Source organism: Cariama cristata, unplaced genomic scaffold (assembly GCF_000690535.1).
Source record: "Cariama cristata isolate BGI_N322 unplaced genomic scaffold, ASM69053v1 scaffold13763, whole genome shotgun sequence".
Taxonomy (NCBI): domain Eukaryota; kingdom Metazoa; phylum Chordata; class Aves; order Cariamiformes; family Cariamidae; genus Cariama; species Cariama cristata.
In genome coordinates, this window is record NW_009607887.1 from 12252 (window position 1) to 81414 (window position 69163).

The window sequence follows — 69163 nt, forward strand, 5'->3', positions numbered from 1 at the left end:
CTAAAAAAATAATAGCGTCTAGAAAATGTTTTTCTGTCCTCTCTGTGTTTCTTCTGAAGAAACCATTAGAAACAATATTTTAAACATACAGCCAGAACTATATTTATCCATGTCACCAAGAATTGTACAGCATCAAATATTTTGTTATTGCCAAAATGAATCAGCGATCTTTATTTAAGAGCTATTCATATTGTAAATTTAGCCCATGTGTTATCAAGATATTGCTTGGGTGCTTCTGAAGATTCTACTTGTGGTTATCAACCTCACTTGACCAGGACCGATGCACTTTCCAGAAGAGGGCAGAAGGCCAGGTGTACGCTTACGCTGTATAAAGAAATGTGTGAAGGGTACTTGAAATACAAGGATGGCACAGATGGTTCTGATCATACAAGAGTGGACAATTCTCATTTTTAGTTGTATCAATTAGTACATTTTTAAATGCAGTGTAGGATCACATCTTAAATATTATTGTGTGTATGCAGGCACCTAATAATTTTGTCTTTTAAATGACACTAGCTTTTTTCCATTTGCTGTTTTGTTAGTTTTAAAAAGTTGAGATTTAGGCATACAGCAAGAGGCAAAAGTGCTGTTTCTGTTAGCACTGGTTAATGAACATCTATCCTGTCTGTGCTGACTGCAGTTTCACCAGCACTGTTGGATTTGCGTGTGTCTGTGTTCATATGAGAAACATGGCCTTTGACATTAATAATGACCAAGATGGTATGAAATGTATTTTTTTAAGTAGCTGTTGTGATTGTGTCTTTTACAATGTCTGCTGATAAACTGTTCATTCAATGTAATATTTTTTTTCAAGATAACTTAAGTCTTTTTAATTAATTGTATCAGTATCTATCATCTTTAACATTTGCTTATTGATTAGGAAGGAAAAATTTACATTGAATTCATCAAAGCTTACCACTGTAAAAGTTGCCACATACAAATAATGGTTCAAACCTCAATACTTATTTAGGAGAAAATAACAATTCGAGACAGTTTTGTGTTCACAGTTCCCCTTAGTTTGTTTTGATACTCTGTGCATACATACCTGTAAAACTCAGTTGATGTTTCTTTGAATGTTTTTATGTAAGGAATCATTTGAGGTTTTCAGGCTTCTTTCTTTACGTTTGTATAATTAATTTGTCTTCTGCAGTGCAGTCTTCAGTTCGAATCTCAAAGCAACCTTAAAAAAACCCCACAAACCAACTCTCCAATTGAGACTATGACTTTAATAAGTGATCATTGCTTTGTTTGTAGATGACTCTAGCTGTATCGGGACTGACTTTTCCTTGCCATCGACTTACAGTTGGGAGAAGATCTTCACCCGTGCAAACCAGGGAACAGTCAGAGGAGGTAAGAACATCATCTTTATTTTACCAGTATGCTCTGGGAAGAAACAGGGAAGGTTCATTTTGCAATGATCACCGTCAGTAGAATTGCATCTTAAAAGAATCAATTTACAATTCCTGTAGCGCATAATTGTGTTGAAGTAAGGAACTGGCTTAATGAGTCATTGAAGAAAAAGAGGAAAAACAAAGTAAGCAAACCACAGTAAGCACTGAAAAATACTCCAAATTAAATAGAAGGTTGAAACATGTATTTTTTAGTATTAGCAGAAAGAGATGTTTGCAGATTATATCAGCTCCCATTCTGTTGTTTCTAACTATTAATAGTTTGGGTTAAAATTTTCAATGCCTTTGTCCTGCCTTAAAATGAATTTAATTTAAGCAGTTTCCCATTTTCCACACAATTTTCTTACCATTTTGTTTAGAGAACTGTGGCACATGAGGTTTATCTTGCTGCCCAAAAAGGATGTGTTTCAATCTGTTCAGCTCAGTTGAGTTGGCAAGACATAGCTGTGAGGTGTAGTCAGGATGCAAGCCTAGATATGTGTTGTTAGATAGTTGTTAAAAGTTTGAGGATGGTCAGACAATGCTGTTCTAGCTATACCTGAACCACTTAGCAGGTGAAATAGATGGTTCTTGTTTCCTCCTGGGATCTACCAGCATAAGTATGTATCATTGCTGCTCTACTTGCATTCTTTCAAAATTATGTGACTGAGTGTGTTCACTTTGTAGAGTTTTCTTGTGGACTGGTTCATTCAGTAAATGTTCTTTATTTGGAGTTCTTTATTTGAAGTTCTTTATGTGTAACTGTTGTAGAGAGAGATCTAGCATGTTTGGAGCTCTTTGATCGTCCCATGGTCACTTGCATGCTAGAGCTGAAATTTCATGTTCCATAATACACTTTGTTGCACCTTCAGGGATTCATGTAGATTTTCTGTAGTTTACTATCACTGTAACTTCTAGCTCAAGTGGAGCTGGAATAGTCATTCATGAAAAGAAGTCAATTTAGAGGCAAGTTAGCATTGAATAGTTAAAACCAAGGATTTTCTGAGCTGTTTTATGTTTCAGTGGACATGAAATCTGAAAGATCTGACAGTGGGAGTTGGAGGCACAGATGGGGTCTTAGTTCCTCGCACAAAAATGTTGGTTTTTCTCCTTTATATTGGTGTGCCAAATAAATCAGCCTGTCATTCAACATGCGGTAGCCTGGTGTGCCAAGTTAGGACTATGGGTGCTAAATTTGTATGTCGGAAACTGCAGTGTGATAGATAGGTACCTTTCCAAGGACTGTCCCCCACCATGCAACTATTGCTAAAGTAGATTGTGTCTGGATGTCTAAAATTATTGACAGGTTGTGTGGCTTTTCTCACGCTTTCTTATGCAATTAAACCAGCTGCAGTACCGTTAGATGGAAAATAGTCTTAACTTTGGATAAAATTTACTCAGCTGTGTGTGTACAGAGACAATTCCTTAGTTATTTAATAATGCATTTTGTCATATAATATTGCTCTGTTAACCAGATTTCTGTTAAAAATTAGGTCTTATTTATAAAAAGATGTCTGATAATGCTGTGTAAAACGGTAAAATAAAAAGCAGTATATCAAGGGTTTTTATAAAAATATGTCAATATTTTTCACTATGTATATATATATTTCGCTGAAGATGACGTCTGTAACAGAGGCTTATGGTGGGTTTTGGTTTTTGTTTTTATGTAGCAATGCACTGATGTTCATATGGTTAGTGACAGTGATGGGGATGACTTTGAAGATGCTACAGAGTTTGGAGTTGATGATGGAGAAATGTTTGGAGTAGCATCATCTGCCTTGAGGAAATCGCCAATGAGTAAGAGTTGACAGTTAATTTACAGCTAACTGGTGGTTGTACAGCAGTAGTGAAGCCAGAGAGATATGATGGGTCTGCATAATAAGAAACAGGAAAGTACCTTTTGATAGGAATGTTAGAATGGTTTGCGGGTATTGTCTGATGGATGTATCAAATGAAAATACTCCACCTGTAATTGGCAACTATGAAAGCTTCTCCCCATGGAGGAAGTTTTTTAACCTTATGTTTTTAACTTATAGTTGAAGAATAATAATTAAACTCAGAGAAATTATGATCTCTAACCAAATGTTCCTGTAGATACCTAGATTTCCGTTTTCCTGATTTGAAAATTCTACAGATTTTAGCTTCAGCATCTTGTGGTGATTAATATTTTTAGTCATTTACGTTAAACAAGTTTCTCCGTGATTATTTGCCCTTGAATTATGAAGAGGATTGAGCAGGAACAGTTACCTCCTATATGCAATTCTGTATACTCTTTATTTACTTTAGGCTTTTATTAGTGTTATTACCTTAGAAGTTTTTTGACAGCAAATGTATGTAATAATATGGAAAAAATTTTGGTGTCATGTATAGCAAGTTTAAAAAAAAAGAAAAAGTAACTAGCAATATAGTGAGTCAAGCCTTTCAAGCCAATCCTTTAATGTATTAAAGTAATTCCAGAGTGTTAACTCTGAACAAGTGATATATCGCATTACACTGGACTTGAGGATTTTACTGTTTGGAATGCCTGAATATATTCATGAGAGCATCTGGAAATTTCATGTGTTTCCAAAGGTTCATAGTCAATAGTCTTTCACAAACTTTACATGGACTCTTGGTAACCACTTCAGTAAGCTGTCAACATTAAAAAAAAATAATCTATGAAGCAAGTGAGTTCACGTATTAAAATCTGTTTTCCATAAGGTTGCATTTAATTTATTTTTTTCGGTTTTTTTAAGTGCCAGAAAATGCTGAAAATGAAGGAGATGCCTTATTACAATTTACAGCAGAGTTTTCTTCAAGGTAAGCTTAGCTTATTAACTGTGCAATTCTTGTTACAAACTAAGTAAAATTTAGTAAATAATGGCAATAAAAATAAACTAAATGTACATATTTTCATGTAGGATCATAGCATATTTAGGTATCCTAATCTAATTTATTTTAAGCTTAACTTTGTTAGAACTGATTCTGAAATAAAATTGTTTCTCAGTCCAAGTTAGAGTGACAGATCCTTGCCTGATTTAATTTGCAACTAATTAATGTCATTACTTAATTATGTAAGGGTCCAGAAGGATGATAAAGATTCTGATTATGTATAGTAATTTTAATATAATATATAGGAACAGAAAAGCTGAAACTGATTGATATTGAAAAATATATACAGAGTTGCAATAAGATTTTTTGCAATAATGAAGTGGTTGGATAAATCTCTACATTTAAAAAAATACAGAAATGATGCTTTTTTTAAACTTCATACATCAAATCATATGTTGTTAAGCAGTTGCCATGTTTCATCAAACAAGTGGAAGCTGCAAACCAATATACTGCAAAGTAATGCAAAGTTTATATGCCTTCTGTTTTCACTCCTCTGTGATGAAATGTTCATTTATATATATGAGATGCATTAATGTGTAATACAAGAATAGCCTTCAATTAACCTTTAAGAATATAATAAAGAAAGGAAATAAATCATGATTGAAAAATTATATAGAACTTAAGGTGTCTATGCATGTAACCAGAAAGTTTTTACGATGAAATTTGTAAGGTAGTAGTTAGTTACTTTGAGCTTTAGAATGTTGGGAGACAGATGGCTTCTAAATATTTCCCTTCTGTCCTTCAAAAGTGTAGTACATCATTTTTCTAAAGGTTTACCCAATGCATTATATTTACAGAATAAATGAAGAGGTAGAATATTGAAATTACTTATTTTCATAATTTCATATTAATTGGAAATTTTATCTCAAATAGATATGGTGACTGCCATCCTGTTTATTTTATTGGATCATTAGAGGCTGCTTTTCAAGAAGCCTTCTATGGGAAAGCTAGAGATGTAAGTGTGTATTAAAACTACTTTATTTAATATAGGGGGAAAATGGAAATCACTGTAAATGTTTCCTCTTTATTTTAAAAAAGGTAAACTACATTTTTGAGTTGTCTTGGTTTTATTGTTTGTGAAGAGTTATATTCATTTAGTTCACTGACTAAAATACTTACCTTGCTGGTTGTTGAAATTACAGTGAGTAACTCATGCTTCCTAATCATTCAGGCTGTATTTTTATTGGAGTCCTTTAGTCATTAGAGCTACTCTTTTTCTCCCCCCCCCGCCCTTTTCTTCCAGAAATAATGGTGTCCTAGCACCAGATAACACTGGCTGCGAGTCTTGTGGTTGACAAGTTCAATGTTGCATGTTGTAACTCCTTTGAAGGATGGCTAATCAAATTGTAAATTTAAATTGAAAGGTCTCTGAAATACAGTGTGTGCTTTTTTTCTTTGCACAGCCTTTATCTGCCAAGTGAATTCCAGTACTAAGATTTGGATATTTAGTTTTTCTGTGCATCCAACCAGACATCTCAAGTTTCTGTTATTCCATGCACAGTTTTCAAATCAGTATTTTAATAAAATTAGAATGGGGATAGTTTATTTACGTTTTGGTGACTTGATTCACTAAGGAGAAACCCAAACCCCTGCATAATTAAGCATAGATAAAGCTGAAACACAAACAAGAAAATCATGCTGTTTAAATTTACTTTTTATTGTCTTGATAGATATTTAATTTTAATATGAAGAATGTTTTGGCTTCCTGTAGTTATTCATATTGGAAGGAAGAACTATGTTATGTCAGGGGCTGTTCTGCTAAGTGTGCAGTGTTACGAACTACGCTGTATAGCTAAAGTTAACACATACTTAACATGTCGTGCACATGCTCTAAGTTTAGTGAATATTTTCATGTCTTTGCACAGATTTCAGAGCATAAATGGATACATAATAATTTAGTAGCAAAGTATTAATTTATAATAACTCATTAAAATGGGCCTTAATGCATGTTTAAAAGAAATCATTGATTCGGCAAGAAATGTGTTTGAGTTAGGAAGTTCACTTTGTTTCATTTCATCAGAAATGGTTGACAGCGTATCAGTATAATAATGGACGAGAGCCCATTAGGAACTTTCATAAATTTTTTTTATACCTATAAATCTGATATTAATGCAGTGCAGTTGCTTAGTTTGTTAATACTTAAGGTACTTCTTATACTACTTACATTGCACATCTGAAATTCATGTCACCTTACTTTTCTAATATTTTGCATTTATTCAGACCAGATCCTCATGAGGATAAAGTTATATATTTAGGAAAGTATTATTTTCGTGTCTTTTTTCTTTAATTTTTTTTTCCCGACTATTACATTAATTTTTCAAAGCTCTCCTCCCCAGCTAACCTGTGGAATGACATTATTTGTATTGTAACATTCTGACTTTAAACAAAGGTATGAGAATGTATAAATACCATTTATTTTTACTGCTTTTTTCCCATTACAAGTTTTTTCGATACTGCCTCCTGGAATTCATAATTGAGGAAAGGGATACTTTATTTTGTATGATTATGATTTCATTTCATAAAATAATTCAATAGGTTAATCAGTATGAAAAAAAGAAAAAGCTTAGGAGAAATTGCAACCTGTATGTCTTGTTTTCTAATTTATACTATGGAGGGCACTTAATTTTACCAGGGCAACAGATGAGCTTCAGGCACCAGCATTCTTCACTTGAAGTGAGAAATTGAGTTCCAAGAGTAAATAAAAACAAGATTGAAGGTTTAAATCCTCTGCTAGGCTTTTTGAACTTATATACTCATTAAATGTTTATTGGAGTGGTGGGATTACGAAGGATTTGGGTAGCTTCATCAACTGGTATATACTTAATCACTAAGTAAAACACTACATTTGATAGAGTGTTTCTCACGATGCCACACTCAATCCATCTTAATGAAAACCGCTTCAAACTGATTTAATTTGAGAGCACTTGGCAGCTTGAGTGCTCAGAGATCTTAGCCTTTTCTTGACAAATTCTCAACGCTGTCCAGAGCAGAAGGTGCACTCTACAGTTCAGGTCTAGTGAGACAGCCGTCAGATAGGTTTTTAATCTATATTATGGATACTTTTTCCCTCAAAAAAATCCCGCTATGCAGCCTTTTTGCAGAAATATTTTAATTTGGGTTATGTTAAGAAAATTAACTTATGTCAGAACATGTGTTTTAAACACAGATTAGGAGTTGAAATTCTTCTTTAAGAAAATAGATGTTCTGTTAAATCTTAATGAATTTTCTTTTCATGTGTTGGAAAAGAAAGTAATTGATAGTTGTTTAAGAAAATGTTACTTGAAGAAGAAATACCTTGTAAAAGTACTTTAGATGTTTGTCTGTTACTTGTGTTTTGTTTAGCTTTTATTATCATAGCTTTTCATTTCAAGTCTTTAGATAGTTAAGGTTAACATACATGATGGGTATCTTTTTTCCTTCAGAGCAACTGCTACCATGATAGTGCCAGTTTTAGATAGGAGAGATGGAATGAGGTCAAATGTAGCTCTACTTTAAAACCTGTATATCTCTTTAGCACAAAAATACGATAGCCAAGGTATAGAGCTTTGCCTTTAACAACCAGTGTCCTTGGCAATGAAATTCCCAGTTACCTCCTGCAGCCTGATAGTTAAGAGCATTGTGTGTTCATTTCCGAGGCTTATTGCATGTATAACACAAGAAAATATTGTATTCTATTTTATTTTATTTTATTTTTCAATTGAGTCAGGAAGAGGAAGAGAGATAGAGGTTTATTAACTTAACAAATAACTTGTTCTTTTGTGAAAGTCTTCCTCTCTTTATTGTGTCAATTGGAAAGAAGCGTTTCTCTGTTACATGAGTTTATGAAGAACAAGCTTACTCTTGCTCAGGTAGCTACACTATCCTGGAAATAGCTAGACCTGATGCCATGGAAGAAATTTTATAATGGCCAGTTTTAAACAAGATGTTTAGGGGAGCTTTCTTTGCAACTGAAAACAGTTTGTGGGTGCCTTGTGTTCTGAAATGTCAGGGGATTAATCCTAACTTAGGGTGGTATTGTTATTAATACAGGATCTTAATTGCTATATTCAATCTCATTGAGCCATTTACTTGAATAATACTAAAGTATTTTCTTTTATTGGAGCTTGTTTGCCTTTTCATTTTTATACATAGTTGCTGCCCTATTATATAAGAAAGAATAAAGACAGCTGCTTTATCTTTTCAGGAGCTCTTATCTTTATATACCTCTGTCAGATCACCTCCTGCTCCTCTCTCAACCTTTCTGTCCACTGACTTTTAATAAATATGTGAAACATCTCTCTTAGCACAAATTGGTATTGTCACCTCAATATATATTCCTGCATACTGAAAATGAACCATGTTTTTCTTCTCCTTGAATTCTGTCTTTTAGGGTCATTTTAGTGGCACCACCATCCCTCTCACATAGGGGTACTTTATTTCCTGAATACCTAGAAGAAAGTATGCTCCTTCCATGATTTGGCATATTCAAATAAAAGCTTTTTTTTTTTTTGTCTGGTGATAGCAGAATGTTCTTTTATACAGGGCTTTCTGTAGTATCATTTTTAATCTGTGTAACTCAGAAAACTGTCCTTTGTTATTATTTCAGCTAATTAAGTTCATGCTGAACTTAATAATGAAAAAAGATTCACAGAGATAATTATTCTGATTACTGTTAGAGCACATTATAGAAACAGCATTGACTACTCTCCAGTCGTCTTGTCTCAGAAGAGTAGTTTGAAATCCGTCTCTTTTAGATGCTACCTTGAGTAGAGAGGTTGTTCTCAATCCCAATTGCAAGACAACTTTTTGTTTTAGTCTTTGTCATCTCCCCCCCCCTTTATTCCCTAAATACTGCAGAGCGATGTCAAGGAGTACAGCTTCACCACCACCTTGGCTCCAGGCACATTTCGAATAAAGTCAAATTGCTACTCCTACATTTTATAAGGGGCTTGATCATACTGTGTATCCTAGGTGTGCTTTGAAAATGCATCTGTAGTTGAGCTGTCTGAGGGTCCTAGATGGAGAAATTACTGCTTTACAGATAAAACATAAATAACCTGAACAGTAATCTACATGGTCTGGTTGAAACTGTAGAGGACAGGTATAGAAGTATAACTCTAGGTTCCTGGGAAGAGTAAAGCAGTAAAGCATCTACAGTAGATGTCAATATATAAATTTCAGTTAAGTCCCATGTTAGTCACCTACATTTTCTTTCCAGTCTTGCCTGATACGTGTGTTAGCAATTCTGTCTTTTCATTTTTAAATTAATTCTGAACTTGTGGATAATTATTGTTTAGAAATTTTTTCTACAACATGCTAGCTTAGTAGTCTCGCTGTGTGCCTACACACGTTTATTCTTCATATCTGAAGAACAGCTTCATCTTTCATATCTGAAAGGTTAGTCCTGGGTATGGGTTTCTCTTCAGCATCCTCTGTACTTGATATTAAATAATGAAAGTTTTTTGAAATTGTCTGCCACACTCTACATTTCGTCCTCTTTCAAATTATATGATTTATAGATCTTATTTGAGTTTGGTTTTAATTACTGGATATTCTTTGCATTATGTAAGATATCACTACAAGTTTCATTGATTGAAATAGAGATACAACAGAATAATAGGATCAAATAGTTGGAAGATGAAAGTAGACTAAATCAAACTTAAAATAAAACACACCTTTACCTGGGAGAGTGGTTAGCCTTTTGAATGGCTTACCATGGTTCATATGAATTCTCTATCACTGATGTTTTTTTGAGACTAGATATTTTACTGAAAGATAAAATTACTGAAAGATTAAATTGGGAATTAGTCTTATGCCATGTATAATACAAAAGACCAGATCAAAAGATTACAGGGATTGTCTCACTCCCACTTTAGGAACTTGTGGGGTACAGTTTAATTTAGATCCTCTTCTACAAGGCTGGAGGCTGGTTAATGCCCCTTGTCTCTCTGTCTTTGGTGTCTGTATCCTTTCTTTTGGCTGCTGCAGGGGAATTTAATAATGCTTATCTTCTGCAGGTTTTGTCCTGTTATGTGTAATACACAAACAAGGCTTCCTATGAATCTCCATCTGCCCTATTCCTGCTTTAATCCTTTTTCAAAGTGGAGTAAATTCGAAGGTGTATCACCTTGGGACTAGGGAAGGTTTGCATTCTGCTTAGGGGAAAAAAGGGTTGTGTGTGATAGAGTAGCTGTGTCCAAGAAGGCTGATCATATGATCTCCAAGATCACCTTAGACAGGTAGATCAGATTGTACACTTCAAAGGCTTAAAGATGTGCAAATGTGTTCCTTTGTTCATTTCAATTAGTTTTCACTACATAAAACCTAGAGGAAAAATTAAGTTCTTGCTTCATTAGCCTACCAGCTTGAAAGAACATTCATGCCTCTAGCAGATGTTACATCATGAACATTTTTGTCTCAGTCATTACTTGAACTTGTAAACCTGAGATTCAAAAATAACCATTCAGGTCTGTGGTTTTGCTGAGCCTTGTGACTGTGTTGCTATTCTCATTCAAGTTCATATTCTTCTTGGGTATCTAAGTTATTCACATTGTTAGGAACTGGCTGAGAAGCTTGGATATCCCATTACTCACTGATTATCAATTTAGTCTCTCAACCTCATGAAGATCTATGTTTCTTTCTACCTCAGGGACAGCTTTTTCCTCATTTCTTCTAGTTCTGTAGAAAAGTGCATTCACTTTTCTGAAGTTCCAAAATGCAAAAATGGCCAAATGGATGACATAGCCATTTTGGTACATAAGACAGATCTTCAATGTGTTTGTCTCGTGTCAGAGTGTATGTACATGTTAGATCTCTTGGTCAGGTGCATCATTTTATGTGGCAGGAGGCTGCTATACTTTGGATGATGTGGCAGAGAGGTTTCATGGTGCAAAGCACTTAGTGCCATGGTTTAGTTGTGTTAGGTCGAAGGTTGGACTCGATGATCGCAGAGGTCTCTTCCAACCTAATAGATTCTGTGAGTCTGTGAAGGCTACAACTGAGAAGACTGTGCCTCTCAGGGGGTGCCCTGCTGAAGTACAGCATCCATCTACAGTCCACATTTCCTTCCAGGGTGCCATATGCCAGGCATGTTCCATTAACAGATCAAAATCGGGCAGGAGAGGGCTGCAGCGCTTCACTGCAAGTACGTAGTGGTGGATGTGAGGTAAGGGAACAGAGGCATGGCTAACTGAGACTCATGCGGTCTAAATGCAACAGAGGGTGCAGAAGAAAATGCTTGAGGTCTGGACTTTTGAGGGTATTTGAATAGCCAAGATGCTAAAAACAGTTAGCACCTCTTTCTCATGGCCCTTTTTCCTCTGAAATAAAATGAAACCTGGAGCTTAGAGTTCAAGCTTTTAGGATCTTAAATCTTACTGACATTGATGAGACTTAACACTCCCAAGTATGTATGCCCCTTCTGAAAATTACAATGTATGATTGCCTTATCTTCAGCATCCACATACTGTGAAAAATACATCTCTTGATGGCTTACGTTCCTGAATTCCTAAGGCCTTTGGAAGCACATGAGCTATTCAGTACTTAGAACCTTTTCAGTATCCCATACCTTCACAGGGACTAGCAAAAGTTCTTCCCCATCAGATTTACTTTCTTGGTTAAAATTCTATGCTAAGTGTATAACCCCTGAGTCATTAGGTTTTTGAGAATTCCAACACAGGACAGACTACTGCTCCATTAGTACGCTTCTTTTGTGGAAGTCAAGACTGTTCAACAGTTTAGTAAGCCTATTTTATAAGCATTAACTAAAAAATTCCCAGTATTAGTCATCATAGAATCCTAGAATTTACTTTGATTTTTCAAAGGCTTGAAATCAAAACAACGAAAACCTCCTTATGAATACATACTACCATGGGTTAGTTTAAAAAAAAAACAAAACAAAACAAACAAACAAAAAAAAAAACCAAAACCAAAAACGAAAACCACCACAAACCAAAAACAAACAAACAAAAAAACCCCAAAACCCCAAACCAAACAAAAACCCAGAGAACCCAACACACAACAAGAAGAAACTCCAAGCTGTGAGACTTCTGCAATAATGCATTTTTCCAAGGAAAACATATGCCTGGCTTCCACTAAGATTTTTCAAAGTCATGTATCAGCACTTCAGTTCCTCCGGCTACCTCTTTCCATTTGTCCTAGCAGTATGCCTATGCCTGACCTTAACATTTGGGATGAATTATCAGACAGAAGTACAGTCTTTTATATGTGATGGATGGTGAGATTTGCTGATGCGACAAAAATTACATTCGCTTGTAAAGTAGCTCAGTGTAAACATCTGTTGTGTATCTGCCTGTTCTGTTTACTAAAATTTGTCCCTAAATCTTTAAGCCTAAAACTGTACATATTTTGAAACATTCTGTTGTATGGAATCTCATATTTAACAGTTTCATGGGGTTGTTTCTTTGGAAGTAAAAGTGTTTCTCAAGAGCCTTTTTTTCTATCCGCTCCCAGTGAAAAGAGGAGAGCAAAGCCATCCGCTTACCACAAAGCAGGGCCACCACAAAGGAAAGATTAAGGGTTTAGAGAGAGGTCAATGTGGGTTTTTCTCTAACTAAACACTTTCCTAAAGTTTCCTTGTGGAAAAAATAATGAAGTCATCTCAGAGTTTTTAAAGAATTTTTATTTCTTTTTCACTGTCTGCATTCGCTTGTCTTCTCAGCATAGATGTTTAATCTTTCTAGGCTTTGTGAATTGGTCCAAATGAATAAGTGGTGAGCTGTCTCTCTAGGAGCTAGAGGCTTATTCTAAGGCCCTAATCACTGAGTAAACACATCTTTGCCCTCCCTCTCTTACAACTGCTATATAATAGTCGAGATTCTAGCACAGTAACCTGGATATTGCAGGGATCGACGCTTTGAAATGCAGAATGGCTGATCCTCAAAAACAGACAGTGCCTGATCTTCCCCTGCCTCTTTCTTCTTTTTAAATTAAATATCACCACAGAAATGCTGTTTTATTGCTTGATATTGTGCATCAGTGCCCTGGATTTTCAAGTTTAGTTTCAGTCAACATTGTTGACTGCACTTATATGGATCTCTGCATGTTGGGCTTATTAGTGGCCCTTTCTGGCCCATGTGTATGTGGTTCTGAAGAACATTGAAATTAAATTAGACAAACATTAATGCAAATTACTAATCCCTTTCCCAAAGTCTAATGTTTAAATGTATTATTCTCTTTATAAACAGTCATTAAGTTTTATCCAAAGCCAGTATATGAGGTGATATACAGGCTTTTTACAAAGACAGCTTGTCTCAAAATTGCATCCCATGTCTTGCTGTATCACTACACGTCAATATCTAGTCTTCAGTGTTACTTTTGATGGAGAGATTTGAAATGACTTTAAATAAGTCTGAAAATAGCATTTACCATATTGTCTCAGCAAATATGTTCAAGTAGGATTTTAAAATAAAGTAAGTAATATATATGGGTATGGAGGAATGGAAAGTTGTAATTTTCTGAATGGTATTTATAGTTCATTGAATACCAGCTATAGGATCATGGTCCTTGAATAGCTCACAGTTTCCCTGTATTTCTCCCAGTCTGCTTTCTATATTTACATACACATAGACTCACTTTCCAAGAGGTGGTCTGAGATTATCATGGAGACACAGCACAGCTCTATGCTGCTGGCAGTGAAACTCAATTACTTGATAGGGTTTCAGAAGAACACGGCACAGAATATTTTGTTTCAAGAGGCCACAAACACCATCCTCAACATCTAGTCTTTGCTAACGTGGTAACTACAATGAGATGTATCAGCGCTCGCAGACTCAATGTGGGATTTGATCCATGTCTCCCATACCCCTTCCCTTGTGTCTTACACATTCTCAGTGCTGGGGCAGCTACCTAGCTCCTCAGCTCCATGAGAGATGTAGCCAGCTGCGCTGACACGTGGCCTTGTGACCAGCTACACATCGACTTACCAAGTAGGTGAGAGGCTGATGTGCTGTGGGCCTCCCCACATCATACGGCTGGATGGAGAGCTGCCAAAACGTCCAGAATGTAGTGTTGCAGGCTTTGGGACTGTAGGCAGCTGTATTGTTACTTACTCATTTTCCTCTTTATTTGGCTACAGATGGGGTGATAACAATACACTGTCATTTTTTCAGGTTGTTTATAATTGTTTCATATCGTAGATGCTGTTGTGTCAAGAGGTGTATTCCTTGCTCAGGGAATTGTTCCAAATGTTATCTTTATTGGGCAGCAAGCCAAAAAGTTTCACTCATTTCCTAAGCAGTCTGTTAATAAGATTTTGATTTTTCATTGAAATGTTGTTATTTTCATGTTCTAAGCATATAATAGATCATGTTTTGATGCTGAAAATAAAATATTAGGAAGCACTGAGAAGATCTATAGATTTGGAGGGATAGACCATTTGACTTGAAATCTACTGGTTTGGGTTTTTTTTTCCCTCTGTGTGCACACGTTGAGATGCTCGGCACCCTCGATAAACACCATAGGGCATACTAACACACAAATCTGCAGCAGTAATTTTAAATTACCAAATAACTTGAGGAAGTTTTCACTGATCTTTTCTTGTGTCTTTTCAGAGAAAGCTTCTTGCTATCTACCTCCACCATGATGAAAGTGTACTAACCAACGTCTTCTGCTCACAAATGCTTTGTGCTGAATCTATTGTCTCCTACCTGAGTCAGAACTTCATAACCTGGGCATGGGACATGACAAAAGAAGCAAACAGAGCAAGGTAAGACTCTTTGGACTGTGAGTGGAGCAGCTTTTCTCTCAAGGAGAAGACCCTTATCTCTGTGTCATCTCTGTGTATCAAATCTTTTGTTGATTGATATCTATTTGAACAAAAAACTTCATGCTTGTTCTTAGCTGATCAATGAAGCTGTGCTGGCTGACGTTAACTGAGAACTGGACCATCCTTGTTTTCATTACAAAGTGACTTCTTATTACTGTGCAAGAAAAAATAGTTGAAGAAATTATTTCCTTTTTATTTTTTTTTTACTTTAGTTTGCAAGCATAGTTTTAGGAACGTGTCTTCACAGTTTTGCATTGCAGTGCTATAATGTTATGTGACACTAATTGTATGTATGTAGGTGTAACTGCATTAGAACTGTCTGGAACAATAACTACTGTTGTCACTGAAAATCTTATTAAAAAAATAACATTCATGTGATAATAGTAAAAACAGATTATGCAAAAAAATTAAAAGCTTGCAATTCATATGAACTTTTTTGAACTACAGTTTTCTTACAGAACATTCCTTTAGTAATGTTCAGATATTTTGATAGCTTTTATTATATTAAAAGCTATCCTGTATCTTAGAGGCCATCATTTTGCTGATGAGTAAAGAAATTAAAACCCTGTAGATTCCACCTCCTTCTACATCTTTTGTATGCTACCAACAAATTTTCTTATCTTTATATAAAGACCTCTCTCTTCTTTAGTTAGTTATCAGTTGATCATCATCTACTGAAAATAATGATTTTATGATTATACTTCTTATATTCAGAAATCAGAATTGTTTGGTTTTCTAACTTGGACCTTATTTTGTCACCTTTATTTACACATAAGATGACTGCTTACCAGGATAATATCTTGTGTATATTAGTATAACGAGAGTTATTCTGACTTTTGAACAAAAGATGCAAGAGTCATTTGGGCTGGGATAAGGTTGGCACTTTTTTACACAATCCCATTGATTATTGAACAACTAAAAGTACCTATTTATGTTTCTTTCCCTTGTGGCTTGCTAGAATAGAGCATTCATGCATTCTTATTCTTAAATGTGTAAATTATAGTTAATATTTCTTTACTGAAAGTGGGCATGGAGAACAGAACAATCTCTTTTTCTAATACAGTTTTTAAATTACACTTGTATTTCACAGGAATTCCGCACTCGACCTTCTGCATTTCGTCATTGGACGAATCAGCGGCTATGTTTCTAGTTTAAGTTATTCTAGAGAAGAGATAAAGATGATGGAAAAAAGCAGTTGCAAAAACAGATAGTTGCAAAAACAGATCAAAAGTTTTTTAGAAAGAAAAGAGAGAGGGAGGAAAAAGAAACATGTAGGTTCTTTCATGGGACCAAATACATAGACTGGAAAGTTGGTTAAGTCTTTTGGTATTGCCATTCACTTGCAGTAAGGAGCCTCCTCCTTTTCTTTTGTCCCACAAGTTGGTGTAGAAGGAAACACTATTTCTAAACCATCTGTAGTGGCTAAGTTCAGTTGACTACCTGCTGTTCTATTGTTTGCTTTTCTATTTAATTCTCTAGTTTCTTTTATTTTACAATGACAAAAAATTGCAGTGTAGTTTCTTTTGAAAAACTGTGTTTGACGGTTTTTTTATGACTGACGATCAACAGCCATGTAATTGCTTTGTTGTGTTTTACTAAAGAAATCTATTAAGTAGCACAACTTTGATACACTAGTAATAAGAGTTTGCAGGTTACAGAGACACCTGTGGTGACCAAAGGGACAGAAGCTGCTTATTAGAAAGAGCCTGTACAGCTGTGTCCTATTAACTCCTTATGACACTTCTTAAAACACTAAATAAAGGACTTGTTTAAGGCTTTATAGCTATTCTCAATGAACCTAGTCAGCAATTGTGCAGTATGATAGGGTTTTTAAGCCTTCATTTTTTTGCTTTCTATTAACAACAACAAAAGAAATTGTCATATTAACAGTGAGGTCAAAAAATAGTAAGGGGTAAACAAGGCATGCGGGCTCAAACTAGAATAATTTCTCTGTTGTGTTTAGTGTCACATCCTGCTCCTTAGACTGTGATTTCTTCAGAGGGGGCATGATGCTTCCTTCTCCCTTTGGAAAGTGCCAATGCACTGTGGGCATTCCCATAAATAAATACTCAGCACCTCTGTTTAATTATTACCCTTCATTAAGTGACACAACAACAGTGGTCTTGGAGGCTATTCTGTTCTGTATCCCTATGAATACAGTTGCTTGTAGCTTTTTATGTGAATGGTGAGAAGACAAGGGTAACAACAGAAGGAACTGCTTTTTGCATGCTGGTGTAGCCCAAGAGCAACTCGTTTGTGCTGTTACAATTGCATTAGTGGAAAAGCCAGGATGAAGGCAGAGGGATCAGGCCCACTTTATTTACAGCAACCAGTAGGGACACCTCAGTGTCAGTAGTAAAAAACAAGTTTTCAGTACTGCAGCATGGCATGAGTAAGTTCAAACAGATATAAATACTTTCCTCATATAAGCCAGAAAATCTTGAATATTCTGATTTATTTTTTTTCTTGCTCTTTGCTGTCCTCTTTCTGACACCTATGGATGTCATTCTGTTCCAAAACCAGTCTTAATAGTACTTTCCATTTTTCTTATTAATGAAATCGCGGTCCATCCTGAACACTGTAGAACAAAACCAGCTTAAAATCTTGTCAGTTTTCCTGATTTTTAATACGCTTCTCAGCTGACACTGATGTAGGGATGTGCTTTGAATCCTGTGTTACTGTACACCGGCACTTTTCAGCTGGAATCTCTCAGTATTGTTCTTCAACACCCATTGCAATAGAGTGAAAAGAGTTCTGTAGGTAGGACTAGAAGTAAAATGCTATCAGTTACCGTGGTGCTTGCACACAGCAGTAGTGCAAGAAGATAAGGCTTACAACTTTGGGAGACAGATTTTAACAAATTTCTAACTACAGCCACCCAAGACGGTTACTTTGTCAAACGGAAGGAGAACTCGAGTTAAGAGGTTGTTTTGTTTTGGCTTCCATAGCTTTTAATTGCCTCTGACATAAGATTTGCAGGAAAGGGAGCAATTACTTTGGGTCAGTGCTGCAAATCATGAATCTTTTCAGTACTAGAATAAAAAAAATCATGATATAATGAAATAATTAGCTTTCATTTAGGAAAATAATGTTGTGTTTTTATGATATTTTAAGGAATCTATGTGAAAGCTTTATCGCGTGTAGTTTAGACTTTAGTTTAGCGAGCAACTGTTTGGAATATTCTTGTAATTTATGTTGTCCGTGGTCAAAGGAGAGAAAAAACCCGCAAAGCTACAGGTGTATCTTTTACTTTCTTGTTATAGTCCACTCAGTTTTGGGTGAATCATGAGCTTAAAAAACACTGTTTCCTTTCCATTGCTTGCTATGGAGATGTGCTACCATGCCACTCCAAACAGCAGAAATACGCTTACGGGAGGTGTCGGGGCAATAGTAGTAGTGTTTACCAGCAGCAGTATTGGCAATTCTGGCCTTGCCTTTTGGTCCGAGCAGGGGGCTGCAGCACCTCACCAGCTGCATCGGGCCATCGCATGGTCTAAGCGATTCCTCAGGTTTCCAGAGAGGTTATGGGATAAGCAGGAGAGCCCAACATGAGCAGCTATAGTTTTGGCACTTTCTGACTTTAAAGAGTTGACTGAATACAATTATTCTAATATAATTATGTATGTGGGAGGTGTTTATGTGTGTGTGTGTGTATATATATATGTATGCAAGTGCATGCCTAACTATTTTTGTTAATTCATTAATATACAATAATATAATGTTTGTATCCAAGACAGATATATAGTGAATATATATACATACGTATATACATGCAGACAAACACTTATGTTTGTACACACAGCATTTACAAACGTAGATTATATATAATGTTAACAGATTTCCAACGTACATAATGTTTACCAGGCAAAGCAATGCCAAAACCATAAAACAGTGACTCGAATGTCTGTAGCAGCTTTTTAGCTTTGGACATCGTTGCCCTTGGGCGCTGTATTTTAACTTTTCTCAGCTCTGATGACAGGTACTTGTTAGTTTTAATGTTCAAATGATAGTTTTTTCATTTTGCTTAAGCTTAGGAAAGAGTTAATTGACTAAAGCGCTTCTCAGCAGCAGGTTGTCTTCACCTGCAGTTTCCATCATCAAGTAATTAGCCATATTCACAGTTGCTGACCCTTAATACTAACCTACTGAATGATGCATGCCTGGATGAAGACCAGTTGACCATATTACTCCAGCTCCCCAATCCTATTTGATCCTTCAGCAAATATATCGCAGGTGTGGGGTCTGTGAGAGCTGGACTTGGTAAGTTAATTTCTCACTGCCTCTTCAGGAGTGACCATAGATTCTGTATATGTTACTTGCAAAACTGTTGGATATGTTCTTTAGGCACTAAACCCTTAACAGGTTTCACAGAACAGTGTGAAAACCTTTTCTATTGTATTTTGCAATATTTTGTTTAATTTACTTTAATAGCAATACAGTGCCAGTCAATAAAAACAGGTCAAAAGTCTAATTAATGTTTTAAAAATAAAGGTTCTCAGACACCAGGCGAGTTTGTCATTTTCTGTATGGTTTGTTTTGAGGAGGAAGAGGAAAGAAGGTGAGGAGGGAACCCTTCTGTTCCATGATTACATCCCACCCGCTCATTTTCTCCTTTTCTCCTTTGCTTTTGATTTTAGTGGCGGTCTTAACAGAATGTCAAGATCAATTTGCAGCATGGTTTAACTCAAGGTTTGCATTCTGCCAGCAGCGATTGTCCTAACGAACAATGCCGTGCGTTCTTGTAACTTCAGAAGCTTTTAGAAGGCTCATGGCAAGGGCAGCATCTAATGACTTTATTAGTGTAGGGTTTCAAAATTGGCTCAGTAATTGTTCGCATCTCTTTGTCATCTAGTCATAATTACTGCACAGTATTGTGTGGGGTTGCACTTGTGAATAGTTTCCTAATAGCACTGAAACGAAGAAAAAAGGAAAAGGATAAAAGGTGATTGTCTCTTTAGATGGAGAACAAAACACTCTGTATATAGATGATGGTTAAACTGTTTATTATACACCCACCAGAAAAGGTAAACTATCCCTGCTTAAATATTTATATGATTCAAGGTAATTTCATGTTAGGAGTCTAAAAATGTCCAAATTTGGAAGACTAAAAACCCGCAGAGAATGCATTTTACTGTGATTGTGATTAGTAAGATACGGATGTTTCGATAATATTCAACTATAAATAGAAAGTAGTCTCTCTGCTGATGTGATGAAGGTTTTCAGTGCATCATTTTATATGCCTATAGCCATGCTTTAAGGTCATTTGAAAAAAAAAAACCAAAACATTATTAAAACCACAGGAATTAACTAAACTGATACATTCTAAGCATATATTTTAAGTCCCCACTATAAAACCAAATCCTAAAGCAAGTTTTATCCTGCTGTACTCAAACTATAGCCTAATTCATTAAACTTATTGAACAGAAAAAGATGAAAGAATAAAACTCTGTAGTGTCCTGTGCAAAAGAGATGAAGACAGAAGAACAGGTAGTCAAGACAGACTTGTTGGACTGTTTTGAGGAAGGAGGCCCATCTAACTACAGGAGTCCACAACCGCACCAGTGAAGTCTAGTGCTAGGTGGAATTGAAGCAGTAGAGAAATTTAGCTGCATGTGTGCATCTAAATCAACCATCAGAAGAAATCATTGAGCTGGCAGAGTCAGAATTGTTTGTACCAAAATGCAGCTGAAAGGCGTAAATGAATCTGCTTGGTACTGCAGGGTGCCCGATCAGGACAAAGAATTCTTGCAGAAGTGGAGATGCCCATCCTCTTCCTTTAGGTTTGACCTCTTGCCTCTCCTTTTTGTTACCATTCTCACTGTCTGTGGGTCTTGAAGAACTGCAGATAACAGCGTTCACTCCGTGCCTGGCCAGAAAGTTCAACTGTACCTGCGTCATTCCTGACTGATGGTTGTCTGACCTAATCTTTAGTGTGAGGGAGGTTTCTCAGCATTTCTCCATAACCAGTTCCAGTACTTGACTTTCACTCCCTTTAGGTAGTTCACACTAATATTTAACTGAAGTTTCTTTTGCAGCAATCAATGACAATTATATCTTGGTTCACTCAGTAGGCAATGAGGTCTTCTCTTCCTTTCTGCTGCTGTGTTCTTTGGACTTAAATGGTGCTATTATGTTTTCCTGCAGTTTTCTTAAACTAAGCAACTGTGATTCCTTCAGCCTTTCCTTGTAGCTTGTCCTTTTGTAGACATTTGTTGTTGCAACCTTCATACGGTCCTTCTGTAGTTGGTCCACATCTTTACTGGTGCACTGCGCCTAAAAGTGCCACCTTAGTGCTAAATGCAGGAAGAGGATTATTTCATGTTTTACAAACCGTGCTTCTGTTTACTCACCCCAATATGATGCTTGTCGTCTTCACATCATGACTTTTTTTCTTCCCTTACTGCTTGATTCTTATTCTGTATTTGTGCAATTGTTCCTCCTGCTTCGAGACTTTCATTGACCTTGTTGAATTCCATTTTACTTGTCAGGATGTTTCTCCGATTTATGAAGATTAATCTGAATTCTTTTAATGACTTCCAATGTGCTTGTAGATTCTCCCACTTTACTACCATCTGTAAAGTAACTGAACATACTCTTATCTAGGTTATTATTAAATCTACCTGTAGCAAGCCTTGAATATTCCTTAGCAAATCATATATTACATGCCTTTCTAATATGATAGGCAGTAATCAAAACTACCACTGATATGTAAGCGCATCTTCTGTTTTCCATTTTTAGTACAGCTTTTTAACAGGGGGTCCAGGTATATTTTATTATACTTTTACCAGTTATTTTTATCTGGTGTCCAGTGACATCAGAAAGGATGGATTAATGAGTTTCTAGAGGGATGTATTTTAGACTAAACGGGGTTATAAAGTATTTACCTAATCTGTTTGAACCTTGCAGGATGAAATTAGGGCTTCCATGTTTTATGAAGAGATAGATAACCCACTCATCTAGGCTTTACTCTCACGTAAAAAAAAAGTGGATAAAATCATGCTTTTTACATCTGAATTCCTGGATATTTAGTGTGTGAATACTAAAGAGGATATCTACATCATTTGATTAAGGCTGCTTTATACATGCTTAAACCATGCCTTGTATCTGTTGCATATTCTCCCTTGTGTTTGAGTCAACAGTTATGACCCTACCAATGTGGGTAAGACAATAACTGTGTATTATGGAGACTATGAATAGCAAGCTTATTTTAATATACTGTTTCAAAACCTCAGCTGTTACTTTTTAAAAATGTAAATACCTCATACAAAAATGTTATTTTTACATTAACGTTTTAATGAGTCTTAGCTTGACTTTGCAGACTATATAATTATTATTAAAAATAATCAGAAATCTTGTATACTTAATATTCATCATTGTTTTCTTCATGCTCAGGAAAGAAGTTACTGGTTTTTTTCACACCCATTTCTGAAGTTTTAATGTTTCTTAAAGTAAGGCTGGCCTTGGGAAGTATCTGTCCCAAAATCATCCCTGTTGCGGACTGAACACCAGTTCACACTGAAAAGGAATAGATATTTTAGAAGAGGTTACCAGATTTTGTCCTGCTTTTTGAGCAGGACTTCAGGCTGAGATGATACAGCAAAAAAACATCTCCGATGCAACCTTCCTGTTAAAAAGTCTTTTGCAAGAAGCATGGTGGGCACCACGTGCCAAAGGTCCTCATTTTAGGAAGAATTTTTCCAAACTTTTCCCACCAGTGTGTAAAAATTAAAAGTAACTGCAGGAATATTTATATGAGTAAGACTGTAACAAATAACCAGATCTCTGCTATTTAAGTTGGTACAGAAAATAAAAAATTTATCTAAAATCCTGTGCAATTTTTTCTATTTATTTTAATACATTTTATCCATACATTTGAGAGTAGAGTTCTCTCTCTATGGAAGAGAATTTGCCCTTTAGTGCACTAGACAGATTTTCTAATACAATTGTTAACCTTAAGGTGCTGGGGAGAGTTTAAGAAAAGCAAAAGCAAAGGAGAGCTCTCAGTTTTTCTTTGAACATACCAAAAACGTTGAAAATGTAGCATCAGGTGTCCCTCTTTGCACATTCCAGGAGTACGCTACAATGTATGATGTGCAGCTTGCTCTGCATTAGTTTTCCTTCTGCAGGTTTACTTGATTACCAAAAAAGAGCTAGAATTAGCGTTTTAGATTTAGTTACTCTTTCTGCAAGTATACTATGCCATGACTGCTTGGTGGTTTTATTTTGTTCATAATGTCTTGACAAGATGGATTAATTTGGGGATGTATGCAGAGCTATTTGTCCTATCAGATTGTATCATCAGTTTGATTTTAGTAGATAACTGAAAACTGATACCGCAACGGAGGACAGGCATTGAGTAGTTAGTATTTGGTTTCAGGGATGACTGGTGGTGTCCATGGCTTTCAAAGCCACGCCAGTTGCCACTTTTCTGAGTGGAAAGAGAAAGGAGACTGAGTTCCTCTGCTCTTTTAGAGTCCTTCTGCTGGATCAAGGGCAGCAGGCAGCAGTGCTGCATTGCACTGTGATTTTTAATGGAAATGCAGAGGACTCTTATTGCTCAGAATCATCACTTCTACTGGAAGTTCTTCCTTTAATTCCTCTTCAGTTCTTTAATTCTTTGGAAGTTTTTCCTATACTGGATAAGAGTAGGAATCATTTTGAACCAGTTCACATTGGAAAATACAACATGACAGTTTGGGAGCCGACAAATGCCTCTGCCTTGTGCCCCCTTTAGAGACTGGGCACCAGAGATGCTTTTACCTTACTAAACTGCTTAAATTGAAATATTAAAGGAATATTTGCATTTTTCTAAAGTATTTAGCATCATAGCTTTTTTTGTTTGCTCATGCTCATGGTGTGGTAAGGAGGGATCTTGCATAATCATGGATCCAAACTTGACTGCAGTAGATCCTGTCCATATGAATAAGAAAAATGTAAAACAACATAATACATGAGCAGGAGATATATAAAGAAACACTGAGATAATACCAGTTATTGTAACGATGAAACACCTCCTGTCAGGAACAGCTACCGTCTCCCACCTAGTGGCTTCCCCTCCGCCCCACCAAAAGCAATACATATTTTGTGGTGTAAACAGGTATCATACAGATCAAAAGGTTTCCAGAGATCAAAAAATATTGAGCTCTGAGACCAACACTCTTGATGATCAGCACTTTGGCCAGAGGTGGCAGATTTTGTTGTTAAAAATTAAAAGCTGCATTTTCTCACAAAACCACATTATTGCTAAATCCCAGCATTTACAAAGTTCTATAGAGCATATGTGAGATCAGAAGCTGTGGTAGACCATAGACTTAAGTTGTAATAACTATTCCCTTTGGTTTTGAGACTCAGTAATATTTTAAACTTTTTTTCTTTAGATTTTTAAAGCTGTTATTTTTTCATAATTGCCTTCTAGGAGCTTTTTTTTAAAAGTAATATTAAATAAATTGCATTTTATGATAAAATTACAAAAAAAGTTATGCCAGGAGTGTATTTTAATATAAGGTGTCACATAATAGCTGGTAGGGAATGATAACGTTGTTTTCTGGGAAGTTAACTTACTGCAAACAACTCTTCGCATGGGTTATCTCAGAGTGCACGTAGAGGGATAACTGCTGTGAGGTAATCAGCAACCCCCCAAATTAACATCTTCATTTTACCAGGGTAATTTTTCCTGTGTGCGGCTTTTACTTACGGAGTGAACTATGTCTTAAGAATTAATACCTATTCAATCTACATTTAAAAAATTAAGATAAGTTTGTAATTTTTTTTTTTTAGCGTTTGTTTCTGTATTTGTCAAGCCATGGTCAGTGTCCATGTTTATTCTGCAGCTTTAATAACTGCTGGTTTCATTGCTAGCAAGTCATGAAGGAAGTAAAGAAATGATGCTGTCTGCCAAAACCATTACTTTTCTTAATAAACTTTGTTCTTGTAACTTTTGAAATTTTTTTAATGTTTTTTTCCTTCATAAAGTGCTTTTTTTTTGCCTTTCTCATACTTCTCCGTCCTTGAATATTTTTGTAATTTAAAAATAAAAGGACTAGTAGGCTACCATTTGCCCTCGCTTTCTGGCAGTATTCCTCTATTTCCACTTTTGGTTGGAGATCACAGTAATCCAGCATGTTGTGGAAAACAGTTCTCCCTGGAGGGACATCTGACTCTTTGATACACTCCACAGGCAGTTCTCTTGGCAGCTCTGGAGATGCCACTGAAAGATCTGGCACACTTCTGTTTAGATGAAAGTAAGAAAATCCCTTGTTAGTGATGTATAGAGTAAGATACTGGTTATTGCACCAAATTGTTTTGGTCCTACTCATGTACTTCTGACAGTAAATATTAGCACAGAGAAGTTTGGGGGTTTTTTTGCTGGTTATGAATGTGGGAGAAAGTGAAAAGGGCTGCAAGAAAGGCAGAGAAGGAAAAAAAATGCAAAATTAGTTAAGTAGTTGCGAAATCTATTAAAAGGGGTGAGAAAAACTGAACAGGCTTTGTGAATGAAAATTCAATTCCTACCCATCTAGTAAAATGAAAAGAAGAGACACGTTACAAGTAATTGCTGAGGGCTTACCACTGACTTGGCAAAGAGCACGTGTGTGTGTGAGTAATCACTGGTGAACAGGAGTTACACAGTGTAGGCATTGGAGATTGCTGCTGCTCTTTATTCAGTGTTGCATCATTTGACTGCTTTCACATTTTTGATGGCTTAACTACATTTTAGTTTAACAGACAAGTGGGGTCTTACTTGATTCCAAAGGTCAGGATCTATTTCAATGGGTCATGTCAGCGAGAAGAGTTTCTCGTGTCTATTCGCTCTGCTCTGAAGATACGCATTGACAACCACCAGCCAGTCATTCATCCCCCACAAACATCCTCATCGCAGCTGCCCGTGCTGTAATCTGGACATTCATTATTCAAAGTTGGAAGTGTTGGGGCGAAGAGTTGTTTCTCATTCCTCCCCCAAGAAAGACAAAGGCTGCCTGATGGCAGAGGTGGCAAATCTGTGGCATTCGGGTCAGAATTGGCACGAGCTCCTCTTGTAACTGGTACGTGGGCAAGCTGGCTGCTGTCCCTGCGAGCTGAGCGGATTGCGACAGCAGCAGAGGAAGGGAAGTGATTCAAAAGGCAGGGCAGATGGTACCACTGGCTGTAAGAAGTGACCCCAAGAGGAAGAAAACCTACCATGATGGGAGATGTTGGCATCTGGCATCTGTTCTGCTGTTACCTAAGCTAACACATACCTAAAGTATGTGTACCCTTACAACAGCCTGGCATGATGTGCCATCTTCTGCAGCCAGGGAGTTGAAACCTGTTCCCAGCCCTGATTATAGAGAACCCTGAGGTATCATAATCTGATAGGTTTTATATAGTCAGGCAGAAGTTCCACATATAAAAATCCGTCTCCTGAAAAAAAATTATTTAGGAAATCTTTTAACTTAATGAAATACCTACTTCATTCAGAATTCTCTGTGTACAAAACCCATACCTATAAAAGCATATTTTGAGACTGAGTTATGGGGTAACTAACTGGTGAATTGATTTTTTAAAAAAAAAAAAAAAAGAAAAAAAAACACTAAAAAATGCAAACCCAACACCTTTAACTAGTGCAACTAGTATTGTAATAGTCTCTTAGTCTTGTTCCTTCTAGCATTATTCTGTATAGCACATTTTCACCTCCAGTTCGATATTTTGTTTTCCCATGAAACTTGAGTGCTTTTCTTCTGTGGTGTGTTGAAGACTCCTAAACAGTTTTAATACACAAGTTTCAGGAATTCATTTCAATTGTCCACTGCCTTTATTACTTCGGGAGTGAAACCTTGAACTCACAGAAGTCATTTTGCTGTGGAAGATCACCATTGACTTCTGTGAGGCCAAGATTTCACTTATGTATTCCCACCTTGAAAAGCAAACATCAAAAAAACATTATTTAGCTTAAGAATTCATATGTCCAGACTTTACGGATACTTTATTTTATCTTTACGAGATAATATGTCTCTACATAGCCATTTCCGATACAGCAGTCTCTGTTTTGCGTTTTTGATATTGTCTTTGTGTGTGAACGTTCCGAGTTGCAAAAAACAGAGTATGAAGGAGGCAAGGAAAGGTATTTGCCAGTAACATTTATGGGTTTGAAATACTTGCTAGCTACCCCTGCTCATTGCCTTCCATCCAACTATGGCCAGAGTTACACTACAAATTTTCTCTGAGGAGGGTTTTTAATACTTCAAGTGCTTCAAACAAACCCAATGTTGTACTCATCAGGCTTATCAATTTTTATCCATTTTATTAGATACAATCTATATTGATTAAAAAAAATTACAATTTTGAATCTTTTCAGTATCTTTGAGAAGAAACGACTTGGAACGCTTGACACTTTGATGCAGTTTGTCTTTTCAAATAGATTTGGCTTCTAATGCATGTGACAACAGGACTTTGCTCTTCAGTTAGACCATACATTTCAGAGTAGTTGTTACCTAAAATATTATCATAAGGCATAAGAAAACACACGATTTAAGTTGCCTTTCATGAACATAATTAAGAATTAATAAGCCTGTACCAGTGGCTAGTAATCAGAATTTCCACTGTTTTGCCTTTTGTGACCCGTGTTATTAAAAGTCCATTATTTTTACAGACTTTATTAAATTGGATCTTATTAAAGCATTCTATATTTGCATTTGGTCTTTCATAATTCATTATTATTATGACATTTACTTTTTACCATCAGATCTGAAAACATATCATAAGCTACCCTTTTCTCTTGAAAGAAATGCTAATTTCAAACAGTCCTCTAATGGAAGAGAAAAGCTTTATCAGTTTTTTCATTTATTCAAGATCGTGTTAAGAATACTAATGCTAGACTTCTGTATGCTAATATCTAAGAGCTTTTTTTGGTCAAAAGCTTAGAATTATTGTTTTTTAGACCACAGTGCTAAGTATGTCACTGGCAGGGCACTAGTACAAAAGGAAATACAATTCTGAAGTACCATGTTTTAATTCTATGACTGATAAAAACATTTCTTGATCTTTCATTATTAAATTATACTTTTGTTTGAAATTATACTATTTTTATATTTCGCCCTGTTTACTGGATTATGGCTATACTTAGTTTCTCTTTAGAAGTTTTTAACAATTGATCTAGCATGATTATTTAGGGGAGGTTAGTTTTGGATTATAGCCTGCAGAATAGTGTAACAGGAAATGGAGTTCTGCATCAAATAAATAACTGTCTCAACCAGTTATTAATTTTTTTAATTTAGACAATCTGGGGTCTGTCGTATTTGTATATATGCTCATAATTTAATCATAAAAAGGGATAAAGAGCTCTAGAATTGAATGCAGAAGCCTAGATATTAAACAGTAGATAACATTCAGGTAAACTGGTGAGTTTAGCATAATTATTTTTTAAAAACTAACTTCTAAAACACCTCTACAATGTTAACTGTGGGGGTTTTTTTCTCCACATAGGTTTCTGACGATGTGCACTAGACACTTCGGGAGTGTTGTAGCTCAAACAATTCGAACTCAGAAGACAGACCAATTTCCACTTTTCCTTATTATTATGGGAAAACGATCATCTAACGAAGTATTGAATGTAATACAAGGTACAGTTCTTGCTTTATGTTAAAAATATTTCTCATGTAAGTGTTGAAACTGTTAGACCTCTTTGCTAACCTTTTCTTTTTTAAGATGTTCAGAATATGAATTTATTGCACAAAAGAAACTTTCAGTTGCCACAATATAAATAGCTACTATTCAGAAATGAATTAATTAACATGATATTAGAGATTGAAGTTGCCATGACTGTAGTAGAATCATAGTTTGGTTTTCATTTTTTTAAAGTAGAAGCTAAATTTCCTAAATAAGGAGCTACACTTAGTTTTCCAAATATATATCCAGATATGTCCCTGATTTCCAAAAGATTTTGGCTGCACTTTTTGTGTAGTGCCAGAATGTATTTAGTTCTTTGCTTGTAGTTCCTTGTTAATATGTGGACTCCTGTTGCATGTAGTGGGCTAATATTTGAACGTGAGTTGCTTTTTCAGACCTGCCTGCAGTGTTGAGATCCCAAATCAGATGAGAATTTAAGTTACTAATATAATCTCACATAAATGAAGCTTTCTGGCTTACATGAGCTTTTTGGCATAACCATTCCTCTGATGTTACTGACAGCAAGATGACTTAGATGTGAAGTGATGCCCTTTGACTGCTGTTCTCAGTAACTCTTCAAATTAAAATACATCAAAGAATGGCTGCCTCTCATTTCTTCTGCTTTCTCCACAAGTTTGTCTTCATGACACTGTGTCCTCATTTATTTATTGCTTATATCTACCAATTTTCATTCTAATCTTCTTATTTTCCTGAGGAAATTCAGCCTCAGGAAATACTGCCTTTTGCAGACAGCATTACTGTTTGTTTCTGCATATGGGATTAATAATTTTCTTGAGGCATATGCAGTGCTCCTTCCTATGGACAAAATTGTTAATTTTGCATGGATTTTGTCTCCTTAGTGCAAGGTACAGCACAACACTAATTCGTGGTACTTCTGTCACTTATAAAACTTATTTCATACAAATAATCTTATAAATAGATTTATTTTTTTTTTAAACTTTGCAGCATAGTTCAGCACCTGTGTTACCCCACTGAAATCAGTGATGCTTACTGGCTTAAATTACTTAACTGTTTTAGCAACTTGGTGACTCAAAGTCACAATACAGTGCAGCTTTATATTACAAAATAATCCAAATTATTTCCTTGCATTCATTAAGTTCTAATGATTTGTCAGGTTTTCTGCAATCTTTTGAACTAAACTAAACTAAAGTGGTCATCTGTTGCAGCCTTACTTAAGTTTATCCTTTAACAAAAATCAAACATGCTTTGCCTGTTATTTTCCCATGAATTGGGACACTGGTGTCTTTTAACAATATGCCCTCCAATGAATGGTAGTCTCTGAAGTCATGCGTGTTGTAGCATGCGGGATAACATTTTCTGCTAAGGTAGCAAATGCTAGAAATGGGAACAATGAGGGCCTTTCAGGGCTGGGTGAGAAGGCATGTTTACAGAAGAGATACAACAATATAGAAACTTAAGTCCCAGTGGCGTTTATTGAAATGCAGACTGTCTAAGTTTGCTTTCGATTTTTATTTTCTCCTGGGGTTGGAAACTATGGGGACAGTTTCTGTTTTCTTTAGTGGTACTGTGGCTTCTGGTTAGTTTACTTCTTTTGAAATTTTAACCAGCATCACCAATATAAATCTAGCTCTTGTTGGTGGTGTTCTGCTAGGGTCCAAAGGCTGTTTAGGCTGGCAGATGTTAAGAGTTCGTAGTTTTCAACCATTTATCATGGTCTAAGACCTTTTAGTTACTGTGACAAGTGCCATTACTGGCTAGCCTAGTCTTCAGTTTAGGAAGAGAAACCAAAGACTGAGTTCATCTTGGTAGGAAAAATGAAACTAATCTTTCAGTCTTACTGAAGACTGGACACACACTGGTAGAAAAATGAGAGGAGGTATCTGTTTTCCTATGCATGTGCTGTATTTCTTCATATATACACAGATGACTTACTTTTCCGGTATTATTAGCTTTACAAGTTTTATCAGAAGTAAATACATTGAAGAGAATATATTATAATATTTGAAATCTTACTGCTAGTTATACCTGAATAAAAATGCATGTGCACACATCCATTCCATCACTGTATTCTGATTTTTTCTGATTTTTTTAAACAAATCCACTTGGATGCTGCTGCCAACATCCTACCTTTTGTTACCTGACTAAGCCGTTGCTCCCTGATTATACCTGGGAATTCTAAAACTATCAAATCAATTTTATGTCACTGAACCCCAGGTATATTACTTTCCCTTAACATCAGTGATTAAAAGAAAAAAGAGAGTTACTCCATACAAGCACAAAAGCAATTGTTCAGATTTGAACCACCTAAAATTTTAGCCTATGATCAACATTTGTTTGTAAAAACAATTTTGAATTTTCAATAAAAAGGCAAACTAAAAGCATTCTGCTGAGATATTTGCATTTTCTACTCTGCCTTTTTTCTTTTTAATTCTGGCTATTTCTTACGGAATAATTCTAAAATTACTTTTTTTTTGTTTAATAACTTTAATGATATGAAGTTCAGCTATCTTCCTTTGTTGCTAGGTAACACAACAGTGGATGAGCTAATGATGAGGCTGATGGCTGCAATGGAAATCTTCAGCGCCCAGCAGCAGGAAGACATAAAGGATGAGGTGAGAATCGAAAGTTACTGCAGATACCTACTGGCTTCCACAAATCGTTGGGGATGCAAAATGTTTCTTTAGCCAATGAAGTTGGGTATGATGTGTTTTAGTGTCTCTTCCACCATCAGAAATTAAAAGCGTTAAGTCTCCTTTGTGTATTTATTTGAGTCTCTCAGAAAAACTCCTTCTTATTGGTCTTGTCATTTTCAGTTTGTTTCCTTTTTCTGAATATTAGTCATGAGTAACCGTTTATATTTACTGTGGTGTTACAGAGCTTAATATCCTCATACAAGGAAACGACAATCAGATTTTTTCCCAATGACCAGCTCCAAGTCATAGGTAGAAAACAAAAATAGATTGATATATTTTAAATATATAGCATTAAAAGGGGATTGAAAAGCAATCTTAACAAGAACTACGGCAGTAGTGAATCACCATTCAGAACAATGCAGAATGGAAAAGTGATGACAAGACTTTTCAAAAACAGTGTTTCAATTACACAGAAGTAGACACAGTGAGGTATACAGTTGAAAGATGTTTATCTGTTACTCCATAAATTGAGAGTGACATTTTGAAGGAATGAAGTACTTAGGAATTTATAATAATAGGTGTGTTGCCATTCAAGATTATTCTTATCCTGTTGTATGGACATTGACTGACAATAATTCACTAAACACATTCCTCATATTTAAATCTTGTCTCTCATTAGTATGAGATTTACCGATTATGGTTATAATAATATGAAGGTATGGTATCTGCACAATAATATCTGCAGTTCATTTTTTCTTCTTTATTTATGCTACCTGTAATTCATTGGTAAAGAAATTTACTTTAGTTTTGTTAATACTGAACACAAATTTTAATATGAGGATTACAACAAAAATCCAAGGCACAAGATAATTGAACTTTTTTATTGCATTTTAACAGGAATATGTTGGATATGGGGGTTTTTTGATGCTTTAATAAGAAGATAACATTCACATCATAGATGAGTTCCAAGAAAGCTTCAGAACTGAAAACTATTAAAGCTGATAGAAAAGAAGAAAACAGAAAGAAGGAAAAGCATATAAAGGCAGAGAGATAAGAGTAAATAAGGGCAGGAGAAGGAACTAAAAGAAGGAGTGATAGAATTGGAACAGGGGGAGGAACAGGAGACCAGAACAGTTGTCAGAGCAGAGGACATCAGTATTTAGGAGAGAAGAACGTGCGGGCAAGGGAGATAGTGATTGACCTACCATAAGAGGATAAAACCGAGTGGGTTTGCAACTGAGAAATATCTGGGTGTAAGGGAAACAAAGCTTAAAGAAAGAGAAGAATCAGTAGCCTTGAGGCCATGATCGCAGAACTGGGGACTGGCTTCTGCATCCTGAGCTGCTGTCAGTCTTTCACTGGATGGCCAAGAACAGTGACAGTCCGGTACCGTACGTCCCCACCATGGTGATACGGATGTCTCCTGACTTCTTACTCCAAGTGCTCTACCTATGTAGGGAGAATGGAAAATTAATTTTTATACATTCCTCCCAAATCTACCTTTGTCCAAGTCTTCTGTAGTCCTTTCTCGCATTGCCTTTTTTTTTTTTTCCTGTCACTGAGAGCACCAGTGACATTTCTTCTCCAACAGGAGTTTTTTCTAGCACTCTTTGATATTCAGAAAACTAATGGAAAATTTCATAAACTTTGGGGGCAGATTTCCAGATTTCTATGGGTTCTATACACAAATAGGATATACCTTGGCTCCACTTGTTACAAGCCCACTGAGAAGGTGAGCTCAAACACTTTCAACTTTGAAGCAGGAAGTTTAAAAACAAAAAATAACCTCGCTTTATGAAATTACTATTCCAGAGAGGGAGTATTTGACAAGCAGTCTGTACTCAATAGAGGGCTTGGGCCTGAAAAAAAAAATTGCCTTTTTGTGGTTTGCTACGTAACATGTAGCTTTCTTGTAAGTCTTGTACTTGACAACTTCAAGTGTTCAAACATCAACACCTTTTCTTTTTTAAGATCTTATTGCAGTTGGTGCAATTTTTTTCCCAAATATTACAATAGCAAACAGGATACAGAGTCCGGTTTCTGTTACTGTTTTCTTAATAGCAACAATAAGTCATCACAAAACCACAAGAAGATAAGCAGAAAATTCTTTTGTGTTTTAAAAAAAGAAGTCATCTATATAGCTTGGCTGTAAACAGAAGTGTGTGTGAGAGAGAAATGGAACTGGAAACACTTGTAAATAACAGCATGAAGTCATTAATGAGTCAGTTCATGCAGCTGAACTTCACTTTGGATTTTTAACTTGCATGCACATGAAAGCTTCCAACACAGCTCTTGCATAATTCTGTTTAGCACAGCATGTTTTGCAGTGCCCTCTGATGGTTATTTCAGTACAGGATGACTATTACCACTGCCAGCTAATGGTACAGGTGTTTGCCGTGACGTTGGCTGTAGCTGTTGAGGCATCGCTTTACAGTCAGCTCCCTGCCACTGGTTATCGACTGATGGCCTACGCAGGATGCTCAGAACAGCATCACTGATTGCTCTCACCTCAGCAAAGTGAGTCGTGTCATTAGCTGGTGGTAATAGCATGGTTAGCTAAATCCTATGCTTTTGTATCTATGTATTAATAAAATTTACTGGTGTAGCCTCATAAAATTTTAGTCAGGCAAATTTGGGGCATATTTGTGTAATGTCAAGTCCTAAAATACTGTCATTTAACCAGCAATTGGATTTAATTTTTAGATTTGTATATTATGTTTGATTAAGCTTTTTCTTACATAATCTCCAAAGAAATACCTTAAAGACATTCAGATGCACATGTGTACTCATAATAATCCAACGTACCTGTCTTGAGGTACGGTCATGCGTAATTTAGGCACCCATTTTCTCTCCCAAGCTTTCTTAAAGGGAGATCAATCTGGCCTCCCATTCTTTTCCCTGCCCCTCCAAAGCTTCTGGGTCAATCATGAACCATTGAGCCTCTTGCTTGCTGCCTGTCAGCTGTGTTGGCCAGATGACATTTTGGAAACCCCCTGCCTCTTTTGGATCACACTGTTGACATGCCATGGTAGATATGTGGTCTAGCTGTCGTGCTGTCTGCTTTTATAAGTTTGCTACTTCAATTGCCATAGTAACAAGTCACAAATAATAAAATATGATCAGCAGTTACTGACATTGTGCTCACATGGCACTTCTGATAAGAAGTGACCAATGGATGATTAAATGGTGGGTTCAGTGGCATCAACAGCAGGAAGGCCAGTTGGCCAGGACATGCTCCCACCCATGACAGTGCAGTCAGGTCTAGGGTCTGAAGACCAACCTCAGGCTGTGTACGCAGAATTTACCCCTGAGGCTACATTAATGATTTCATACATCTGATGGACATATTTTCCTTTTCTAACCATCTTTGCTCCTCTGGCCTCTACTACAGATGTTGCTATCTCAACTACTGTTCCGACAGTGAGGCTGTGGATATTTTGCAAAGAGGAAATAAGTGCCACTGAGGAGTTTCTCCTGTAAGCAAAGAGGGTGTCTCAGAGCAGGGACAACCGGCCTCGGCCACTGGTGATCAAGGTGTGGACTGAGATTTTTCAGGGACTGACTTTGAAAAGAGCACGCAGTATCAGTTCCTCTTAAGTGTCAGTGCCTGATGCTGGACCTAGGAAAACAAATAATAATTGTAAAATATTGAAGGCCCTGGAATGTCTGTTTATAAATACCCTGTTAGCTGGCTTACTTTAATTGGATAGTTAAATAATCATCTCAGCATGGCATGATGGGCCCAAATAGATCTGACTTAGTTCCTTTGTGAGATTAATGTGAAGAGATACGTGATTAAATCCTGGCATTACAGCACAACACACCTGTTCTGGGCTGATCCTGAACATTTTTTCTCCATTGCCTGAGGAGGAGGCTTCTCAAAGGATTACAGTAACACTTTTTGACAAGCTTATACAGGGTGGAGTTTCCATGTAATGACAGGGCTTATTTGATGATGTCTCAGTAAAGCATTCTTTTTATTTTTGCTGTCAACGTTTATTACTGTAGAAGCATTGACTGTTACACAGCTGGTCCAACTTGTCCACATTTAAGTAACAGTAGGTCTCTCATCGTGTTTATTTTTGCCGTTACGCAACACTAGCACTCCTGCTCTCGGATTAGACTTCAAGGTGGAATTGTAATAACCACAGTTGCTTCAAAAACCTTCTTATTTTTACAAATACCAATTAAAACTTTCAATTCACTTTAAACTAGGTCTGTTGACACACTATTTTCTTTAGTGTAAAAGAGAGATACTTCAGAAACTGTTGTAAACAGATTCTGACTAAAAAACTGTAGAAAAATGTAGACCTGCGGAGTCACCATCTTTGCTGTCTGATCTTAGGTGACATATCTTCTTCCTAGACGCTGTTACAGTGTAAGGAAAATGTAGGTCCTTCCTGATCAATATCTGGATGGGGATTTAAAAAATATGTAAAAGAAGACAAAAGCTCCAAAACAGCAACATAAATTCACCTTCTTTTGCCTGCCACAGCTCTTTGTAAAACCATGCTTGCGTGTCCATCTCAGCACTTGCTTGTGTTAGATGGGGCTTTACTGACCAAGTGTTATTGTCATAACTTTGCAGTAAGAAGCCTGGTATCACCATGTCTTCCTCCTCTTCTACCTCACTGCTGTCAAATGTAAGGGATTTCCCTCTTTTTTTTTTTTTTAATATATATGAGAATTTAACAGTTTTAGCTTCCAACACCTCTTCTCTTTCTTCTTCCAAAGATATATCTCACAGTCACAAAGGAAGCTAAAGAGGATCGGTCCTAGTGCATTTTCTCCTAATCTGTGGTCTGTTCGTCTTTTCCTCCTTCTGATCAGTTGTTTTTCTCCACTCCTTACCTGCAGTTCTGTTCTCCAGTTAGACGATGGCCTAAGTGCTTCCATCAGCTGTGCAGAAGACCCCTGCAATTTCTGTTTAGGCACTGAAGCTCACATTAAAATCAGTAGAAATTAGGCATCCGAGTACCTTTGATAATCTGTGTTCCATCTAACACTGTCATGTGTATCATGGTACATAGTATTTGCACAATGAGAGGTTATGAGAATAAATACATGAAATTCATTAAATTCCAAAGCGCAAAAGCATTATGGTGATGACAGCCATCTAACGAATGGCAAAAAATCCAATTAGCACATTTACTAATTATTACTAGTTATAACTAATTAAACTACAGTAATAAAAATTTATCTGATTAAATTTTCCAATTTTGTATTCGTAATATGATAGCACCCCAAACAATCAGTTTCCCATTGTGCACTTCATGGCACTGACACACCAGCAGATACAAGTGCCACCTTCAAGAATTTACAGCATATTTTGAACTTTGACAAAATGCAGGGTAATGACAGAGGAAAAAAAGAAGATAAAATGAAAATATCTTTAGTTCATGTGGTTTTTCAGCTATACATGTTGACGGCTTCAGTCACTGAATATTCGCTTAGTTTCTCTTAATAAACAGCAGCTTTCCCTGCTTTACAACCCAGGTGGGTAGATGTTGTACCAGGACGGGCTGGCTCATTTCCCTTGGAGAGTCACTGCAGGACTGCTTCTTGAAGGTTTTGGGTTGGGTTTTTTTCTTGTCATTTGAGGTAATTTCCAAAAATCAGTATCGGGAATTGGGCATTCAGCCTTCGATATAGACAGGCAGGATCCTCCGGTGGTTCTGCATTGTTCTGCCCCCTCGCCCTGCCCCATCCTGCCTCCCCACCTGTGGTTCTGCCACCACAGAAATATTCATTTGCTTTGTCTTCATCATTCTCATAGGCCTAACGCATTCTGTGTACACACTTTTTCCTTCCATATATTCTCCATCATGTATAAGTTATACAATGTGCAAGTCTGTCATCTTAGTGAGTCAAATTAATGCCTTTCTTGCACTGGTTTGTTTGGACAAAGGGGTGTTTCTCTTTAACGCTCCCATGAATAGCCTTAAGCTCTTGCAGATTTTAATTTCAGGAGTGGTTCAGTGAAATGAACTGTCTTTCAGATAAGCATTCAGCATTTGTAAATACACTTTTTTTTTCTTTCTTTCTTTCTTGTAACAGCCATTTACTCGCTGATGCTCGGAGAAATGTCTTCTCTGCATGGTTATCTTCTCAAGTTCTGTCTCGTCTGGTTTTACTTCACAGTAAAACTGATCCCAAAAGGCAATGGGGAATAAAGTATAACACATTGCCCCAAGACAAATCAGATGCAAAGCTGATTCTTGGGGTTAAATCATTAAAGCCTACCTTCAGAAACAAAAACAATAAATAAAAAAAGCCCAGAAGGGCCAATGCTGACTTTTCCAGCAAAACATCCCATCCAAAAAGCCAAATGTATTCTGTATTTTTTTCCCCTGTAGAATCTGCAGGAAAAGGGGGCATTGCTGCCCTAAATGCAGTCAGGAATCCCTCTTTTCCATCATCCTGCATCTGAAAATGCCTGCTGTGAGTGCTTCAGGGGGAATTTCAACAAATGGTTTAGGGAATAGTTATTGGAGAGGCTTATCCTAAATTTCTTCTTAACCTTATCTGTAAGTTTTTCTTAGTCTCGTACTGCTGGATATTACTCAAGAGAAGGTTTTATCCGGTCCATTGTAACTATCTCATGAATGTAAGTCTTTAGTATTTTTGTTATGACTTTGCATCTGTAATATGCATGATAGCAAAGAAAATTCATAGCTGAAGAATATATTCTGTGGATAAATGCAATTTTTTTTTGAAGTATCAGCTTCTCATTGAATGAATGACTCCGCTATTGTTGCATTGTCAACATGGGAATCTGTGATTTTTTCACTTTAAGAAGCAAAGGAGAGTTGACTCCTCATCTTACACCCCAAACCCCTGGGATGGCGATGGTTTGCATTCACACCAGCCTTCAGTCGCTGCTGTGGAATTCAGAAATGCTGAGTAACCCCCGTTCCTGATGAAGGCTTTTTAAGCGACCAGGGATAAGCCATTATCTGTTCACACCTTGGTTTCTTGAAAAGGGAAGATGGCAATTTTGCCTTCATTGGAGAAGTATTGTGGAGATACGTTTATTGATGTTCAGTCAATGCTGCAATTTCTGTAGGGTTTAACAGGAAAGCTGTCAGCTACCTCAGATTTTGTTGATGGATAACACTTATGACATTTTTTTAATTAATTATTAGTGGTATGACTATTCTATTTTTCTTCGTGTGTTCTTTGTTAGTGCAATGAAAGGTTCTCTGCAAAATATTTTCTTCTCCTTTTCCTGCACTATTATGAGTTTTCTTTTGTTGCTTTCTGATGAACTTGAGTCATCCTCATACTTTGTATGGTTTCTCTAGAGGAAGAGATGACTAAAATAACAAACTGCATTACAAAAAGGAGAACTACTTTATCTAATGCTTAAAATTTGTCCAAGGTATAACTCTGACCCAGAGAATATTGCAATTTTGCCATAATCTCTGTAGAGGAGGTGGTTCCTGTCGAGTGTGAGCAGTATTAACAAAGCACAGAAGTAAGTACAAAGAGCTATTTCATAGGCTTACATCTACTTCTTGCCTAAAGAAATCTGGATTCCAGATTTGGTTTTGAGATCTGTTTCAGTAAGAACAGAATTGTTTCAATACGATGTAAAGCTCAGTGGCACAGTCATTTACTTTTAGATGTGGCTCACGCACTTCTATGAGGACCAGGCAGTCATGCGTAGTAATTCTTCACATTCCTGACATCTTTTTCATAATCCACTTTTAGGATGATGATAACTGCAATGAATAGGGAGGAAAGAATTTATTTTTTTTTTAAATGCCAGGAATTCATGTTTCAATTCTAGTTTGTAGAATCTATAGCGTCAGTATTTTTTGCGGTTATCATGAGGATTATATTATTTAAACCTATTTCAAAAATTCTTCAGTGAAGCTCTCTGTAGGTAAATGAATCCTGTGCTCATCACAAGTAACATCTAATAACTTCCTGGAGTTTTCTAGACAGTTTGTAAAATGTAAAATAAAAGCTAGTACTCAATTTCTTGTAATTCTGATTAGTATCTATTTTTGAGCGAGTTATTTTAACAATTTTTATAGATTTTGAATTTTTACTTTTTGAAGGTTGGTTTTGGTTTGGATTGGGGTATTTTGTGGGTTTTTTGGTTTGTGGGTTGTTTGGGGGTTTTTTGTAAACTAAAGAAACTATGCTAATTGCTAGCAATCTTTGATGAAGGAAAGAGCCTGTATTTGCAATAGTTGTGTCCAATTTTGCATTCAGTTGCATTCAGTTTTCTTTCAGGCATTATTGGACTTGTGTGACCTTTGAAATTCAGTTAGTGTGTGAAGTTAGGTGTAATATATGAAGTTGGAAAACATGAAAGTTTAAATAGGTTCTCTCTGAAATAAGTCTTAATATTTTTTTAAATGCTTGTCTGTCCTCTCACAGATTACCTGAAGTCATCTTCCTTTAGTAAGATGATTTGCGAAGATAGTTTTGGTTCTTAGATAAATTTATGGTATGCTTATGGAAGAATCTCAGTATAGATAGTACAAAACTTTTTCCTTTACTGTTACATTCCATCTGTGAGAAGAGTTGGGAAAACATCTGTGTGTTCAGGATGCCTTCCTCATTTTTGGATACCATAAAAATCGGAGTTGTTTGATTATTCCAACACCCTTTCTTCTCAGAAATGGAATATTAATGTAGGGTAGTTTCTGGTTTCAAGTTTGACTTAATTTTTGAATGTATTCCATGAGCATAGCACATAAAGCTTACCAAGGTCTAGAGAAGCCAGGAAGGGGAATGGGTTATTCAGTGGTTATTGTCCTTTTCACCTTTCGCAAGAATTACTTCTACTCATGTCTTAGCTCTGCTGAACAAAGTGATGGTTTCTCTATCTTCTGTGAATGAAATTTAGGACACACTGATTGTAGAATAATCTTGGGTCCTGTTTCTATAAGGAAGAAGAGTTTCCTCTAAAAAGATCTTGTTACTTTCCAACTGGAGGTTGTATACCTTTTCCTGCAATTTGTCCTTTCCTCTTGTGGTTGCATGCTACTTTAGAGCTTTTTAACCACTAATATGTTAGAGTTTTGTTTGAGTAACATCTTGGCATGTTTGCATGACATGATAATAACATTTAACATATGCTCCTACCATTTAGAATAGAGTTTTTGCCAAATAGTGAAGTTTTGGGGAGAAAATCGATCACTTTGCAAAATGATTCCTTTATGTGGAATAAGCCTTGCAGATGAATGGGAAAATTAACATAATTCTTCAAGAAGCAGTAGGTAGTAGATTTTAATTTCTATGAAATACAGGGGACAGATTACCCCAGTGCAAGTGCTGTGTTACAGGTGAGCGTGCTGAGCCCACCAGCAGTCTCATTGATTTTTGTAGGGACCAGTGCAGCCTCTGCAGGGCTCTGGGAGGATTATAAGATGTAAGAGGAGTAAGCACAGGGGAGCAGCCGCTGTCTCTGGCTCCAGAGGCAGAGTATGAAGCTATTGATTGTGCACTTTGCTTTACCAGACATCACCCCAGTGCAGTTATTCCAGCTTTCGGGGATATCCTCTTCTTGATCTTCCACTGTGTGGACGATGCCTCGCTTTGTAATTCAGTTATTTTTAGTAAACCTTTATTTCTCTGTGCTGTGATCATTAATGAGATACTTTGCTAGGTTTGCTGGCTTGAAGTTGGCGTGCTAACCTCATGTTTCTTGTCTGCCTGCATCTGTCCATTTGAGATGCTTCAGAGCAGGGCTTGCTATTTTCCCATCTTTGTAGAATATTCAGCACTGTGAATCGAGGCCTCTGGATGATGTTTAATAGTCATGACCCTGCATGGATCCTGCTGAGGGCTTTTTTACCAAGGAATGACCTGGGAGCAGGCCTTCTTTTGCAGGACGAGCCATTACCCGCTGTCAGTCTGAGCGGAGAGCAAATTAAATCCATCCTCGTCCTCTAAACCACGGTCTGTCCTTCCCTATTACAAGACCATCCAAATTGTCAGCTGCGGGAGTGAAATCCTCCCCAGCACCAGCCCACATGTACCCCTCCGGTGACCTCCTCCCCATGTGGCTGGCACAGGAGGAGGCTGCACCGTTCCCGGGGTCTGCGCTGGCCACGGCCCTGATAAAGGTGGCAGGGGAAAGAGCCTTGGTGCCAGATCCAGCCCTCAGGCCAGGGCTTGGACATGCCAACCCATTACATGGCAATTGAAACACAGCTTTAGGTAAGTCGTAATTTTTAAAGCCAGGGTCGCCCTTGAGGCATTTCTGAACTCATTTCTTCTGGCAGTAGTTAGATAAGTAAGGCAGTGAAATATTTTGGAGTTGCTGGGGTTAAAGAGTGCTGGTGAACATAAAGATATATATCATATTGATCACTTTTTGCTGATATTTTTTGGTTGGTTTTTCTTTTTCTCTTTAGGATGAACGTGAAGCCAGAGAAAATGTGAAAAGAGAGCAGGATGAAGCGTACCGCATATCACTGGAGGCTGACAGAGCAAAGGTGTGTGCAGGGTAAAGCGATGGCATGAATGTCAGGATGGGAATCGCTCCACAGCTGGTGAGAGCTCTCTGGTGCAGAGGACTGCCCAACTTCAGTTCTGCTCTTAAGATGAGACGGTTGCTGTAAGAGCCGTTATTGCCCACCGTGGTTACAAAATACAGCCACTGGGAGTAAACTTGACTACATCTTTTTGCTAAAACAGTCCTGGCCTCAATAATAGAAGTTGGGAAAGGAATGACAGGAAAGGATCACTTAATAAATATCCTATTATATTAATTTTTACAGAAAAGTTGAGAAGTTTCTTTGCTTTTATATAGCTAGTGCACATCATTAAACACAGCTGTGGAAAGCAAGGCGATACATGTGTGATTGCTGTTTGTGTTTATTAGAGGGAAGCACAAGAGAGAGAAATGGCAGAACAGTTTCGCTTGGAACAAATTCGGAAAGAACAGGAGGAAGAACGTGAGGTGGGATGTTTTACCTTTTCTGACAACTTTTTGGATTCCTGAAGCTTTATGGACCTTGCGACTTTCATTCAACGTACATTGCAACTTTAATTCAAAGTATACTTTTTATGTGAACATGAATTTTTTTTTTAAATTAATTTCTTACTGTATGTATATATAAAAAACATAGTGCAGCTAAATCATTTTCATCCACTGTTTAATAGCTTTTCTGTTCTATCATCTGGGTCACAATTACATCATTTGGGTCTGAATTACAGCCAGATATTAAATAGGCCTGATAAGAGGAGATCCATGAAATGGTGGAATCTTTGGGAACCTCTAACCTTGTTTCTGCAGGACCTCCTTTTAAAAATATAATACTATGGAGCCCTTTCATTTCTTCCAGGAAGTAGCATAAAGCCTAGCTGCAATTCTGATCAATCAAGTTGCCAAATTTAATTTGGGAAACAAAACACTTTTTAAAAAAAAATTTAAGAAGAAAATAAATCCAAAATTTAGAAAATTGGATTTATGGTACGTTTTTTAATTTCTAAATATTCTTCTACAGAATCTTCCTTAGAATGAAAATTGTGATTAAATGAACACTTTCATCTCTAGGCCTATATAAGAAACCACGTGCTGTGAAGAGTGCCATTCCTCAAACTCTGTTATTTTGTAGATGCTCTAAATTTTGTAGATTCTGAGGGTCCCAGTGCCTGTCAGAGATGGTTCCTGCAGCCTCTTTCAGGATCTAGGCTTGCTCGCTGTGTGTCTATGTAGGTATTTACATAAAGCATCATGTACACAAATTTACTTATAAAGGTGACTTCCTCTTTTTCACCTCCTAGCAAATAGCAAATGTGGTAAAAATGCTGGGGTACAGCCATGTTTCTTACCCTGAAGTCCCACTGCATTTCAAAGGATAGGTAAAATAGACTAGTCATTAAAATATTTCCATCTGTTCTGTGAAGTTCTTGAAATCTAAGCCCTTACAGAACTGCTATGAAACACATCTGATACTTGAAAAGGACTTTGAAACCCTTGAATAAAAATATTCACATATAATTGTCTTGACTGAAATCACAGTTGATTGGGGATTGTCCTTTGACTTCTAGGCGTACCAGATTCTGTGAGCAAGTTGCTAATGAATACAAAGCTATACCAGCATCCCTCTTGAATATATATTTTCTGAGTATGTTTCCAGTATTATATCAAATATAAATAAAATATAACTATTAAAAATATTTATTGGTTTATATAAAATATCAGAGTTCCAGTATTTTTGGTGGACTTAATATAACTTCTTTGCTTTAACGCTCATGGATTGTGGAGATTTGAAATTTGGAATTATATTCTCATTTAATTCTCCTCTTAGTTGAAGTCCTTGGAACTCATGGAATCCTGACAAATCACAGCCTTGCTTATTCCCTGCCTACACATGACTCAAATGTATACTTAACATTTCAGTCTTGTGTACTTTGCTGATGTATGAAAAAATTGCATTATACAACTGCAAAAAAGTTGGCTATGAACACATTTATTATTCCCCGAGGTAAACGCAATAAATAAACTGTATGAGCAATGCATTTGCATATATATATTTTGACCAAGATAATTGCATTAAAAAACCTGAACCGTTTAAGCATTCAAGAACCTTTTTAGCAGTACTGCCTTGTAAATACTAAATTCAGTCCAAACAGTAATGTTCAATGGTTCGGGAAAAATGCAGTCCACCACTTCTTTCTTATCCTACAGTATCTGATGACTTATTTAGCTCCTGTTGTTAGCATAAGCCAAGAATGGAAGCTAAAACACAACTGAAGGAGCAATGCACAAAACTGGACTGTGAGAATTGTGTCAAGAATAATTGTAAGACAGCGATCCTGTGAGGTTAATAGCAATCGAGCATAAATCAGTACTGTAGCAGTAACAGACTGTTGAGCAATCAGCTCACACTCGGATTCAACAAAGAAGTATGGTTTTGGTTTTTGAAGTAATTTTGCATGCATAGAAACAATAATTACTTCTGCTTTATTATATCTGCTCCTGAACCTTTTCTGATACCTTGGCCTTTTGGAAATAGTTTTCTTAGGCAAAGGCTGCGAGACCAGTCCATGTTATCAAAATATACCTGGGCTTCCCTGTTTTAATGTAGACTGCAGTAATGGAAATAATAGGATCTGTTTGCTTAGTAGAACAAAAGGGATTTTAACAATAATATTTACTAACACTCCCCATTTTCAAGTATACAGATGACTTATACTGAATTGTTCTGCAACAGTGTTTACTTACAGAAGTGGCTTTATGTTCAGTTCGTATATTTAAAATCTGACTGTTGAGCTATTCACATACTGAACATCTTTTTATCAACAAACAAATTGCTTGTTCAGGTCCAAGAGTTTTTAATGTGATCCATCACATCATTGTTTTCTGACTTGCTTTGCTGGTACAGAATATCCATTGTAAATTGCCATTTTATGTTGAAGCCTTGGAGGCTAGTTACTTTGGGGAGCGACGCACTCTTTGCACAAAGAAAAGAGCTCTAATGAGCTACTGTTTATTTTTCTATAATATAATTGATTGGGTTCAGTAAATAATGTAGCGTCTGTTGTTATACTGTGTGGGGAAATGTCAAAACAGAAAGATAGTAAGCAGGTGGTTGAAAATGGAGAGGGAGAAAATTAAAATGGAATCTATTTAAAATATAATCTCATAGTAGATGAGCAAAAATGAACTCAAGTTCTATGTATAAATATTTATACTGAGATATAATTTGCTTAGAGGTTCGTGTGTAAGAAGTAGACTATTTAAAAGCCTTCCTAATCTTGCCTCTGCCCAGTCCTTTCTCTTTAATGTAATCATCCGCCATCAGCTTCTGTTACTAAGTGACCTTGGGGAGGTTTTCAAAGGCACAAATAGCAACTGTGTATCTTGAAAGTTCCTTGAAAATCTGGGTAAATCCCTGCCTGACTGCCTGTTCAGTTTGGAAAATCATGTTTTAAGGGTATTTTGGGAGGGGGACAGTGTGGGTATGCTGTTTCTTCCATTCATTGACATTCTCATTAACCACTGCCTTAAGCGAGGTGATACTGTGACAGGGCTGCTTTCTAAGTATGAGCTAATTTTTAACAGATGCCAGTGCCTGTCCATGAGCACCAACAGCACTCAGTACCCTCGAAAATCAGCCCCACCTTGTTCAGCAGTCTAATATTAGGCATCAATTTTTTTAAAAAAAACAACTTCTGATCAAAGTATTAGTGTTGTAGTAGCTCCCGGAGGCAGAGGACAGAGAACACAGACTTGACTTCTGCCCTTATAATCTTGACATCAGCAGTACACACAGTTAGCAGGATGACAGTCATACACGTTTTCAGACATGGAATGTCATTGCAGTTTTGGGGCTGATTTCATACAAGTTGTTGCAGAAAGTATGCACACCTGTGCTTGGAACCATCTTCCTGCAAGTAATAATAATAATTGCTTGCTTAAATCTTAAAGCTCCCATTTCTGTTCTTCCAGTTTTCCTCTTTGACCATTCCTACTTTTATATGTAATCTATACAGTGGTTTAGTTTATTTATAGTACATCTCCTGCATACATTTCTTTTTACTCTGAACTGCCACTAAGGGTCTTGTCTCTGTTGCAAAGGGTCAATTATGCTGTGCAAGAGGAAAGCAATTTGATAAGTGCATTTAAAGAAATACTTTTACTGCCTTTTAATTTATACCCTTTAAGGAAGCAATTGGCCACTTGACAATTATTCTCTCATTCAAATTTTTTCCAAGGCTTTCTGCCAAATGATTAAATTACTTATCCCCATCGTGCATTAACTGTAGACCTAATAATATGTGTTATAAAGAAGGATTTATTTTAATTAGTTGTCTGGTGGGCTGTTATTAAGGAATGAATAAAAATGATTTTGTCATTGAGATATAAAGCAGAGCTATGGCTCTGGAGTGCTGTGGCACATCCTGAAGTTCTAGAAAAAATAAAAAATAAAAGCTTTCAGTCCTTTTCTTCTGTTGCTAGCATTGCAACCTAAATGGTTATTTTTCCTTCCTCAGGCTATCAGGCTCTCTCTTGAGCAATCTTTGCCTCCCGAACCAAAAGAGGAGAGCACCGAGTCCGTCAGTAAACTGCGTATTCGGACACCCAGCGGAGAATTCTTTGAGCGACGTTTCCTGGCCAGCAGCAAGCTGCAGGTTGTCTTTGATTTTGTAGCTTCCAAGGGATATCCTTGGGAGGAGTACAAGCTGCTGGGCACCTTTCCAAGGAGAGATGTGAGTAAATGTACCTTTCAGGAATAAATACCACTACCTTTTACTCCTCTGTGTTAGATGACCAGTACGTTATAGCACAGAAGGTAAAAGATATGCCTGAATATGTTAGAGTGCTGCCAAGCTTTGTGGCTGTAAGCAAGCCAGGTGCTAACCTACTAGTGCTCTCATATGTTACACACAAAATTGTGTTGCGAAATCTGTTGCCAGTGATGTTGTAAAAAATCCTCCGTTTCTGAAACAACCAAGTTGTGGACCATATTCAATGAAAACTGCCCATACATGCTGAGCCAGCATCGCTCACATCCTGTTTTGAAGGAAGCCGCATTGATATTACTACGCTGTTTAGGTCTGTTATGGGCTGGTACTTCTGATCTTTCTGGTTTTGCCATTTTGATGCAGTTTTCTGTTATGAGCAAGGAAGGGTCAGTGTCAGATAGTGTACAGTTGTGAGCTAATCAGTACATTCTAATAAATTATTCATCCACCTGTTACAATTAATAGCAGTAAATAATCATTTATATTTCCTACCTCAAAATTCTAATGATGTACCTGCTGTGACCAGTTTTCAAGATCAATACTGCTTACAAAAGCCAATTAAATTCTGTTGATTTATCAACAGATATTTATGTGCTGGTTACTAAGTTTCTTTGAAAATATATGTTTTCAGTTCTATTACAAATTAACTTTCATTTCTTATTTCGCCATTGTTACAGCAAAAGTAAAAGTCAGTGAGTGTGCAGCAATTACCTGGGGCCCTGCATAAAAGGCGAAGGTAACAGGCACTGCAGAGATGACAGAACAGAGCCAAGCAGTGATGGGTGAAGTTCAGGAGCTTTTTGGCCATACTGCCTCAGTACTGCAAATGAGTCCGGGCAGCTCTGGATCAGCCGGGGTTTTGTTTGCTGGGGGCATCTCCAGGTGACTGGTTAAGCCATTTTTCATCAAAGGAGCTCAGTAACTTGGGTTGCTTTTCCATTTAGTTTCCCGTCACTGCCCCTGGAGGAAGTTCACTAGGAACAGGGCTCTGATTAGTGTGCTTACAGTACTGTTTTGTAGCAGATACCTCTTGCTTTATCATCGTACTTGTAAGTACTCCAAAGGGTCACAAGTACTCCAAAGGGGAAGAAAATAATGTCCTTAGCAAGCATGCAACCTTGAGAGTGGATGTGATTTCTGACCAATTTTTGGCGTAACTCTGAACAGGGTTGTAGTGCTTACAGCTTTTCTTCCACCTTGTCTTATATTGAGACTCCTAATCTGTCAGATGGAAAAGCAGCATTTAAGGAAGCTCATTAATCATTAATTAACTTTACTCCTTAAGCATGTAATATCATTTCCAGTGGAACCAAAGCCTAGAAGTCATCTATGTTTCCAGGATGACTGATCGTTCAGTTTACTTGACAGAAGAAAAACAATCTTTTACAGTCTAAACAATGGTTTTGTGTATTTTAAACAGTCTGCAAGTCATACTTCCCTACCTGTAAAATAGTTATGTCTTAGTACATCTTTAATATTAAAAAACCTGCAAGTATATTACTCCAACTTTTTATGTTTGTTTTGCACTTTAGACTGGCTGTTTCTGTACTTCATCTCATCATCATCATTATTAATTTTAGTCCTCTGTAACAAACTTCAAAATTGATCAGATGACTCACATAAGAACAAATGAAAAAAGAGTAGAAAAGAAAAAAGACCACTGAATTAGAACAGGCTGGTATTTTCAGTACATTGTGAAACTGTCGTGGAGAAAACGCTGAGGCCAAGAAAGGAGAATTTAATGGCGGGATACAGAGCCATTGGGCTGTTGTGTGGGAAGCAAAGACTCTCTCATCTTTTTCTGTGATTCCAACCTAATAATGCCATGTATGAGGAGTCACATAAATGATTCATGCCGATTGACTCAGTGGCCGTGTATGAATCCGGTTGCCATTGTGACTATGACAGCTACCGCAGACAAAAAGTAATCCCCAGGGGTTTGCTAACCACTGGGAACTATAAATGACATCTGCCATGTTCCTCAGGTTTGGAAAGTTGGAAGTATGAAACTCCATAGACAGATTTTTTTTAAAAAAAAGTAGTAGTCATTGATGAATGCCTTGGAAGTACAGTAAAAGTATATATTCGTTGCCTTAGGCTTTGTGATATATAGTGTCTTAAAAATACACTGTAAGTTGTCAAGACCCTTCTGCTATATGATACGTATCACAAGCATCCATTGAAACCTGTGCAACAACAACAGAGCACTTGGGATGCTTGTGCTCCAGAAAACAATAGCATTCAAAATGTCTGTTTGTATTTAAACTATACATAACATTTTTGAAAAAATATGTTTGAAAGTATCAGAATTTCTTTGCTGGAGTTTTTGCTGCAATAAGATGAAAACATGTCTTCTCAAGTTGGTATTTTTTTCTTCTATCCTAATCTGTATTAGAATAACATGCACACGCCCAAAAGTGTTTCTGTCTTATCGAAACGAGGGGATTATCTTCAACCAAATCAGCGTTTCCTTGTAATAAACTTGTTAGACCATTTTTACCTGCTTTTCAAAGCTGTCAGTCCTGATACAGTGGTGGTGAAGTATTTTTACTTCTTTGGTAAATAAAAATTCATTAGTTCTTAGTTCTATGTTCCAGTTGCTTACATAGATATCCTTAGCTAACTTAAAGTTGGTATCATAACCCTACTGTAAATACAAACTTCTACACATGAGTAAATACACAGATTAACCTTTTCCAGACACTACTTGTAGATTTTAAAGCAGCAGTGACATTCCAAAGCAGTTAAGCACATGCAATGACTTGTTATCGGGTCTTTGTAACCGACTGTGTTGTTCTTCCTACTAGCACTGAAGTTAGATATTAACCACCTCCTCCCTCAGTACCTTAACCAAGGCAGCACTACGTACCGTACCGACAAGTGTGTATCACACGGGTGAGCCTGGGTCAGCAGGTAACTTGTGCCTCTAACGTTGAAAACATTTGGCAAGCACATCTTTCGGAGTGAAAAGCTGTATTATAAGTTCTTTGCATTATTCTTAAATGCACCTGCAGAAGCTTTTTGGAAGCAAATGTGTGCACTATTTAAATGTATGTGCTGATTTTAGAATTATAGTTCCTTTTTTCCCAAGAATCGCTCTAATCTTCAAAATGCATTTAACTATAACAAAAAGAGCTTACCCTAAGCATATTAGCATGCTCAGTCAACCTTCTCATTCAGTATTTCTTCTCAGTCCCTTTCTCTTAAAAGCCTTCCCAAACACTAATTTCGGTGGTCCTCTCAATCTCCCAGTTGCAAGATCCACCTTCTCCCAGCACCCTTCCCATACCGAGACTTCCCGGATGATCAGTTCCTCGCTTCCTTCTTTGGTGGAGATCTGCAGAAGTCTTCCTAAAATTTTTTAACACGGAATGGGCATTTCACCACACTTCAGGCAAGAAGCTGAAGTGTACCAGGTCTAGCTGAAACTATAGGAGGAATGTGCAGAACAGATTTACCCAAACTGGGCTTCAGCCACCCTACTAGGATTAATGATATATTTGTGAATGTTTTGTGATATCTCTCAGAAAGGGAGACGTCCTCGCATGCTTTCTCTTTTGAAAGACTATTTTTGAAAGACTGAATTTGTTAATTTCTTCTGAAAAATCAAAATTGCAACCTATAATTTCTTCTGCTCATTTTTCCTTAAGGTGGAGCATTAGTTATGTATTTGAGAGTATGCCTTTTGCAGACACGGTATTAGAGACTTAAGCTCTTTATTTACTGTATCTGGAAGCCCCAGTAAGCCAAGACTTCTACAGTATTTCACATTTTATTTTTCTGAGCCACAGCTTAGGATCAGGTGGCAGTTAAGTCACTTAAGGTTATTTAAATGCATCTAAAATGTTGCTTAATAATTCAGAACCAGTTTGCTCTGTTTAGAGTAGTAAGATTTTTTAAATCCTTTTAATTAACCAATTTCAACAGCAGTTTAAATAAACAGAAACAAAAAAAAAAATCTGTCTCCCTTGAAAGGGCAGGAAATAAATTTAACTCAAGTTGCATGTCAATTTAAATGAGGTATGATCAGGATTTCGGCAAATTTATGGCCAGACAATTCGTAATATTATATGGGAGTACAGAGTAAGATATTCCTCCAAACCCAATGGCAGGAGAAATCCTCTTTGACATCTACAGTGATGAAAATAATGCTACAGGATAGTAAGTTTAGCTGCAGCAGTCAGCACACATAGATATCTGAGCAGGTAACTACCCTCTGATGTTCTCGGAAAGGTAATGTTAGAGCACGATCCCTATATTGCTATGCCAGGTAGTTTGGCAATTTTGTGTATCAGTTCTGGAAGCCATTCTTTGTAAGGATTATTCTGCATTTCACCCAGTGCAAACTATTTCCTTCAAATAACCTACTCTCAAACTCATTAGGTGATGTTTAAACTCTTTAAATAGTTCATGAAAGAGTTGTATGTCCAGGACCATCTCTGGCTTTTAACACTATTTCCCCTGATCATCATCTTGATAGAAAGATGGAAGAAAGATGTTACCATGAGAAAGGATTCACACAGTGTCCTGGTTATACCCAGTAGCACTTTTAGTGACTTCACATAAATCAGGAAAGTAGCTTGAATATCTGTCTTATGGCAAAGGAGGATTTCAGATGAATGAAATATTCTTCTGGTATGTTAAAAAACTTTGAGAATGTTTTTGCAAGTTCAGGGAAAAATTAACACGTGATCCATGTAATTTTTCCAGTCATTTCAGTTACTGATACTTATATTTCCTACTATATAAAATAGTAGTCATCTGCTGTAAGTCACATAATTTAAAATTTTTCAGGTCAATATAGATCCGATGGTGGCATGTGTTTATAAGCTCTGATCTAGTTTACACAAGGCCACAGCCACCTACAAAGTTAGGCGTCCCTCCTCATGTCATTTACAACCGTCCTTAAGTCAATACTGCCTGCCCTTGTCTTTCCTCTCTTTTCAGTATATGTTCTTATTTCATTTATTCAAGCAGTTAAGTATGGTTTAGTTAAGACACTGAGAATTTGCCTAAGCAAATTGGCCATACCAGCCTAGCATATTCCCATGCCTCTTTCAGAAGCATGATTTCTGATCGTTCTTCCTGATGACTTGTAACAGTAGAACAAGTGGACTGATTAACCTTGAGTGCAAGAGGAATGGCCCATGTATCATTGCAGCCAAAACGCTGAAGCATTTGCAGCCCCTAGGTTTTATTGCTTTTAAGTTTGTTGCTCACAAAGAGTAGTATCACTGTCTTTTGGTCAGCACCTACAAAGGGAGTAGGTGATATTCTTGCCTGGCAGTACTTTAGAGAATATTGAGTAGATTTTGCTTCTTGAAATGTAATGTTTACTTTTGTGGAAATATAATTTCCATATAGGTAGTCAAAAATTCTGTAAGTATTACAGAAAGATTTTTTCGTAATGTTTTCTTCCAAGAAAGACAAACTTGATCTGCCTTTTCAGACCTAGTGTCTTTGCATAAGCAACTATGATATCTCAAGAGAAAGATTAAAGCCCTTCATGTATCAAGTCACTGAAAGGAGATGGAAGGAATGTCTTCCTCATCTCGTAGATGTAAGTTTATTCTAAAAAGAAGTAGAATTACATTCTATAGGTCAATATAGTATCTGATCTCTTACAATAACTCTATTTGAATATGGGGAATGTTTAACCAATTTCGGGAAATAGGTGTGCATTTCAGATGAGCTATTTTACTTAAGACTTACTAAAGTAAGCAAGCATTCACCACAACACTGAATACTCAATGCAGTACGTGAACTCTCAGTTGAGTCATCCTCATTAGTTAACCCAATGACTAATGCCAACCATGTGATTAATATATTCCACCCAAGCACATCCCTCGGACCAAAAGTGTTCTTTTATTCAGCACTGCCCCATTTTACAAAACATTTATTTCAGGGGAGGAGCGTTATTGTTTGCAGGAAGATGCCTTAGTTAAGCCGCAGAGCTTTGCTGTTGCATATGGCATTATCCAGCGTAAACTGGGCTGAAGATATTTTGTACTTTTTCCCCAGAATTCATGCTTAATCTCAATTTCATGGGCTTTTTTCCCTTCGTAGGAAGAAAATGTAATGATAAAATACCAATAAAGAGCCTTTGTGGTAGTATGATACTAAGAATGCTGTGTCTGGTTACCAGAAAATTTAATGATCTCCTGCTGTTTTGGTAATTGCATAAGTAATACATCAGACTAAATCACCAAAGCAGTCCTAGGCGCGCTTTTTATTCTATTTACCTATCTACCAATCACAATGTTATACTGTAGATATCATTGTGGTATCTGAACATCTTAATCCTTTGAACTTGTGATAAAAATCCTTTTGGATTGTTTTTCCATGCAGTTATAATTAAGTGCACATGAATCCAATCCTGGGTCATTCTCCTGTGAGTGACTGTGTTCGCATCCATTCCCCTTTGGGACGTATGCAAAGCAAAGTTCTTGCAGTTCATTTGGAGCACTAAATGTATTTATATGTTTTCAAACTTCCAGAAGATATGGCTATTTGCTTCCTGTCAGCCCTTCATCAGTATCCACAGTGAAACCTATAGTATTTCTGGGGATGTGATCTTTCTTCTCTGTAGCTAGCACATTTTAAAATAATTAAATACATGAATGATTATTAGTTCGATACAAGCACACTGCCAGCAGCGCCCACAAGTAACGGACTGTTTTGCTCCCTGGCACAGCAGAAAGGATGCTTAACATACAAATGCTCTCATCTGTAAATGCCTATACTTAAATCTTTTCTCTACTCAGCAAGAAAACTGGAAGTAAATAGTGTGAAGGAGCAGGTGATGGAGCCCTTCTGTCCGCATGTCCTTTGTCAGGAAAAGATATGTGCCAGGGTTTTCTGTCAGCTTCTCTTTTTCTAAGAAATCACACAGAGAATTCCGAAATAGATCAAAGATTTCAAACCAGAAAGCAGGAAGGGAGGAAAGCAGAAAATCTGAGGACAGCTTTACAGCACCTTCCTCTTCCCTCAAAATCCGAAGTCCTCCGGTCTCAGAGTTGTTGGCACTGTGAAGACTAGCATTGTCTTGTTCACTACCTGCAGAGAACTCCTCTCACTGACGCTAACTTCAACTTCTTGCTCTCAATGTATAAGGCAACTTGCGTAATACTTTAACGCCATCAATACCTCATGAACAAAAGTCGTATTATTGAAAGAGACTTTAATTAATTGAAATACTTTTGTGTTTTCACTTCTCCTGCAAAAAATGAAAAAGTGTCTTTGTTATTTTGTCATTGAAAATGAGCTGTTTGAAAGGCTAGAGGAAGATGCAGCCTTTTTGTAGTGACTTTTTCAGTGCGATTAATTCTTAAGAAATAAATACAAACCAGATATTCAGTCATGTTAGTAACTGGATGTATTTTGGGGGTGCACTGATCACTAAACAAAATCTCTGTTCTTGGGCTAAAAAGCAGCACAGAACTACCTCAGAGCTACCCAGGTGGAACAGCTGTACACAGCGTTTCTGAGTGTCTTTTATTGGAATGTAGATAAACTGTGGTTACATATTTCTTTTACTACACACTGTTAAAAAGTCATGGGATTTGGGTAAAAATCTGGTATTTTTTTAAACATCATTAACATTTGTGTTTTATTTAGTTTTGGTGCAAGAGCCATTAATGTTTGTGAGGTTTTTTTAAGCTTTGTTCCACAAACATGAGGTATTTTTCCCAATTAAAAAAAAATCAAATTTTCATGTAGAATCATGACTTCATAATGTTGAACTTTTAAAAAGCACCAGAAAGTCCAGGTGTCACTATACAAATATAACAATGCTGGGTTTGCGCTTATCCTTATTACTTACACTGCCCTGTCATTGTGCTTAGTCTTTTAAAAAACAGAGGTGAACACAGCTGCTATCTTAATTTACTGTCTAAAAAGTCAGGTAATGCAAGTCAGGTTTATAAGCCTTTACTAATGAAAATCCAGGCAGCAAATTGTTTTCTGATATAAATTACGTTAAGGCAACAAAAATTTACACTATGTAAAGATTGGCATCATCTCAGGTATCTCAGAGCGCTGCAAGGCTTTTCTAAGAAAGAGTGGAAGGCATGCTCAAAGTAGAAGATATAGCACCACAATTTTCCGGTTTATCAACGTCTGTTACTTTGCTTAGTAAATGTATTTTTTAAATATACTTAATCTAAAATACTGTTTTGAGAAAATTTCTTCAGAGAAATAAGACAGTGAGAGTGTGACATATCTGGATTGAAGCTTTGTACTTAGAACGAGACTAGAAGTCTTTTACTACGACATATTTTCCCTTGTTTGTGACTGCTTTCTTCAATTCAGATGTAAATTATCTCCAAGTTTATTCAACTAAACCAGATCTAATTGCATATATTTCTATAAAGTAACCCTACTTTTGTTTGTTGCTCAAGTTGAGTGTATTATCTGTGTAACCCATCTATATTTCAATAGGTAGAAAAGATTCACTGTTATTTGTTTGTGTCTCATTCTGAAAATACAGTTTTTTAAACAGATTGGGTACTTTACCAGGTGTGCCTTTAAGTAATTTCTATTGCATTTATACTTTAGGAGGATTAGGAAAGGGAGTAAAAGCACTCTTTGTCCGTTAGATTCATTAAATGTATTCATGCGTGTGTAAGTGGTATAGAGGCTGTGCTACTCAGGAATCAGATCCTTGTCCTAGGGTGTAGAGAAAGGTGAAGGGTGTGATATTTACTGCTTGTGTAAGTGTCATAATAATTGTGTATTTGATTCTTTATTTTTAAATGACCTTCCTGGGCATTAAGCCATTTTTTTTTTTTATTTATCTTTTCCCTGCAGAGTTAGGCAGGGTAAGGAACCACACCTTTGACATGGTAAAAGTACACCTGTTCAGGATGTGAATGTGTCATAGAACAGATAGGTCAGCAAAGGTGAAGGCAGAAATAATACAAAGATTATTCTAGAAGGAAAAAGACCTTGCTATAAAAATGTATTAAAGTGTTGTTTAAAGTGGTATTAATTTTCATTATTGGGTTATTAAAAAACCCAATTAATTTATTCAGAATAAAATGTAAGTAGCTACTACATTCTTACAGGAGAAATATAAGAGTTAACATTATTATCTTTTGGTTTAGCTCTGTCTTAAATCATTCAAAGTGCCACAGAAGTTAGTTCAAACCAACTAGCTAGTGCTTTGCTGAAATAATTACCACAGAATTCATTTAAACAAATATCTATTAAAAGAATGAATTTCCTGTGCACCAAACGAACATCAGTTATGTAACAAAGCTCTTTAAAAGATAAAGTCTTGGCTCCAGTGCACTAAAGCGTAAGGTCCTGTAAAACTGTATCCGTAGTTAGAAGAAAAGTCTTGTTTTACCCATTTAAACCTATTTCAGCGAAACGGAAACATTTTGCAGCTCAACGGCAAGATCTAGCACTGATAGAAATAAGGTCCTGTTACCACCCTCTGGTCGTGTTGCTAGAAAGAGTCTTCCCTAAAGAGAGGGAAGTGTTACAGTTTGCATACAAAGCCATTTGCCTGAATTTGAAAACTCCCAGGGCACTATGTGCTTTGGCTTTGGGACAGCCCTGAAAGCGCGTGCATGTTGTTCGACAGAATTCTGTGAGCTTTAATATTACTAATTTTGCTGTCACTTGAGTTATACTCTTAGCACCTGAACATTGTCTCCTTCCTCTGCCACCCTCCTCACCATATAAACTTGGAACAGCTTAGAGTCTCTTTTAAAGGGGTTTTAGTTTACATTTCATTATAATATACTTACCTTAGCAAAACCACAAAATTTATTTTAAAAATACATTGACCTCATCAGCTGGTATCACCATGTGATCTGTGTGTAGACTCTTAGAGTGCATGCATGCGACTGGTAGAAAGTCAGTTACTGTAGGACTTGAAAATGTAGAGAAACTCTATGCTTTTAGCATTTGTTTAGGCCTTTAACAAATGCTGAATGCTTAACTTGGTGGATTTTGCAACCTTAATCAAGAAAGTGTTAATTTCCCCACATGGATACCTATGTAATCTCAATCGGATCAAATCAGATTCAGTATATAAGCACATGCTTAAATGATTTCCTGTGTAATTGCTAACATAGAAGAAATCTTTAAATAATAAAGGTATAGGGTGTTGGGACAACGTAACTTACATAATGTGCAAGGTGGTTTTGAAAAGAGCGCCGTGCAATGACATCAGAGCAAAGGATTGTCAGCACTGAAGCGGACTCCAGAATTTATCCTAATGGTAACGAAACAAGGTACACATTTAAATATGAAGGTATTTTATATTTTGCATTATGAAATAATCCACGTACATTTAAGTGAATAAAAATAATTGGAACACTACACTTGGACACATCTTTGCCAGCTACAGCTCCTCCGGGGTCCTTTGATCTCTAGTATACATCATTCTTTGGTTTCTAATTCTGTTTTAAAATACTCTAAGTTACAAAGCATCTTAGGTCTTATATTTCATTTATTTACAAAAGAAACCATTTATTTTGGTAGGGGGTGTGTTCAGTAATAACGCTTCTATTCTTCGTAGTAAACAACATATTTACAAACCACAAATAACAAAGTAGAAGCTGCAGAAGGGTTATGGTGTGATAATTAAGTACAATGGCGACCCATATGAACAGAAAATGCCAAGGAGCTAAAACAAAGCAACAACAGCTTTGTTTGTTGACAGATGTAGGAGCCATATTGTTAGTTAATTGGGTAATGGTGTAAACATTTGCAAACTCTGCCGTCCCTCAGTGAATTAAGCGGCACACTGAAATTACAGTGAAAAGCTGCACAGTCCTTTTGCTGCAGGTACTCCACAACGCTTTTAGCTAACCTTCTAAGTACAAAGACATTGAGGAAGGGACATCATGCATTGTTACTATTTAACGTACTTGAAGTTTGAAAATCCTAGACGAGGATGTGTATCTTGACTTACACTCAAGTGAATAATAGGTTTCTGTATGGTTACAGTCCGGAAGGTTGTGTTATTGCCCAGGCTTGCTTTTCAGATTATTTTTTTTTCCAAATGTAGAAGAGACTTATCCTGTCCTCCCTAGCTTTTCTTGCAGCAAAGGGTTGCAGGATTTGAAAACAGAGAGGTCTAATTAGATACTGGCTTGAACTGAAAAGAAGGAAAATTGCTTCTCTCAGGTGCTCATATGCTGTGAATTGCAGGGACCCCCATTTACCTCACTTTCTGTGCCTGTGTGCAATAATGGACTGTAGCAGAATACCAAAACATTAAAAAATGCAACAAGATACTTAATTACCATACTTCTGTAATCACAAACTTAAATGCACTACTTTGGTTGTTTTTTACATAACAGGTTTGCTTTCTAAGATAATAACCTTTCAATAATTTAAGCAGCATCTGTGCAGGACTGCATAATTGGACTGTAGATAATAGGAATCTAAAATTGAGTCTGGCTTTTATAAATTATTTTTCTCTTCAGACATTTAGCAATAGCTCACCATGGTACATGAAATTTAAGAAAATACGGTCCTGCTTTGGGAATCAAAATAAAGCCTCTGTTTGTTGGTTTGGGTTTTTTTTAATTCTGGGTTTTTTTTTAATTCTGTTGCAGTCAGAGAGGTGAAATTACATTGATTTCAATGAACTTAGGAAGGGATAAGCTTTTAATATTTGTTTAAATGATGAATGTTCTGTAATCATCCAATAAAACAATAGAAATACAAATATATTTTAAGTTTGCCTGACTTGGTTGGGGGGGAGAGAAAGAGGAGCAATACTGGTTTTGTTAATTGGTAACCGGATTAGTAAATTATGCTTTTAAGAAAAAATACATTAGGGTTTCTTATTAATTCATAGTTATTTGGTGTGCTTGACAATGTTTTCAAAAAATAATTTTAGAAAGCAGTGGCATGGCAGGATCATAGATAAAAGATATCTAATTTTATGTATGCATTTGCATTTATACCTCTAGGGTAACTAGTGTGCTCACACAGCAAAATAAACTAAAACAGAATTACCAGGGAAAATAAGTTTTAAAATGGAAGTGAAATATTTCAGAAAATATTAAAAGAAATAATGTTCATCTTTCTATATGAAGCTTTGCAATAGTCTTCTAAAGGATATCACAGCATTGGCGTGTAAACCTGAATGTCTGAAGGACACTAGGACCCTTGTCGTCATTATTTTCTCTATATAAATAATTATATTGTGCAATATTTACAATTAAGTTTTATTTTCATAGAAGAGATTTACCCTATAGGCAGCAGTCTAGCATCTAAATAGAATCCTCAACACAAAAGTTTCTTGCTGACTATAAACTGAGAATTGCTTATGTGCCTGAAGTGAAAGTCGGTCATGGGACAGTCAGGATGTTGAGCAGCTTGCAGGGTTTGGTGCTAAGATCCAAATGCTGAAGAATTTCAGCAATAATGGTGCAGATAGTGCCTGTATCATTATTTTCCAAATTGCATGGCATTCAGCTCTCACTGGAATTCTCCTGTATGCCTACCTGCACAAGTGATTGCTTAAATACCTTTACCGTTACAAATCTAATGTCAGGGCCAGGATTCCAGAGAACAATCCTGTAATACAAATGTACAAACATAAGCATCTATGTAAATGATATATAGACATATAGTACTTATAATGCGTATATATTTATATACACACAAATGCATAATAAATATACACTTCAATAGATGGGTTGAGATGCAGTTTCATAGAATCGGTATGGTTGGAAGAGACCTGAAAGATCATCAAGTCCAACCCTGTCCCCATTGCCACCATGCCCACTAAACCATGTCTTGAAGCGCCACATCTAAACGTTTCTTGAACACCTCCAGGGATGGTGACTCCACCACCTCCCTGGGGAGCCCATTCCAATGCTTAACGACTCTTACAGTGAGGAAGTTCTTCCTAATATCCAACCTGAACCTCCCCTGGTGCAACCTGAGACCGTTTCCTCTTGGCCTATGTGTTTCACCATATGGTGAGCTGATTTAGCATCTCATTCCCAGTGAAAGGAGGAGGGCCCTGTTCCTCCCTTCTGCTTAACTGCTTCATGTTTTTGCTACTTACCTTGCACTGGATTTGGTGTTGACTGGACTTGTGCGTTAACCACTTAAACTCACTAGCATGACAGAAAAATAACTAAACAAATAAAAGTGGACAGTTTTCTCCCAGCCTAGGTTCATTGAGGTGGCTGATAAGCATCAAAGTGAGTGAAAGTTAGGTCCTTCACCATGTCACTTGGAGCAAGAAAGGGAGTAGGAAAATAAAGGCAGAATAAGTTTCCCCCTTCAATGGAGAGATCGTGTTGGATTGACTATGTTGCTTGCACCATCAGTTTGATTGAAATTTTAGGAGACTTATCTGGGACGACAGTTTTATTTTTCATCTTAACTCATGTGTTCTGGTAACCCTTCCGAAAGGTCTTAACTTTGACAAAAACACATATATTCACGCATTGGTTTATGGTAGAAAACCAGACCTTCTTGGAATTAATGTAATGGATTCTGTTTATTGTTATTACAAAATAATAATAACAACACACGAAGTACAATATATATTTCTGAATTTACATCCTGGGAATTCATACTCACAACTTCAGTTGTCACTGATGGAGGGATTCAAAAATCTCCCCAGTGAAAATCGGTCCTGTGAAGGTAATTCAAAAAAGTCTACTTATACATACCTTCTTGTTCTTGTCTTTACAGGTGACCCAGCTGGATCCAAATAAATCATTACTGGAGGTAAAACTGTATCCTCAAGAAACCCTTTTCCTAGAGGCAAAAGAATAGATCAAACAAGATTGTAGGACTAATCATCCTTTGACAAGCCAGAGGCACAGCATCGAAAGGAAGACTTCTATCAACGCCACCTTGTACTATCATCCAACTCAATTCAATGTCACAACTTTTGCCTCTTGCAAGAATCCTGAAAAATTGAAAACAACATAGCTACTTAAAGTTTCACATACATGAGTATATGTTTCCAACCTCATTTAAAAGAGCAGAGGATAAAATTCTGCTATGAACACTGAACATTATGACTCTGTTGCTCACTTATCATCCAGCTTTTGTTATAATTAATGCACTGTTAAAATGTGAGTGATTGTTAAGTAGAATTTTTACTCCTCAAATGCCCCTTTTTCACCAAGAAATCTTGGACGTTTCTGCCTGTACTTTTGACACTAGAATGCTGTATATTTGATATCTCACTGAGCCAGTGCTCTCATAGATATGCATTTTATTTCTGTGTTTGAATTTCTACCTTGTCAACTAATTTAAAAAGGCAGAAAAAATTAACGGGACATTCTCAGCCATGGAAATTTAACAGTATTATAGTAGAAAGCATATAATTTTTGTTAGTACTTTCTGACTTCTTTGATAAGATGTAAGGTTTTGTTTGAAGAATATAGTTTGACATATATGCAAGGTATTTATTTACTGGTTCTGCTTTGGGTCTCAGTTCTGATTCAGTTTAGGAAGTATTTTCCATTACATTGCAGTGTGTGAAACTGCGTATTGCATGATGTGAATATTTAAATGACATAAGAAATGGCCAGTGCCAGAAACCTGGTATCTTGCCAACACTTCAGGAATCAGCTGATATTGAATATCAGCTGTTAAAAACCTTTCAAATACCAGATACAAAAGTTCTTTATTTCTCATTGTGAGAGAAAGGGCGGTTCCCATTTTAGCAGTTTTCCTTCATTCTGCCACTTGTTTGTATCCTATTACTCTGCTGTTTTAAAGCACCTTGTTTGTTTCATCAAACAATGAGTATCTTAAGAGGTGGTGTAATAAGAAATCTGCCTTGTTATTGCACACTTTGGACGTTTTAACAATAGATTACTGATCCCGTCTCAAATTAAAGAAATCCTAGTTCTCTTGTCTGAAATGTATGCACCAGCTACCTGCTATCTGATGTGGAAAAATCTGGTACTTTAGATTTCTCAACCATAGAATGAGCATACTGAGTCTAAGACCATAATGTACATTTGATGCCAAACCTGCATCAAAACTGGTTTGGTTAATTTTTTTTGCCTTTTTTTTTTTTTTCTTTTTTTTTAATCTCTGGGCTCACAGGATAGTGCACAATAGCACTGCAGAATCATCATCGGCTAATCAAACTTTTTTTTTTTAAAGCCTGGTACATTGTTTTCCACATATGTTTATATGTAATTCATAGTGTTTATCGTAGCAAAATGAGATCTGATTTGAAAATTTTATACTAAGCAAAAACCAATTGCACACATCTTTTAGTCTTTCTTTTTTCTTTGGAAAGTGATATAAAATTAAATGTATGCCTATTATTAGGGTGTTAGTGAAGCTGATACATTGTTACCTTTACCAAAAATGCAAATTTCTGAGCGGGGAAAGCCTTATTCTACCTTTTGTAATTCTGTAATTAGCAAGTGCTACATCAGACACTTTTAGAAGTGAATTATCTATGACAAAAAAAAAAAGGTTTGGAAGTGTAAGCAAATTCCAATCATTTGCAGTTCACAAATAAAAGAATTCATAGCCAACAGAAAGATAAATGTATGTGTAATGGAAAGCTGAATGCTTCGTTCTGAACTTTTGTTTTCTTACAAAAAAATTCCACTATGTTTATTAAATAACAGATTAACATCGGTTGCAAATTGGGGTGATGCTGTTTCTACAAACAATCACAGTAACACATACAGCAGGATTTTAAAGTGATGCATATCTCTCTTTTTCAGATTAGTTCTTCCTTCTAGGCTGGCTATTGAGGAAAGGAATTGCTGAAATACTGCTACACAACGCAAAGCGACCTTTCAGCTAACTTGTTTATATTAATCTGTTCTGTTTAACTTTTGTTTGATCTCATCAGGCTGTTTTCTCTCATTCAACTTTATTTCTGTATTTTGACTATATGTTCTTTACTTTGATACTAGTTCCATAAAGTTATTAAATGTGGCTTGAATATTTGTTGAACTTGTTGAAGTCAGTGCTCCCAGGTTTGTCTGGCCATTTTTTTTCTAAACTCTCTTATTATTTTTTCCCTCATTTTGTTCATATTGCAAAATACACTGTCATTATCAAAATGTTCTAGTGATAATTACCTGCAAGTGTTCAAAGTGGTGGCATTGCTGCCCTCTGATATAAAGATATCAAGATCAGTATACAGGGATCATTCTGCCACAACGTAAAACAAGTGTATCACTCTTTAAATAAAACATTTATGATTTTGGTCCTTAAATACTTTGGGCCTGATTTCAAGAAGCAACCATCTAGAGTCACCTTTCCAACCTACACCTTCAATGCAAACCAGTCCCTGTGTAGAAACATTAATATTCTATGCCATCATTTTCTGCTCTCCTAAACCATAGTATTCACTTCGTATGCTCTGCTGGCATGGTTAATCCTCTAGTCAGTCTACAGACTGATTTTGTAATTCATTATTACCCTAAAACTGTAACGCTGTTGCTACAGAGCATATCCCTGATTCTACCTTTTTATCTTCAGGTTCTTCACATTAATGGATTATCATTAACGTGATTAATGCATTAGTTTTAAGTCTTAAGGAATTACTGTTAATGAATGGAATCCTGTACGATGTGGCGGCTTTCATTATTGGCCCTCAGAGCATTTCAGTGAAGGTGGGGTGCTCTCTGGCATTTGAAGAAACTTCCTGCCTATTGACATTGGTATTTGAAATTATTATTAGAGAATATGCAGAAATCATTATTAGATAATATGCGGAACACAAGTGTTTGCTCTATATTCTCTGCATATGCACTCTCAAATTCAGTGAGAGTGCTGAGGGTGTTTCTAATGGAGCTATGTTGGGGGTTTTGTTTATTCTTTTTAATCTAGCAGAAAAGGACTTTGGCTTTCGTAAACTGTAGCTACTTGGTGACATTAGAAACTTAAAATAAATTTTCAATTACAGTAATACTTCTACTAAAAAGTTATATGATTTCACTCTTCTGTATGTGGGGGAAAACAAAATTGCCATGACCCAGCTTCACAGGAGGACTGAAGCACTTCGTTATCCAAGCCTCATGTCCAGACTCCATGGACAATACACAGGAAGATTTTAAGTGCCTTAAAATGGGTTCCACAACAAGCACAAAAGACCTAACTAGGTCTCCAAACAAAGCAAAAAACCCACATCTGAAGAGTCACTACGAGGCAGAATCAGAAACCGCTGAGAGCGGTCAGTAGAAAGCGCTAGAGATGGAGATGCCTTGTGTATGCCATTCTGCACCGCAGCTAAGGCTTCCTCCTCCCTGCTGCCCACGGTGCTGCCTCCGCTGCGGGTTCACAGCACCCAGACCATACATCACGGTAAGCACCAAGTCCTTTCTTCCGACCTTTGACAAAGCACAGGAGACATTTTTATTTTGAAAGAGTGATGGTGGCCTTCTGAGTCTCCCCTGCCGTTTTCACTGCATTTTACTCTACACTGAAGTTTTCCCATATTGTGAGTCATATGGGCCCAAGGAGAAACAAGCCCCTATGTCAGACATTTCAGAAGACTACTTCACCACCACCATAGTACAGCCTACTTTTAACGTGTGTACTCTCTCTGCTGTCAAAGCTGTTTGACTGCCAGAATACAGAATTCTTCAAGCTCGTGGAGAGGGAAGGTGCAAGCAGGAGCATCAGTGTTCGGGCTAGCAGATGGGCTGCTTGCCTGGGATGCGCTGTCCAGCCCTTTCCCATGACTGTGCCTTGCAGTCATTGGTCTTGTCAGACAAATGACCTAGGAGAGACTTAACGTTGATTCTGCACCCTAGTTAAATTTTCTTATTCTACTCGTACAAAAGAGACAGCAACAGCAGTAGCCTTAACCATATTTTTTTTCTGGACAGGTCATGAAAGAAGCAGAAATTACTATGTATGACCCATTGTTCACTACCTGAAACCATTCCCTCACAGATGACAGAGATGAAGGAATACCAAATGTAGCACTAAATGTGTCAGGATCCAGACAGTTTTAACTCGATTTAATCTGGTATAGATCTGCACTGCTGCCAGAAGAGCCACCTCTGCCCCCATCTTGCACTGGGACCAGGCAAACTAACCTAGTTAAAAACTAACCATTTTTTTCCTCCAGTAGTTTTCAGACTGACCCAGCTCACCGAGCGGCTGTATGTACACCAACACCGACAAAAAGCAGAAGGTGGAGCATGCAAGGGGTGAGTAGCTGAAGATGAGGGAGAGGAAGGCAGGGCTGCTCCCTCTGACACCAGGGCTGATTCCTGTGGGATTATATTGATCATGGTCCTCGAAATATTTTTTGAATGCCTTGTTATTATCTTTACATTTTACATTCTTTTTTTTTTTATTTCAAGCGAATTAAACAAACAGTATAAAGGTTTTGCTGTCTGAAGTTTCAGTAAGTTTTGTGAAAGTCAGTAGCCCAGAATTCAAGAAATAGGAAGCCAGACTGGAGGTACCTTGAGTGTGTGCTGTGAGGGCAAGGTCACTCTAGATCTAACTCCTACTAGTCACTACAGACCTGAGCGAGCAGCCCGAGTACTCTACCTGCAGGAAAAAAGTTTCAACCTGATTTAATGTCTCATTAGATAGCAGAGAATTTGCTCCTTTGGGCTTTGCTCTGTGGATTCTTTGATGTGTAATAAAGACTGAAGTCACACTGCAGCCCTAATATAATTCAATTAAAATGTCACTCAATTGCCGGTTATTGAAGTAGGCTTCGTTAGTTCCTGTGCTCACAAAACTACTGGTTAACACGATCATTATTTTGTACTTACTCCCAATGAGTTTCATTTACTATTTTTCCAACTCCATGTTGTGACAGTCTTCCACAGTTCATTGCTATTCACTTTTGATCCAGTCATCTTGAATGAGTTTGTATCATTCATTAATACCATCACCTCACTACTGATACCTTTTTCCAGATAACATATGAGTACCTTGAATAACACAGGTTCCCACATAGATCCTTGGGGACATCGCTGGTATCTTTTCTCACTGTGAAAACTGTTGCTTACTGCTTCCAGCTGTCAATCCCCGACTAATACTCCCTTTTTTTCCTCAAGAAAAGATGTTTCCACTGTAGTAAACATCACTGCAAATGACTTAGTTGAGTTTTCCTGCAATTGCCCTACTTTCACTAAGTACTCCTTTTACACCCTGAAAATATATGAGTCCAATTATCTTTCTGGCAGGCTTCCTGTTTCTGATATTTTTAATGATCTTTTACACCTTTGATAGTTGGTCCTCAAGGTCTGTCAGTTGTTTAGTTCTGGTTTTGTGTCTTCCAAAAGTTAACTTTCCACAGTCCTGTTCTTTCCTGTTCTCCTAAGTTGAGTCCATCTTTCAATTGCATCCTTTAACGTGCTGGCTTACGTGGCTCAGCTACTGCTGGTGGGCTTCTGGAGTCTTGTCAAGTAAGATATACGTGTACTCTGAGGATCTAAGACAGTGTCTTCAAACAGTTTTGATTACAATCTTAATCTTCTACCTGTGACTTAATTTCTCTTTATTATCTTCCTCTTTGTGCAGTTTTCTTCTTAAAGATAAATGCTACTCTGGTGATTTTTTTAAAGTAAAACAGTGAATACAAGTATGTTCCCATTTACCTCAAAATGTGTTTTCTATCATTTTATTCGCTTCTATGCTTTATTTAACCTATTGTCACAGTCCCCATTAGTTACTATCGTTCATAGGTATTTTATACCTTGTAACTGCAGCATCTTATTGATGATCCCTTTTCTAAATTTCCTGATATACCTAATTTGGTGTCATTTGAAATCTCCCATTCTGCTTCAGCCATTTTAGGAGTTTTAAAATTATTCCAATGCATACATAGAAACATTTTTCATTTTGTCAAGATCTATTTGCCTGTTTTATATGCCCTAATTAGGATTTCTGTTGCGTAAGGAAAAGCAAGCATTTCCAAAATGTGGTGGCAATTGAGAAGGGATTTTTTTTGAATGACAATTATGAACTCACATCTACAGAGGAACTTAACAAATTATTTTGTGGCTCTAATTAAAAAATCTAGGGCTTTTTTAGAACTTAAGTATACCCTGTGAATTGCAGAGAACACTCTGTTGCTGAAAAATAGTTCTACTTTTTCAAGGTTTAGAGAAAGGTAAATAAGATATTGTGTGACTGTTGCAGTATCCTCTAATGTAGGGGAAAAAAAAACACAACCAAAAAACCAACAAAACCAAACCACAAAACCCTGAAGCTTTTAAGATTACAATTCCTTGTAAAGTTTGTTCAATCCATTTTAACTTTTAGTTTACGAATCTTCCTTAGTTATATGAAAAGTGGTTTTATGCACATGTATTAAAAGCATTAAAATATTCTCAACTGGGAAGTCTTGATAGATACAAAACGTTCCTTTCATTTTATAAGCAATTTCAAAGCAAATGTGCAGTTTACTCCTTTGACAATTATATTTTGGCAGCTACAGCATTCTTTCATCATACCCTGTATTTTAGACATTTTCAAGTGTATTTTTTCCTTCAGATAATGCTTACTATCATACTTGCCTTCTCGTCATCATGAAATCACTATGCACGAGCAGTATTTCTTATCAAAAAAATGCCAGATTCAACAGAATACACATTCTAACCAGTTAACCCTTTGAGAATTCTTTATTTTTCTTTACAAACACCTCCAAGTTTCATTAGCATTTATCCAGCTGCTGTCATAGCCTACTTCTGGAATCAAACCAATTCCTTGTGAAATTATCATACTTTTCCAAAACGTATCAAAGTGGTGATCTGATAACTCGGCTTTTTATTGAAACAAAAATGCTCTAATAATAGCAGAAATAATCAAGCAAAGAAAAGTTAGATTAACACCACTGGATTCCATAATCTAGTGGCAGCTCAATGCCTGCTTTAAGACTCACTGAGGTCAAATAAGAAAATACTGTAAGGTGTACTCAGCTACTACACTTCGTAAGAAATGGCACAGCACAACCGATGGCATTACACGTAAGTCATGCTCTCTGTGCTGAAAGAGACACTAGTATTAAGAGCCACCATGTTGCGTTTATACCATCCTGCAGTAAAATAATTTCCCATAAGCAGACTGAATCCTTAGGAGACCAATTAAACTAACTTTATGGCAGTTATGCACTACTGGGTGGGTGAAAAGGGGCTGGGCACAGCAGGATAAGAATCAAGCTCATAAATTAAGAGCAGCCGAAGCAGAGTAGTATGAAAGAAGACCAACGGAAATTATACTGTCAAAAAAGCTGTTAAAGAATAAAGTGTTGTTACAGAAATATTAACTTAGGTTTGACCTTTGATTTAAAATTCCAGCTTCTAATTGATTCTTTCTTCCAAGAAACTGTTATTCCTATTAATTTAAAAACATTACAAAAAATTAAGTTTGTTTTTTTTTTTTTTTAATAATTACTTGCTTCTGAGAATCACGTAGTGGAACAGTGGAATTGGTTGCCCTCAAAGTATAATGTAGATTCTCAAAAATTCTTTCAGTTACCATAATCACAGATATATTTAATTACTGCCAATCCACTTACCTTGAACAGAAAAATGGATTTTCAGATTATTTGTATGCCACCAGGAAAGACTAATAATTATTAACAAATTAGGTAAGATTCATATGATTTTAAAGCACAGAATAAGGCTGAAGACTTTATATACTCGTTACAACCTAATAGTACACATCTTTGCTTAAGCACTGCAGAAAAAATGTTGCCTCTCCCAACTAAAGAGGAACTAAATGATTTTACAGGCTAAAAATGTTATTAATAATGAAAAAAAGAGGCTCTGTTCTTAAAAGAAACTATTATGGAGACTTGGAATTACATGAGAAAAATATACTTAAACACAGACGCACTGTAATATTAGTCTCAAAATGAATTCTAATCATGGTATCTCAGGGGGAAAAAAAGTCTACTGCAGTACTAACTACCAAAAAACATGAGTCCTCCTCTTGATGGAGGATTTCTTGGCAACCAGTTTGTCCTGTTGGCAGTACTGAAAACCTTCAAAGTTGGAGGAAAAAGCAGCTCTTGACCCAAAAGAAAATAATGGGGGGAAAAAATTGCAAGACTTCTTGAAGTTCACCTTTTCCCCCCTGTGGTGGTAATATTGTTCCATGTTCCACAAATTCAACCTTTTGGAGTAACCGTTAAGCAGTATCATGTGCTTAATGGGAGAGCATAGCTTGTACCTGAGGGCTAGCCATTCTCTGTCCTCTCATCCCATGGTTTTAACCCGTTTCAAGCACCACCCTTCCCGCTGTGCCTAACCTGCACAGGCCAGCTGCGCTGCTGTCCCCCTCTCAGGCTTCGCTCCGGTTGCTGCCAGCAGAACTCCACTCATGGCCAGCAATCCCTTTCGCTTGCCATCGCACCTTCCCTATCACTTCTCCCAAAGCCTTACAACCAAGTGTGCGCCTCACAACCCAGTCAGGACTTTTTCTCCTCCGTGTTTTTGGGGGCTGATGCCCAGTTACCTGGCTGCTGTAGCGAGAATTACCTAAAGCGCCAGCGCAGGCCGCCGAGGGCCGCTGCTGAGGGAGGCAAAGGCCACCTCTGCCTCGCTGCCCTGTTGGGGCCCTCTGAACGTCCAGGGCTCTTTTTGGCACCCTGAGAGATGCCCTGAAACGAGCGGGAGAAGAGCCGCTGGCTTCTCTTAGCGATCGCGGCCGGCTGTCCCCCGGCTACCGCAGGCGGGCGCGGCTAACGGCCGGAGGCGCCGCCATCG

The 69163-nt window shown here is 36.9% G+C and overlaps 1 protein-coding gene across 1 annotated transcript; it reads left to right on the forward strand.

Moving 5' to 3' along the window:
• Positions 1–1254: 1254 nt before the first annotated feature.
• On the forward strand, positions 1255–60562 carry FAF1 (Fas (TNFRSF6) associated factor 1; the record flags this gene model as incomplete). Its single annotated transcript, XM_009696917.1, has 11 exons — positions 1255–1350; positions 3059–3185; positions 4124–4187; positions 5133–5214; positions 14810–14964; positions 28486–28622; positions 31174–31262; positions 41660–41740; positions 42130–42207; positions 46251–46466; positions 60183–60562. Coding segments are annotated over 11 exons (1209 nt in total), but the record flags the coding sequence as incomplete, so codon positions are not given.
• Between the last annotated feature and the right edge of the window lie 8601 nt (positions 60563–69163).